Source organism: Hevea brasiliensis, chromosome 13, assembly GCF_030052815.1.
Source record: "Hevea brasiliensis isolate MT/VB/25A 57/8 chromosome 13, ASM3005281v1, whole genome shotgun sequence".
Classification (NCBI taxonomy): domain Eukaryota; kingdom Viridiplantae; phylum Streptophyta; class Magnoliopsida; order Malpighiales; family Euphorbiaceae; genus Hevea; species Hevea brasiliensis.
Window position 1 is genome coordinate 5,835,764 of NC_079505.1, and position 72,089 is coordinate 5,907,852.

The following is a 72,089-nucleotide window of genomic DNA, read 5'->3' on the forward strand; positions in this document are numbered from 1 at the left end:
TCACGGCCTTAACAATGTCTTGCTCATTTCTTTACAAAGCTTTTGATAATTCATTTGTAATTTCTAACACACCTTTCATTAAATGTAAGCTAAATATAAAATCAAAAGATTGTATTACTTCTAATAGACCATATGCTTCTGCCCTTTGCTCTGAATTTGTATCATCCTTAACAATACTATTAAGTATCTCTACCACAGTTGACGACATGTTGATCAAATTTAGAATTGTACCATAATGTGAACCCCAATGTGCATCTGTTGCTCTTTTAAGACTAGTTTCTTGATTTAATCTACGATAACTTATCATTTCACTAGTTTTTAATGCCTCAAAAACTTCAGTGGCTTGACTTTCTCGAAGAATATCTCGACATTTACATGAGGCTCCAACAACATTCAACAAACTAGCAATCATATTAAAAAGTGATGCAATATGAATATCGCTTTTTGCAACAGCAACAAGGGTTAATTGAAGCTGATGAGCAAAACAATGAGCATATTATGCAGTTTTATTCTCACTCATAATTAAGCTTTTCAAACCATTGAATTCACCTCTCATGTTACTAGCCCCATCGTAACATCGTAACCTGAGCCTCGTAATATTGCCATGCTTAATCCATGCCTAGCAAACAATGACTCAATTGATGATTTAAGAGACAAAGCACTTGTATAAAAAATATGCACAATTCCAAAAAATCTCTCAATAACACAATCATTTTTGCCAACATAACGTAAGATAACAATCATTTATTTTTTCACAGACATATTACGAGACTCGTCAACTAAAATTGCAAAGAGATCATCACCCAAATCATTAATAATAGTATTCAAAGTTTCAACAGTAGAAGCATTTATAATGTCATTTTGAACATCATGTTCTTTCGCTTATTTTTATTTTCAATAAAGGAAAATAAATTTATTTTTCTTTCATCTAAATATAAATATAAAAGGAGAAAAAAAAATTCTTATATAATTTTCTTTCTCCTTCCATAAGTTGTCCAAATGAAGTATTAAAGTCTGAGTCTTATAGAGAGAAAAGCTAATAAAAGAAGAATAATTAGAATTATAAGAAAAATAAAATTTTTATGAAAAAAAAAATTATTGTTTTTTTTATAATTTTTTTTAAAGAAGGGAAATAAAATGATTAGGCCATTTGAAAAGCTAATCCCACAGGTCTGTCTCGTATGCCATTTGAAAATTTCAATCCAAGAGTTAAATGAGATTAGCCCCCTCACGTCACAATGAAAACTTACACCTTGTTTTGTTTAATTTTAAAATATTAAATTTTTGTGAAATTCAATTAAATTATTTATTTTTTATATTTAATTTAAAAAATTTAATTTTAAGAATTAATTATAATTGATATATATATATATATATATATATATATATATATATATATATATATATATATATATATATATATATATATATATATATATATATTGTCGACACCATATTTTGGCCGACCTCATAGGCTTTGAAGTCGACCCCCAACACCAAGTCTCCAGTCATTTTCGATCTCTCTTTGCCAGTTAATCATATTTCCGATCCCTCCTAAAAAGGAATCAAACCAATACTGAGTTCAATTCATTTCCGATCTCTCTTCATAGGGATCAAACCGACGCCAAGTCCCCATATCATTTAAAGCCTCACTGATCTCTCAAACCAATTGTCAAGTCTCCTGACTAGTACATTTCCGATTTCTCTTGTCAAACGAGATTGAACCAACACTATGCCTTCATGTCACCAGTTTTATTGCCGATCTCCCTTTTAAAAGTTTGGGAATAATAAAGTTAAGGCTCCAATCCGGTTTAATGATGATTCCGATCTTAAGTGTTCAAATCAAATTTTCGATTTTAATCAAGTCCCGTTTAGCGTTTGTTTTCAACCGATCTCATGCTTACAATGTTTTCCGACCTCTTACACTTAGATTAATAATCACTTTTAGTTGTTGTGATATGATCATACAAGTGCTTAGGCAATTCAGATACTTTCCGATCTCATTCGTTCATTGAACAAAAAGGGAATTTCATTTCATTTCATATTAAAATTTATACAAGTGATCCCTCAGCCTGATCTACATTTTGTTCGCCCCCTCTCTCACCCTCAGCCTCCTCCTCACTATCCTCACCTTCGTCCTGGGGAGCCAGATCTACCATCCAAGAGAAGTCCTCCTCGGGATACCGCTTCTTAAGCTCGGCCAGGAGATCCCCATGAGCGTTCACATAGGCACCGGCCTCCCTCGTCACTGCCTCTTCTTCTTTTGCTTTAAGCTCCTCAGTGAGGCGAGCGACTTCAGCAGCTCAGAGCGCCCAAACCTCTTCAAGAACATGAGCCTGCTCGGCCAGCTTATCCTCATAAAATTTCATCCGCCCCTCGATTTCAGATATGTAGTTTTGGGCAGACGAAAGTTGGGATCGGAGGGAAGCTGCTTCATGACCCACCTTCTCGAGATCCTGCCTCAAGCAGTGAGCCTTCTCTCAGATGATATGTTGGTTCACTAGACTCTCCACGCTTAGGCTCATGGTTTGTGTCAGGATATCGTCAAGGCTGTTCGGGGTTAGCCTATCCCGATCTTCCCGAAGGCAGATGGAAGATCCCAAAACCTTGGCAAAACCCGGGTTCTCTCGAACCATACGGTTCTTCTCCAGCGAGTGGATCAGGATCTGGGCACCGCGGGAAAGGGTCCTCACAGGTGGTTGGGAAGGACCCCCTTCCGCACTCGAAGCGACTGGAGGAGGTGGAGGCGGCTCTTCTTGGTGAGGAGGAGACCGAACCATTTCTATGACCGGCGGTCTCGAGGGTTGAGACGAGCCTCCTTGCATCTCTCCGAGATCATGGCTGGGCGTCTGAAGCAGCTCGGCTCGCTTCATCTCCCGCACTTTTTGGGAGACCTTTCTTTTCCGCTTTCGGCTCTCTTTAGACGCCTCGCCGCTCGCCATACCTGCATAAAGAAAAGGTCAGTGAGATCGCTAAGGCCCAAAGATCAGAGATGTAGAAAGTACCGAAGCCGAGGTCAGAGAGCTGAAGCCCACGTTCTTGACCGGTGATCAGCTACATAGTCCAATGATGCAGTTCGGCCATCACTGCATCTAAACAAGAGAACTTCTGCCTGGCTGCCTGATCTTTCAGTTCCATCACCATCAGGCCCTCTTCTCTATTCAAGGTGATGCGCTTCGGAAGTAACGGGCCTTGATGTAGCCAGCTACGGGGGAAACCCTCAAAGCCGTTCGGAATTTTGCTCCTCAGGATAAAAAAGCGATTCTTCCAATTCTTGAGGAGGAGGCGGTCGGTAAGAGCATGATGTGGCTTCGCCAGAAAGAACCAATACCCGTCGTCCTTTCGGCGAGTTAGCCTATGTAGCTCGGCGAATACCTTCGCCGTTGGACTGAATCCTTTGGCTCGGCAAAGGCCTCTGAAGGCCACTAGGATCTGCCATGAGTTCGGGTGAACTTGGGCTATGCACACTTGGTGAAATTTTAAGACTTTCTTGAAGAAGTCATCAAGAGGGAACCACCGCCCGGCTTTTAGTTGCTCTTCGTGTACCATAATCATGTCATTCTCTTCGAAAAAGTGATCGGCTCGGAGATCGCCTTGACACCGGATAAGTTCATACGAATCAAGCTCAATGTTATACTCCTCGCTGAACGACTGCAGGTCGGTTTCTTGAAGGATTGATGGCAGCTCGTCCATAGGAAGATTTTCTCTCCCTGAAGAATGCGTATGCCTTGAGGGTGCTGCTTGACTGCGGGCTGGAATGGAGGTCCTAGGGGGTTTAGATCGCTCGCTTGTTCCAACTACCTCTACTTCATCTGATGACCATGAGACCTGAACGGAAAGGGAGCTCGCCGCTCTCTGACCATCGGCGCCGCTCATTTTCAAAGAAAGGAGGAAATTTAAACTGAAAGAAAGATTAAAACCCTTACCGGAGTGTGATCGGTGTCGGAAGAACTTGAAGAACGAGAGAATTTTTGAAATTGTTCGCGAGAGGCCGAAAATGACATAAGGAAGCAAATGGCTGACCCATCCCCTATTTATACTCGTCCGAGCATTTAATGCTCACGATGTCCCAGGCGGCGCATCAGTTAACGGGATTTGCCAGCTTTTTCTGACACGTCTCACGAATATCCCAGAGATTCCTTAAGGAGATCGGCTAGTTAGAGATCGGCAGATTGAGACAGATATTTTGAATTACAGATCGGTTAAGGGTCATTCAAATTAAGAGTCGGATCGGGTAAATACTTCAGAGATCGGAAAATAGTCAATGCAATAATAATAAAATGATAATTGACAAAATGAAATTTTATTTCCAAAAGGTCGGATTACATCATTTGGGCGATCTCTAGAGATCGGATTACATTAAAGGTCTGATTACATCATTTGGGCGATCTCTAGAGATCGGATTACATTAAAGGTCTGATTACATCATTTGGGCGATCTCTAGAGACCGGTGGAACATCCTATCTAAAAGGCCTATGTCAAAGCCTAGTCTCGTGGCTGAGTCAAAAGATGTGTTTGACCAGGAGACCGACCGTCGACATCGGATAGATGTACAACTCAGATGGGGGGACTATGACTCTCATGAGAATGAGAGAGGTCATCATTAGTGTTATCGCTCGGAACCGAGCCGCTGTCGGGACACCCAATGTGGTGAGAAGCCAAATGAACTTCAAGGCGCAGTCACCAATGTTAAGGGGAATATTAGCAGTCTTCTCGCCCGAAGTCAGTTCGCCGATTATATCGGTCGAACGATTCGAGATCGACACGATCGAAGTCCTCGATCCAGGTCAGTAAGTTAGTCCGGTTCTCTCATTGTCATCAAATGAGGTTATCATAATTTCCCGATCACCGGGAACGTAAATTTTCAGTCGGGGAATAAAAAGAATAATCGGAAAAAGATCAAAAGCCACTATCATGGCCGGGACTACTGCCGGAGCAGTTAGAATAGGAAATGTAAGAAGGAAGAGGAGAAAATCAAATGCGGGGGGGCTTCCCGGTTGAAGGTATATATATAGGGAAAATCTGAGCATTTATTGCAAGCGGAAAACGAAGCAGACGCCTCGAAAATCGAAAGAATAAATGCTTTGACTAGACCGGACCAGACAAAGGAGAAGACCAGAGTGATAGAGATCGGAAGAAGGGAGGCTGGCACGAAAGATCGAAAAAGGAGCTTGTTAGGAAGACCGGAAAGGAGGGGAGGTCGGAGAGCAAAGAGAATAAGACAACTCCCACTAACTGTCATCATAATCAGAGCCGAGGTAGTTAAAGCGTTGCAGACGAGATCTCAACCGCACGCCTCAGAATCGCCCACATTACTGATAGGTGCCAGAGTATGTCATAACAGTGCTGTACATCCCAATCTCTACCGTTGATCTTACTTGTAAGGACGAGCTCGAAGCCCTTGGATCAAAGAAGAAGACGACAAGACCAGCGCCTTTCACTCCTAGCCCTTGGATCGCCCTTGACAAGAAAATTTTGGGCCGTCAGATTAGAAGAGAGAAAGGACAAATATTCTGAAGGGGATCTCAGCCGTTCGTTCTGATTCTCTTTAATTCCCAAGCCTCAGATCATGTCCTTTAAAATCCTAACCTTCCATCTCCCTCAAAATAAATCCTGACCCTTCATGGGGAGCACCCGGTTCCTATAAATACCTGCATGAAAACTGTTCAAGGGGACAAAAAAAAAAGGGTAGTGACTATAGTGGAAGGACTCTGAAACTTAATTCAGTTCGTTACTCTGCTATTTTTGAGCTTTCATAAGAAAAACTTTTGAAACCATTTTTCTGAAGTATTTTCTTGCAAAGGGATTTTTGAATACTGAAACTCTCCATTTTCAGGTCGTTCATTATCCTGTGACACTCTCACTTTCTGTCTTTGTTATCTTTATTTCCACTCCGGTTGTTCAAGCTCAACTTCATTCAAACTCGGTTATTATTTTGATCTGACTGCATTTTAGCAAAGTATCCTTCATTTCAAGGCAAACCTTAGTCCTCAGGCTATCAGCCCGCAGTCCTATTACGTTTTGTGATTCCATAGTTAGTTCAATAGATTCAGCTCTCTACAGGTGAGTGCTTATATCGTTGCTTTATCAAGTGCTCGTTTTTATTTTACGTATTTCCTTTATTTTACGTATTTCCTTTATTTTTATGTTTGTAATTTTTACCAAGTTTATATTGCGTTAAAAAAACGCGAAAAAGGTTATTCCCTAGTTTACTTCTTTGTTAATCAGTCCATTCTTTTTGTTAATCTTTGTTACTTCTAAATGCAAGAGTCCTAGTCTCGAGTAGCGTATAAGTAGTTGGATAAAATGTAGGTAACTGCATCTTAAGCGTTTCTTTAAAAATAGGAGGTCTGAATAATAAGTCGGGAAAATAGTAAAGTCGAACCACTAGACTAGCTCGAGAAAATGACTAGGTCAAGTAGAGCGTCGAAATAAGATTGAGTCTCAGAATTAGCAAATAAAATAGAGCAAATGTTGCCCCCCCCCCCCCCCCCCCAAGGGTATTGGTAAGGCGATCACATAGGAGGTCGGCAAAATTCATTTCGATCTCCCCTATCTAGTCATAAGGTACCAATGAGTTAAAAGAAGCCTCATTCGGGTCCCTGGCATCGTCAAATGCCAGAACCCTTAGGCACTTATGATGTGTAGCTGTAATCAAATCTTAAGAGGTCGAAAAAGTCCTTATCCGATTCTCAATCCAAAAAATTTAATAAATATTTAAGAGAGATCGGAGGAGAGTCCTTATCCGATTCTCAATCCAAAAATTTTAATAAATATATAAGAGAGATCGGAGGAGAGTTCTTATCCGATTCTCAACCAAAATTTTTAATAAATATTTAAAAGAGATCGGATGAGAGTTCTTATCCGATTCTCGCTAAAAATTCTTACAAATATCTAATAGAGATCGGAGGAGAGTTCTTGTCCGATTCTCAATCAAAAATTTTTAATAAATATTTAAAAGAGATCGGAGGAGAGTTCTTATCCGATTCTCACTAAAAATTCGTACAAACATCTAATAAAGATCGGAGGAGAGTTCTTATCCGATCTCCAGTCGAAATTTTAATCTAAAAGAGATCGGAGGAGAGTTTTTATCCGATTCTCACTAAAAATTCAGACAAATATCTAAAAGAGATCGGAGGAGAGTTCTTATCCGATCTCCAATCGAAACTTTAATTTAAAAGATCGGAGGAGAGTTCTTATCCGATTCCCAAATCGAATTCTAACAAATATGCAAAGTAATCCCACAAACGAAAACCGCAACACAACGCCAATTCACTAAGGTTATCTCATTTACTTATGTATTTGGGTAATCCGAATTAGTGAAAAATTAAATATTCCTTTTTTATCAAAAGGGTTAACATTTCCATTCGAACCACCCTAACTATCGATTTTAATTTATAAAGAATGTAAGGTTAAATCTGCTCACCCTCATTGAGGGACGAGGTGGGGTGCCTAACACTTTCCCCACCCGTTTACGGACCCCGAACCTAGAATCTCTGTATTTAAAGTGGTTTCATTTTAATTTGCATTTCATAAATTGTTTTCTTTAATTTCCTTCAAAATTAAAGTGGCGACTCCTTACTCTTTCCCACTTCGGTGAGTGTTCGTCCGGGCGACCGCAAAACACCTTGCGACATATATATATATATTTTAAAGTTAGTATATAAATAAACTCACAAAATCAGATCACTTATTTAAGAAAGAAACTAATTTAAAATTTTATCATTTGTCTTTTTTTTTTTTTAATACAGTTATCATTAATATTTACTTATATATATGACACTTGACAAAAAATGTCACCTATTTAAGTTGATTTTATTTAAAAATATAAAATATTTAGAATTTAAATGGTATAAAATATTTAAATTTTTATTTTAACTAACTTATTACCTTCTTTTAATTATTAGTTATAAAAAATATTTAAAATTCAAAAAATAAAAAGTATTTATTGAAAACATATGCCATGATTTGTTTATTTAATCATTCAAAAATATTTCTTTTTAATTATTAGTTATATAAAATGCCTCAATTTAAAATATTAAATAAAAATTCTAATCAGGAAATTGAGATTTAGAAGATAAAGCATATATATATATATATATATAAAGGTAAAGCATACAAATAAGTTAAAAAAAAAATTATGCTACCTGTTTAAGCTGATTTTATTTAAAAATATAAAACATTTAGAATTTAAATAATATAAGATACTTAAATTTTTATTTTAACTAATTTCTTATATTTTTTTAATTATTAGTTATAAAAATATTTAAAAGTTAAAATATAAAAATATTTATTACACAAAAAATATTAGGTGATTTGTTTATCTAATCATTTAAAAATATTTTATTTTAATCATTCGTTATATAAAATATTTAAATCTAATATATATATATATATATATATATATATATATATATATATATATTCATTAAGAAATTATTTATGAAATTTAAGAATGTATTTTTAAAACTTATATTAATATATATTTAAATAATTATTCACTAGAAAAATATTTATGAAATTTAAAAATTTATCTTAAAAGAATTGTTATATTTAAAATTTAAAAATTTTAATATTAATAATTTAAATATAAAAATTTCCAATGTGGCTTATGTGTTTTTCTTCTATTTTACTTGTACTTTTATTGATATATGACAACTGATTTAACTGATAATATAAAATAATCTATTAATTAACTTATTTCAAAATTTAAAATTAACTGATATATTATCAAATATAGAATTATATTCATTACTATTAGAAAATTTATATATTAATATTTGAAATAAAATCAATTTTTTTTATTTAAATATTTTTAAATTTTAATTACTAAAATCTTATTTGATATTAAAAAATTAATTATTAAAAATATTTTTTTTTTAATTTAAGTTTCGGTTAGATTAGAAAAAGGGTGAGTTATTTTTTAAAAATTATATTAATATACATAAAAATAATTATTAACTAGAAAATTATTACACACGTAGAATTGTTTAATTTTGATTTGCTCCGTATGAGCAATGGGCAATTTCTGATTTTGTATCAGCTACAAGCATTGAGTAAGTCCAAGTCAAATTTTTTAATAAAGAATTAGGGGAGTGAGAAATTCGAATTTATTCGAATTTTACTATAATGGTTGCAGAGGTAGAATTATCATATATTAAGAAATTTTATTTTATAATTTAATAAAATTAAAAATATAAAGAACAATAAAATAATATATTGTATTCCACTAATTAAGTTTTAGTATTAATTATTATAAAATTTTAATAGTCATTAAATTTAATATTTAATTTATATATGTATATAAATAAAATAATTATATATTATAAATTATTTGATGTAACATGTGTTTTAAAAGTTAATATATAAAAAAGAAAAGAATTAATATAGTATTTATTATTTGAAATAATAAATAATATATAATTTTATAGTTAAAATAATTTGATTTAATTTAAAGAGATTTATGTATCTCATATCGGATTAATATAACTCGCTTTTAACCTTTACAGTTTGCAACTGGAAATCCCATTTGCAATTTTAATACAATTTCAAATTTCGAGTTTGCAATTTCCAAAAGTAACCTTTCCAGTTTGCAACTGGAAATCCCATTTATCTATTGCAAACTTTGACTTAGAGGGGATATACATTGGGTCATCTCTTTCGGTAGCTCAGTAATATATATATCCAAGCTTTTAAGCAAATGCAGAGCATCTCTCTCTGTAGCTCAATAATATATCTACCGCTACACAACAACTTGTATGGTCAGTTCAGCAGCTTCAGCATCTGCTTGGCAAGTTAAAATGTGAGTAACTCAGTAATATATCCTCAGTAGCTCAGTAATTTATCCTCTTTCTTGATTTAATATTTCTTGCAATTTCATTTCCTGTTTTAACAAGTTAGGCATTTTGCCTCTTCTTCAATATGTGTAACTTAACTACTCCTTTTATCTTTTTGGTTTAATTTATCTTTCAATAGTTTATTCATTTCTTAGATTGCAATTCATTCTTATAAATATGGAATTTTTTTGTTGATTAAAATAAAAAATAAATCAATTTTTTTGAAATTATTAATTAAATTAGTCCTAACATTTGCTTAAAATGATAATTGTCACTAATCATTTTAATTTTATCAATTATATAAATAATTTTTTCAATTATTATCAGTTGTAACTAAAATTGAAAATAAATATGTATATGCTAAAATTCGATTCCCAGTTCCAACATTTATGTTCTCTTTTTATTTAACTTAACTAACTCTAGCTGTCCATTCCATTTCTAATAATGTTAGCCCTTTAAGTCTTAGCATAACTAAACCTAGCCTCAGCCTCACAGAGTGCTCATCTCACCCGACTTTCTGCTGATTATCAACGATTATGGATAGAGATGGCAATGGATTAGATTTTTGCGGGTACTCGATCCGATCAAACCCTAATAGGACGGGTTGGGTAGTATATAATCGGGTTTGGAATGGATTTGGGTTTAAAATTTAATACCCGTGATGGGTTCGGATCGGGTTCGGGTTTTATATATTAGGTATCCGTTACCCGAACCCGTTTATATAAATATTTAATTAAATATAAAATATATATTTTTTTAATAATATTTATAAATTTTATATATTTTATTTTATATAAAATAAAATTGAAATATTTTATGAAATTATTAAATTTTTAAAATATAAATTATTAATAAAATTAATTTTTTATATAGATTATTAATTAAATATATAAAATTAAACGGGTTCAGATATTTTTCGGGTGATAACAATCAGATTTGGGACGGGTTCGGGTAATTGAGAATAAATTTTAATCGAATTTAGAACGAATTCAGATTTTAAAAATATTAATGAGTTCGGATTCAAATAGGTGATTTTTCCGGATACCCTACTCGTTGCATTTCTCTAATTATATATATCTTCTCTGCATCCTCATTTTTATATATTTTTTTCCTCCAGCAAGCTCTTGTGGTCTTACCCATCTCTAGATTTCTTTGATTTAAAGTCTCTCTATTTTATATTATTTTTATTTTTTTATTTATGTAGCTCTTAGTATCTTTTTCATGAGCCACCACTCTCCTCTCATCTGCTTGTCCTTTCTCTCCTTATTGGCCATCGCTCTCCTCTATGATTTTAGGAGTTCTTATGGCCCCAGTATTAGCAACAATTCTCCTTTCGCATAAGCAAGTCACAGGTAGCAGAGAGGTCAACAATTCTCCTCTGTGATTTTTGGGACTTAATTTCTCTTACTAGCCCAGATGGAAGAATCTTTTACGTTTAAATCTATGTTGCTTAATGGGTTTTATTAATTTCTTAGGTTTGTAATTGATGATATTGTATTTTGGCATTTAACTAAATGCATCAGATTTGTTCTTTTTTTTTTTTAGGCCTTTGCTATAAATACATCAATTTTGTTATTCTTTTATGCGTTTGCTATAAATCTATGCCTTGTGATGCTTGAACCTTGATGTTGAATGTGATAAATGTACCGTAAACCTTGCTGTTGCTTGCTTCTGTTTTCCTTCAGAAGATACAGAATTTGTTCATCACTTTTGTTTCATCCCTACATATTTACTCTTTGAACTAACTATTTTTAAATAACCTCCTCCTCCCTCTTCTTTTGTATATGTATAAAACAGGACACGCGATGAAATATTATCTACCCTTCAGATATTGGCTTCCCTCGGAAAACAACTATCTTGGGAAATGAAGATGTTGGTGGTCGTTCTAATCAACTATACAATAGCAGTGGCAATTGAACATGAACTCCAAACCCATCCCAACTCAAATTACAAAATATGTGCTAGAAATATTCGTCTCCTATTAGATTATATGGCAATTGTGCTACTTGCTTTGATTCAGGTTCTCATCTATGGTGTGTTACTTTTGAGTTTATGGGTCTACTTGGTAATACGAGTAGCAGTCAACCCATGTGAAGACCTATGTCTATTAGTAGGCAGAGATTTGCATCACTTAAAAAGGCTAGCTGAAGATGCAATCCAAAGGCTATTTGCCAGGCAGGAGTGAGTCACCAAATTATTTGTCTAGTTAAGTTTATCATTTTGGTAAATGTGATATATCTTTACAATTTTAGATATCTGTATAACATGTATAATTTTAGCAATAATTTTAAAGGTTTAAATGTGATAGTTTAGACCATATTAATGTATCTAAGTTTTATAATTAATATTTGAGTTGTAGAATTTTGTTCATTGAAATTTTGAAATTTATTTATGTATTTCATGATTGAACATGTTAGAATATTTGTTTATTGCCTTGTTAAATCTCCCACTCCCATTTGTAATTTTTGATGCAAAGAGAGGTTTTGATTTGTGTTATTTGTAGAGGAAGAGATAGGGAGAGGGAGAGAATTTTTTATTAATTTTTTTTAACAGCATCAAGTTCAATTTTGAAATATTTTATTACAGTATCTGAGATGTAGAAATAATACAAATACTCATCTGTCTCATCACAGCAAAATACCCATCTCCTTCCTTGGGTGTGTTTGAGATCAGCATTGGCTATTGATTCCATACTCAAAGCCTGTAAATCAAATTGTGTTGATCTTAGTTCCAAGTTTCAGATGGTTTCTTCTAGGCTTAGGACCTCCACATTTAAATGGTACTTGGAACTCATATCAAGATCTTTACCATTTGCTACTCCAAGCATTTGATGAGTTGAAGAGGCTTTCAAGAAATTTATTTCAAGCACTAAGGAGGATGCCAATTGGAGGTGGGGAAAAAAACATAATGCAGGAACCAAATCATCATTCTTCGTCATCTGTTAAATATTGTTTAGTCTTAGTTATTGCTTATTCATTTATGTTATGTAAGTGACCTTGTTCATATTGCTTACTGCTACTCTGAACAAATTGGTAATTAATTTCTTTGTATTTCTTGCCCAGCACTGTCCATGGATTCAACAAAGTTAAGCTTCTTGTGGTAACTTAAAGCTAGCTTGTTATGAGTTCAGGTATCTTGGGTCTTGGATTGTAGTAGGGTAATTAGCAAAGCTGCTTGTACAGGGTTTATTTCCTCTTGACTCTTAGGTTTGGATCTATTCAGAATCATAGTTGTGTTGTGCAGTAGTTTTTTTGGGTCTCTGGTTTCTGCAGCTTGAGTGGGAGCTTCTGCTGCTGTTTATATTTTGGTTTAGTTTGGTTATTTATTTATTTATTAAATTCAACAGGATAAGTAAAATCATGAGAAATATTTTATTTTGCTAAGTACATTAGATTTGTTCTCTTTTTTTTTTAGGCCTTTTGCTGTAAATACATCAAATTTGTCATTTTTTTATGCGTTTGCTGTAGCTCTATGCCTTGTGATGCTTGAACCTTGATGTTGAATGTGATAAATGGGCCATGAACCTTGCTGTTGCTTGCTTATGTATTCCTTAGGAAGAAATAGACTTTGTTCATCGCTTTTGTTTCATCCCAACATATTTACTCTTTGAATTCATTATTTTTAAATAACCTCCTCCTCCCTCTTCTTGTGTGTGTGTGTATAAAACAGGATATGCGATGAAATATTATCTATCCTTAAAATATTGGCTTTTTGGAAACAGCTATCTTGGGAAATGAAGATGTTGGTGGTCGCTCTAATAAACTATGCAATAGCAATGGCAATTGAACATGAACTCTAAACATATCCCAACTCAAATTACAAAACATGTGCTAGAAATATTCGTCTCCTATTGGGTTATATAGCAATTGTGCTGCTTGCCTTGATTCATGTTCTCCTCTATGGTGTGTTACTTATGAGTTTTTGGGTCTACTTGCTTACATGAGTAGCACACCACCCATATCAAGACTTATATCTATTAGTAGGAGAAGATTTGCAACACTTAAAGGAGTTAGCTGAAGATGCAATCCAAAGGCTATTTGGCAGGCAGGAGTGAGCCACCAAATTAATTGTCTAATTAAGTGTATCATTCTAGTAAACCTGATTTGTCTTTATAATTTTATATCTCTCTATAAAATGTTTGATTTTAGCAATCATTTTAATGATTTAAATGTGATAGTTTAGTCCATATTAATGTATCTGAGTTGTAGAAATAATACATAGTTGTAGAATTTTGAAAGGGTCTTCTTTTGAAATTTATATTTGTTTATGTTAGAATATTTGTTTATTGCATTGTTAAATCTCCCTCTCTCATTTGTAATTTATGTGTGGTTTGTAGGGGAAGCGATGGGGAGAGGGAGAGAATTTGTTATTAAAATTTTCTTTTAACAGGATTAAGTCTAATATAAAAAATTTTATTACAGTATCTGATTTGTAGAAATAATACAAATACTCATCTCTCTCATCATAGCAAAATACCCATCTCATTCCCAGGATGTTTTTGAGATTAGCATTGGCTATTGAATCTATACTCAAAGCATGTAAATCAAACTGTGTTGATCTTAGTTCCAAGCTTCAGATGGCTTCTTCTAGGTTAAGGACCTTCATATTTAAATGGGTAGCTTGGAACTCATATTAAGATCTTTACCGTTTGCTACTCCAAGCATTTGATGAGTTGAAGAGGCTTTCAAGAAATGCATTTCAAGCGCTAAGGAGGAGGCCAATTGGAGGTGGGGAAAAGAACATAATGCAGGAACCAAATCATCAATCTTCTTCATCTGTCAAATCCTTGTTTGATGTAAATTTGATGAAAACAACATAAATTTAATATTTAATTTTTGATGTATTTGCTTAAACAATTAATATATAAAAAATAATTAATATAGTATTTATCATTTTAAAAAAATATATATATATTAGATAATTTTATAGTTATAATTTTATAGTTAAGCAAATTTGATTTAATTTAAAGAGATTTACATATACCATATTGTCTAAATGTTAAAAATGAAAAGGATTAATATAATTCACTCTATTTTCAGAAAAAAAAAATTGATTTTTTTTTTTCAGTTACTCTCTGGCTTAGGATTTTGTGACATATCCACCGCTATTCACAACTTCTATATTGTAAGTTCATCAGCTTCCTTGGCAACCCAAATGTGCGTACTAATCTCTTTCCTCTATTTAATTTCTTATGTAATTTCACTTTCTGTTTCAGCAAGTTAGGCCCTTCCCAGTATTTCACTCCCTATTTTATTTTCTCCGTTTAATTTCTGTTTTAATTTTATCAATTATATACATAATCTTTTCAATTATTATCAATTATAACTAAAAAAAATATGTGCCAAAACTCTCATATTAATACTATAACACGTAAAAATTTTGATTTGATATAATCCCACTATATATAATAATTCATTTTAATTCATGTAAAATTTAAAAAGACTTGTAAAATTAAGATTTCAATTGAGCATCTATCTTATAATTTGTATGATCTCAATATGAATTTTAATAAATAAATAAATATAACTTATTTAGAAAAAAAAAATATTTTTAATCTAAATGACCCCTAAATTAATATTTATGGGGTTTAGTGGTTAAATGTTGTAGGCCACGTTTCTTCGAGTTGGATTCTCAAATTCAACATCATTTTTCTCCTTTTTATTAACTTAACTAATCCTAGCCGTCCCTTCCACTTCACTTCAGATAATCTCAGCCATGTAAGTCTTACTTTATATATATTTATTTAAGCCTTACCCTACCCTCATCCCCTCCTCCTCCTTTGTGCCGATTGTGGAGGTCTTCTTTGCTTCCTCTTTTCCATTTTTTTTTTCTCCAGCAGGCCCTTGTTGTCCCTTTCCATTTCTTCCCCATTTCTAGTTTTCTTTGATTTAAAGCCTCTTCAATTTTTTTTTGTTTATTTATGTAGCTTTCAATATCCTTTCCATCGACCATCACTCTCCTCTCGTCTGCTTGTCCTTTCTCTCCTAATTGGCCAGCGCTCTCCTCTGTGATTTTGGGAGTTCTTATGGTCTCAGTATCAGCAACAATTCTCCTTTCGCATAAGCAAGTCACAGGTAGCAGAGAGGTTAGCAATTCTCCTCTCTGATTTTTGGGAGTTATTTTCTCTTACTAGCCCTGATGGAGGAATCTTTTACTTTTAAATCTATGCTACTTAATGGGTTTTATTAATTTCTTAGGTTTATAACTGATGATATTGTATTTTGGCATTTACCTAAGTACATTAGATTTGTTCTCTTTTATTTTTTTAGGCCTTTTGCTGTAAATACATCGAATTTTGTTATTTTTTTTATGCGTTTGCTGTAAATCTATGCCTTGTGATGCTTGAACCTTGATGTTGGATGTGATAAATGTGCCGTGAGCCTTGCTGTTGCTTGCTTCTGCATTATTCCTTAGGAAGATGAGACTTTCTTTATCGCTTTTGTTTTATCCTACATATTTACTCTTTGAACTAACTATTTTTAAATAACCTCCTCCTCCCTTTTCATTTGTGTATATTTTATATATATATATATATATATATATATATATATATATATATATATATATATATAACCATGTAGACCCATAAACTCAGAAGTAACACACCATAGATGAGAACATGAATCAAAACAAGTAGCACAATTGCCATATAACCCAATAGGAGACGAATATTTCTAGCACATGTTTTGTAATTTGAGTTGGTATGGGTTTTGAGTTTATGTTCAATTGTCATTGCTATTGCATAGTTGATTAGAGCAACCACTAACATCTTCATTTACTAGCTGTTTTCCAAGGGAACCCAATATTTGAAGGGTAGATAATATTTCATCGCCCGTCCTGTTATATATATATATATATATATATATATATATATATATATAACCATGTAGACCCATAAACTCAGAAGTGACACACCATAGATGAGAACATGAATCAAAACAAGTAGCACAATTGCCATATAACCCAATAGGAGACGAATATTTCTAGCACATGTTTTGTAATTTGAGTTGGGATTGGTTTTGAGTTCATGTTCAATTGTCATTGCTATTGCATAGTTGATTAGAGCAACCATCAACATCTTCTGTTTTCCGAGGGAAGCCAATATTTGAAGGGTAGATAATATTTCATCGCGCGTCTATATATATATATAACAGGATGCGCGATGAAATATTATCTACCCTTCAAATATTGGCTTCCCTCGGAAAACAGCTGGGAAATGAAGATGTTGGTGGTTGCTCTAATCAACTATGCAATAGCAATGACAATTGAACATGAACTCAAAACCCATCCCAACTCAAATTACAAAACATGTGCTAGAAATATTCGTCTCCTATTGGGTTATATGGCAATTGTGCTACTTGTTTTGATTCATGTTCTCATCTATGGTGTGTTACTTCTGAGTTTATGGGTCTACATGGTTATACGAGTAGCAAGCAATCCATATCAAGACTTGTATCTATTAGTAGGTGAAGATTTGCAGCACTCAAAGGAGCTAGCTGAAGATGCAATCCAAAGGCTATTTGGCAGGCTGGAGTGAGCCACGGAATCAATCGTCTAGTTAGGTATATCATTCTAGTAAATTTGAGTTGTCTTTACAATTTTAGATCTCTATATAAAATGTATGATTTTAGCAGTAATTTTAATGGTTTAATTGTGATTGTTTAGTCTATATTAATGTAACTGAGTTGTAGAAATAATACTTAGTTGTTGGATTTTGAAAGGGTTTTCATTGAAATTTTGAAATTTATTTATGTATTTCATGATTGAACATGTTAGAATATTTGTTTATTACATTGTTAAATCTCCTTCTCTTATTTGTAATTTTGGATGCAAAGAGAGATTTTGATTTATGTGTTGTTTGTAGAGGAAAAGATAGGGAGAGGGAGAGAATTTTTTTATTAATAATTTTTTTATCAGCATTAAGTCCAATTTTGAAATATTTTATTACAGTATCGAGTTGTAGAAATAATTCCGATGCTCATCTCCTTCAGCACAACAAAATACCCATCTCATTCCCAGTATATGTTTGAGAATAGCATTTGCTATTGAATCCATACTCAAAGCTTGTAAATCAAATTGTGTTGATCTTAGTCCCAAGCTTCAGATGGTTTCTTGACCTGCATATTTAAATGGGTAGCTTGGAACTCATATCAAGATCTTTACCATTTGCTACACCAAGCATTTAATGAGTTGAAGAGGCTCTCAAGAAATGCATTTGAAGCACTGAGGAGGGAGGCCAATTTGAGGTGGGGAAACAGGAACTGAATCATCAATCTTCTTCATCTGTTAAATATTGTTTAGTCTTAATTATTGCTTATTCATTAATATTATGTAAATGACCTTGTTCATATTCCTTGCTGCTACTTTATTGCTTATTGCTACTCTGACCAAATTGGTGTTTAATTTCTTTGTATTTCTTGCCCAGCATTTTCCATGGATTCAACAAAGTTAAGCTTCTTGTTGTAACTTAAAGCTTGCTTGCTATCAGTTCAGATATCTTGGGTCTTCGATTGTACCAGGGTAATTAGCAAAGCTGCTGGTTCATAGTTATTTTCTCTTGAATCTTAGGTTTGGATCTATTCAGAATCATAGTTGTGTTGTGCAGTAGTTTTTTTGGGTCTTTGGTTATGCAGCTTGAGTGGGAGCTTCTGCTACTATTTATATTTTGGTTTGGTTTGGTTATTTTTTATTATTATTATTTTTAATTCAATGGAGTTGGCAGTAATTGATGGATTATATAACATGGGCAGCTTTCTCTTTTTAATAATTCTCAAATAGATTTTGTTTCAGTTTTGCATCAATAGAAAATTACAAAATACAAAGACTGATATTGAACCTGCTGGCAGCAACAACTAGCGAGCAATGTGATTGTTAGAATAACCTCTTAAAATTTCATCATTACTTTTTAGATTTTCTAATCTCAATAATTTGTGGGATGAAAGAATAATTTGTGGTATGAAAGAATTTACAAGTTTTAATTATTAGTAAAGATTTGATATTTAACAGAGTTGAATAATGAAAAACTGTTCAGATGATTAATTTAAAATTAAGACTTAGTTATTATTTATTTATAATTATGGTTTGAGGTTGCTCTTGACTTCTCATATGGTATTAGAGCCTAATCTTTTCAGCCTTATAACTCTTTGTAGAGCTTGAATTTTCAAATGATGATTATTACTTGAGCTGCGGGCCATATACCGGGTCTAGCCTACAAAAAAAATAACTGGGAATTAGAGTTACAATTATAGTCTTTATCAAATCCTTGATGGGCTTTGATAATTAAAAAATATTTGAAAAATTATTATTTAATCTTTTTATTTTAATAAAATTATTTTTTTTACATTGAAAAATATATTAGTTAGTCATTATATTTTTATTATGTTTATTTTTTAATCTCATCATCTAGTTTATATGTTTATTTTTTAATCTCATCATCCAATTTAAATTAAATTTTCTGTTAGTGAATGTATTCAAAATAAAGAGAAATTATCATTACATGGATTGAATAATTTAAGACTTGTAAGATAAATAAACTATGTAGTTATATTTTTCAAATTACAGTTGTTGAATGAAATTCAAAATAATGTTTAAAATGACAAAAAGGACTAAAGAATAAACAAAATAAATATATAAGAGCTAATCTTAAAATCTATTATATTAAATCTTTTTGGTAGAAAGAAGTTCATTGAAAATTCTATTATCTATGTGCAGTGTGGCTTCTTTTATCAACCCTAAAGACTTTTTGAGGTTAATTGCATCAATAGTCTCTTAATTTAAATATTAGTTTTATTTTCAATTAGTTAAAATATAATTACTCAACTTTAATTTCATTTAAAAAAAATCTCCCCTGACTAATAGCCAGTTTTCAAGTTAAAAAAAAAAAAAAATTACTATTTACCCTGTTTCTCTTCTTTCTCTCTCTCTCAATCTTATTTTCTTAATCAAATTAATTGAGATTTATTTATCAATGAAAATATTTTCTAAAACACTATTTTCTAAAAATTTATTTCAATTAAATAAGTTAATTCAAGTGTAAATTAGATTACTTGCCCTTTTTAATTTAAAAAATAATTTTTTAAAGTATAATTTGAATTAAATAATTAAATTCAAATCTCAATATAAATAAGATTATAATTACAATTTTAATTTGTTTTAAACAAAATAAATTAATTTTTAAATATCAATGACAGTTATGTTATTAAATCATAATAGAAAATCCATAAATAATCTGAGTTAGGTTTAGGGTTTGCCATTATGGTTTAAAAATTAAATTATTTTATTTTAAATTAAATTAAAATTGTAGTTATAGTCCTAATTAAATTGAGATTTGAATTTAATTATTTAATTAAAATTATACTTCCAAAAATTATTTTTTTAAATTAAAGAGAGTATGTAAATTAATTGGTACTTGAATTAAATTATTTAATTGAAATAAACTTTTAGAAAATAATATTCTAATGTTCTAAAAATAAAGGAGATATATTTATTGATGGTTTCAAATAAAGTTTAATAAAATTTAAATTAATTCCCATTGTGAGTTCTTAAGATTAAATTGTCGTTGTCTATCCTATCACCACCCAACCCATGGGATAAATAAAGTCAAAATAAATATTTTAATTAATGGAATAAGAATATGAATATATAGCTTTTTTATATATTTATGCTTAATTTATTTAAAATATTTTAAGAATAGCTTGTAAAAAATTTGTGACAATATAAAGAAAATAAATGTGAAGAATAAATTTAAATAGAAAATGAATATAAAAAATAAATAATAAAATACCAATATAAATAAATTCCTATAAGATACCATGGGATAAATAAAGTCAAAATAAATATTTTAATTAATGGAATAAGAATATGAATATATAGCTTTTTTATATATTTATGCTTAATTTATTTAAAATATTTTAAGAATAGCTTGTAAAAAAATTTGTGACAATATAAAGAAAATAAATGTGAAGAATAAATTTAAATAGAAAATGAATATAAAAAATAAATAATAAAATACCAATATAAATAAATTCCTATAAGATAGAAATTCTTTTGTGATATTTGTATAAATTATTCATCATCTTTTTCAAATGTGTTGATTACTAAAACATCATTTGGTAGGATTAAGAGAAAACTTTGATTAAACATTATATCTTCTATTTCCCTTTGGAGGTGACTAATTTAATTTTTCATATATAGTATTGATTTATATAGTTTATAATTGTGACTTTTAGCTTTTTTAATATTAATTAAATTGTAACTATTGTTATAATTTTCTTTTATTATAAAGAATTAAGTACATGATTTTTTAATTATAGTGGAAAATAAAAATATTGCTTTAGTTTATATAATTTATAACTACAACCTTTAGGTCTCCTAATATTAATTAAATTACAACTATTTTTATTATTTTTTTATTAAATATCTTATAGGTCTATCATTATTTACATGTCACTACATATCATTAATTGATGTTGTAAAATTATTAGAAAATAAACACAAACTGGACAAATGAAAAAAAAAAAAAATAGAGTGCTACTTATCTGATAAGCTCATTTTGAGATCAACTTTATTATATCAATTATAAAGATTATTAAATGGTGTGCTGTGGTGTGATTAAATTAGAATTGGTGGCAGACAAAGTATAAACACTAGAGGTGAAAATCATTAGATACAGCTTTTCATAGAGATCTTCGCTTATATGTGAGTCAATCCATGTGATTATGAATTTTATCTACGTTATGTATTATAAATTTCAAAAAAAAGGTTGTATGTTTATCTAATATATATATATATATATTATAAAAATAAAAAAGAATTACTTTTTCGTCTCTAGTATATAACATAATTAATACTTTTGTCTCTTCATTTTAAAAAGTCAATAGTTTTGTTCTGTATTTTTAATTCATTAAAATAAAGGTCCTTGAATCAAAATTGCCGTGCCGGCATGAAATGAACATAGTACACTTGATTAACTTGAAAAATTCATAATTAAACTGCCACTCTCTCAACCAACATAAGCATGCATCACACAATATTTTGTTAGACATATCATCAAACAAGAGACAGGCATTGCACATAAATAAGTATGAAGAAGAATCCAATTAAAAATCTTAATACAACCTAAGGATCAACAACAAACAAATTGGTCCCCCTCCATCTACAGTTCCTCGCTACCTCCACATCCTCCTCCCGTCTCCAGCTCTTCCTTGTCTGCTCTTGTTTGCCTCCACCACTTGCTTTGTTTGCCAACCACCTTTAACCTGCAAGCTACTCCTTAAGATCCAGCCTCATCACTTGTATTTATGGAATTGATTTATTATCGTAGCTCTAGTGTCTGAAGCAGAGCACCTAAGGCGGTAGTTACTCATGGAGTGAAGGACAAGGAAGAAGTCTGGGTAGTGGGTGCATGCGATGGTTCTAATGCCACAGCCAGACCACCACTGGCTTCCAATGGCTCCTTTGTTTCCCAAGCTGATTTGGCACTTTGGGATTTTTTTGCGGTGATAAATGGGGATTGGATCTATACCCTGTAATTCAGCAGGTTTTGGTTCGTACTGCTCAATGTGCAAATGCAGTTATTCTTGTTTGTTTGAAAGTTCAAATGGCTCCCTTCTGTGCCCTTGGTGTCACTTACGCAGTTATGATTTTAGTGGTCTAGTTTAGTAGTACAGAAGCGAGAGAGACAAAGAAATGAAATGGAAAGAAGAAGTGTAAAAATTTATCAGGGGTTAAGAGAAGGATTGATTTTGTTTCACGATTGAATTCAGGTTGTGAACTATCGGGTTATGCTTTTGGAATGCAATTGCTCTGATTATGCTATTGTTTTTGAGGCTTTACATGAAGGCACATTGAATTTAGGTCGTTTGAGTTTGGAGAAGTAAAGGGAATAGGCCTGTGAGAGAGATGGGGGGAAATGGGTTTGTGAATGTGATGGCATCCTAGTTTTGGGCAGAGTAGAAGACCGAAGGGAGAGATGGTCAGACAGATGAGAAGGAAGAGACAGTAAATGAGAGTATTTTGGGAACTAAAAATGTTTCTCTACCATCTGACCCCTGGTACACATTTGACTTAACGGAAACGTGATTTAAATTTGGATAGAAGGACTTAAATGTACAATGGAAACAAAATTCAGGGATATAACCGTTAGATTTTAAAAATAGGACAAAAGTGTTAATTATGCTATATCTCAGAGATAAAAAAAATAATTTTTCCTAAAAATAAAATAAAAGATCACTAGCCACTTAAGACAAACGAAATTTTTTATTTATCATTTGTATTTTAAATTTAAAAAAAATTGAAAAACAAAGAAAAAATTTTACAAAGCATAATAAATTTAAATCTTATATAATAAACTTCAATGTAATATGAAACCTATATCTTTATTGATTGCAATAAAATCAATCCCACTAATATAGATATAACAAACATTAGCACTCCATAAAATAATTCTTCTGAAAGAATTCAATTCCATTCTATAAAAAGAATTTAATTCAAATGAATTTATAAGAAAATTTTTGTATTTGGAATACATTTTAAAATGATAAAATTCACTTGAATTTTATTGTTTGAAATAATTGACAAATGAAATGAATGAGTTATTCAATCAACATGAATGTTAACAAATAAATAAATATGACTTGTTTGAAGAAAAAAAATATTATTTTAATCCAAATGACCCGTAAATTGTATATTAATATGAAAATTTTTTTATAAATAATATAAATTTAATGAGTAATTTAAATCTATCTATGACTCAAAATGATTAATTTCGTTCAAAAAATATCAGATAAAGTCAAAATAAACTCAACTACTTCCACCCAACTAGTTTGAAAACTCTACATATTTTATTTAAAAATGCTTTTCATGTAACTACTCATACTAGACCTAGTATATACGTATGGTCATACCATTTTGAGTACGAATCATTTTGATTCTACCTTGCTCAAGTAGATTGTTCAAATAAAATCATTTTGAGTTACAAGTTTATTCAAATTATTATAAGATTGCTATACATAATGAATCTATAATCAATTTGAGAGTTACTGATTCATTTTAGATTAATATATATATATATATATATATATTCATTTAATTTCTAAATTAAAATGGAGTTAATCGGATCAATCCAAATAAATTATCTTCACGTTGAGACATATAAGTTATTAAATTAACTCTTAATTTAGAACTTATTAATGTTAAAAGAAACTACAAGTTAATTTGAATGAGATTCAAATAAGGTCGAAATTTACCATATCGCCATGCTTATATAATAATTTTTTTTAATTAGGTAACATCACATTTTTTTTTAGCAGTGAGAATGGGAGAGTGGAGACTCAAGTCTAGCTTTGTCAGATGAGTAATATACCATTAGCCAAGCCAGGCTAGGCAGTAACATAACATATTTACTCTTTGAACTCAACTATTTTTAGATAACCTATATATATATATATATATATATATATAAAATAGGACGGAATGAAATATTATCTATCTTTCAAATATTAAGTTTCCTCAACTTAGAAAAACAATTATCTTAGGACATGAAGATGTCCGTGATCGCTCTAATCATATATGCAGCAGCAATGGCAATTGAAGATAACTCCAAATTCATCCTAACTCAAATTACAAAATAATTGTTAGTATTACTCTTCTCTTAGTGGGTTATCTGACAATTGTACAACTTGCTTTGATTCATATTCTTATCTATGGTTTGTTACTTCTGAGTTTATTAGTCTACTTGTTTATAAGAGTAGCATGGAACCCTTATCAAGACTTATGTCTAGCACTAGGTGAAGATTTGCAACACTTAAAGAACCTAGTTTAAGATGTAATCCACGGATTGGAAAGGCTAGCTAAAGGTAGGAGTGAACCACCAAATCAATTATCTAGTTAAGTACATCATTCTTGTAAATCTGATTTATAACTTAATATAAGTGATTACAAATGAGATTTATCTTTATAGTTTTAGATATCTTTATAAAATGTATAATGAATTTAGCAATAATTTTCAAGGTTTAAATGTGATAGTTTAGACCATATTAATATATTTGAGTTGTAGATTTTTGAAAGAGTATTTATTAAAATTTTTAAAATTTATTTGTCTATGTCATAATTGAAATTTTGGAAAATATTAGAAATATCCCTCTCTCATTTGCAATTTTTGATGCAAAGAGAGATTTTGATTTATGTTTTGCATGAAGAGGAAGAGTTGAGGAGAGAATTTTTTTAATAGCATTATGTCTAGTTTTAAAATATTTTATCTATTTCAATGGAAAAAGGAATTCAATTTCAAAAATTATATATATTCAGAGTCAATGTAAAAAATAATAACAATTTAGAAGAATGTTATCGATAATACTACTACATAACCTATTTTTGTCAAATTTGCAAATGTTAATGAATGAAAAACAAATATACTTTTTCTTTTGACCCTTTGTATGGATCTTAACTTTGCAAGAAAATGGAGAGAAATTAAAGAGAGAAATTAAAGATAGAAAATGAAGAGAAATAAATTTATCGGGATAGATTGTTGGAATGGGAGAAAAAACAATTTATTATCATATTTTCACTTTCTTTCTTATGTTTATATACCGTAGAAGGATATTTAAATATTTTAACAATCATTTTTTTTTTCATTTCTGTCCCTTTTCATCAATTTGGAGAATTTCTCCTCCTTTCTCTGCCTTTCTCTTCAATTCCTCCTTTCTCTGCCTTTCCCTTCAATTCTCTTTTCTATTTAATATCCAAAAAGGGAAATTTAGAAAAATCAAATGCCTTTTTTTTTTTTTTCGCTTCCCTCAATCCAAACAAAGGATAAGAATCTACAACATTCTCATTTTTTCTGTGATCACAAGGCTGTAGAGTTCTATCTTTTTTATTTTTAATTTTTTATAGGGAAGAATAATTTTATTAATGAGAAAGATAAGTTAGGAAAAACCTGGCAACGAAGAACAATAGAACAAGAAAACATTACACCTAGCAACGTTGAGCCAGCAGTAAAACAAAATGAGATATAGAGTCAAAACAAAGCACACACTGGCACCAAGAGAAGATCAAGTAACCAATGACAAGATAACAACAAAGGTAACAAAACTCAATGCCAAAACCGAAAGACACAGTAGATGTATTTCCTTAACAAATGACTTCCTCAAGAAAACATTTTGGTTTAGCCTATAAAAACTATAGCCAAGATGTGCTTCTCCTTAAAGAAAATTACACTGGTCCATGAACAATTGAACCAGCAAGAAGCAAGAGCACTTCCCAAAGAGAACCGGAACCCACAAAGCAATAGGACAATCAACCAAGAACTCCTTAAGGCTCTAAAAACCAGAGAACATGCATGAAAATGCATTACAAAAATTCAAGCACATCCTTAACCCCACCAGCAGTACCTAATGACTGAAAGAGCAAATCAAATTGCGTTATTAGAGAGACAAACCTAATCAGATTTAATCTGATTTAAGAAAAATAACAATATTGCCTCATCTGATTTAGAATTCGTCAAACCTAGTTGCTTCCCAATCGCCAACGTAGCTGCTTTAGAATTTACATGCAAACCCGCATCATCTCGAGAAGTTTGGTTCTTTGCATGTCTAAGAATAACCCGACAGATGTCACTCTCGTCTGGTTGTTCAGTCACATAATTTCCACATTCAGTTTGAAGGAGACATCAGTACTATTACTTCCACCCTTTCGATTGGTCCTGCCCACTTTAATTTGTTTCTTTCCCTTTTTGCCTCCCTTGTTCAATTTGGGTTAGAAATCTAGCAAATCAAAGAGAAGCTCACTCTTGCCCTGCTGCGAGACTTCAGTTTTAAAATGAAAAGGACCTTAGTTTGCATCAGCTGAAATGGATGTTGGTAAGAGAGACTCACCTGAAATTTCTTGTCTAGATATTCTTCATGATTTGGGCTGATATAAGGGATGGGAGTGAAGTTTTGATTATCTTGTAGAAGCTCATTATATTGTGAAAGCTCAATAGCCATGGGCTCTTTATTAGTAGCCCAACCATTTCTCTGCAGCTCAAAATCTTTCAAATTAAGGATAGCTGGAAGAGAGATAGCCTCATAATTGTTATGGTTCTCCAGAAGCTCAAGTAAGATATCAGCAGGGACATTATCATACTGGTTACAGATAGGATGAAGTCTATGCAGCAGCTCTCCACTCTTAGAAGCCTCAAAATCGTCTCAAGTTAATAAGGAATCAGATGACTTGGCCTCACTCACTTGGTGACTTGGAATCTTCTTGAGTATTGCCATTGATGAAATCTATTTTAGTGAATGAACTCTCACTCAAGGAACTCACAACTGGTGGCATAGGCAGAATTTTAGAGGTGATGAGAACTTCACCGCAATCCTCTTCAATAGACGTCATATGAAATTTAGAGTTTTCCACATTAGTTGCTATAATTTTGCGAATGAAATTTAGAGATGAGGTTGATAGAAGCACTCTTGCAATATTTAGTCTATTCTAGATGTGCTGTAATGCCCTCACTTTAGGTAGTCCTGTATATTCCACTGTTCCGGCTACTAATGTTTGTTCGGATGTCTGGAATGTCTGGAACTATCCTTAAATTAAGGTGAAGAGATATAATTTAATTTTAAATTAGTCAATTAAGGGTAAAAGAAATCAAAATAAATGGATTAGAAAACAGTTAAATGTGCTTAAGCCTCGGCGATGAGTGACTCCCTTGGGAAGTAGCTAAAAATCAGTGTTTTGAATTTTTTTGCTATTCCAATTCATGTAGGACCTTGTAAGACTCTTAATTAAGACTTAAATAAGGTATAATAGAGAATTAATAAGTTAAAGAAACTAAAAAGAAACAAATAAAATGCATTAGAATTGGAAAATGGCATATATGATAATTTTAAGGAAGATTAAGGGCAAAGATGAAACTAACACTTGTCATGTGACTTGCACATGACTATGGCAGCCATAAAACATCTCAAAATTCATATTAGGATGCAGAAAATAAAAAGAAAGGAGAGAGAGGAGGTGGCCGAATAAGGGAAGAAAAAGGAGGAAGGAAAACCACTATTTTTCAACTTAAATTTTCACTCCAAATCAAAGTATTTTGTTTCCCAATCATTTCTAAGCAACTTATTTCTAATTTTCTTTATTTTATTTCATAATTTGGGAGAAAGGAAAGTTAGGGTTCATGTGGATTGGATTATGAAAGTTGATGGAAAATTGGGAACTCATGAAAGTAACTTGATTTAATTAAGTTTAATTTGATTTTTAACATGATTTTAACATTCTAAACACAAAACTAGCAAGAATTTTGCATGAATCAACAAAATCCACCTAGGGTTCCTTGTGATATGGTTCAGCCAACATTAAAGGAATTGAGGAAAATTTATTTTTGGTCCAATTAACTAGTTAATTTAATTAATTAAGCAACTTAGACATGAATTTTAGAATTAGATTAATTTATTTGGTGTTGAATCAAATTTTCCATAATGTAAAGTACGTAGGAAGTAGTTGAAACATGGTGAAATTGCCATATTTGGCAGCCACTTTGATAAATTTATTTGGAATTGTGTGGATGTTGGTTGGTTGATTGAGAATTGCAGGATTAAAATGTTTTTTACGGAGAATATCAAGGTATTTTTTGGGGATATGAAAAATAAAGGACGTTAGTTCTTTTTAGCATGTAAATCTTGCACACCAAGTGTTTGATAAAATCCCTAAATGAACTTGACATAAAGTGGGAGGTATGATCAATTGGTTAAAGAAAATTGTTATATGGCTTATCGGGTAGGAAAATTCTTAAGTAAACAAACAAATTTGCTCAACGAGTGTGCTTATTAAGAATAATCGAGGAATTTATTCTGAATTGTCTGTATTTTTCTATTTGACAGTAGTTCCAAAGGAGCAAGGTGGAAGTGTTGACTTAGGAACCAAATCCACATAAATTGGAAATAAACAGGTTTGTGCACAACTAGTATTAAACTATTAAATGTTTCTACATATTTATGTTGATAAAATGACTTTATTGATACATATTTTATGTTCTCCAAAAGATGATTTTACCACAACAATTGATTGAATTTCATTATTGTTATGATGAATTTTAATTAAAATTATGATTTATATTGTGTTTTGTATGAAGAGTATATGTTGCTGAGATTTGCAGTAAATGGATTCATATTGAGATTTTATACCCATATAAAAGGAAATGAATTTATGATATTGTTTTCATATCTCACAGCTAATACTTGACATGGTTATTACTCGTCCCTCATTTGTTGAGGTGATACACTGGTGTTTGGATGGATGTGATCTGGATACCATGATATGTGCACATTGATATGATATGGTCTCTCTCATGTAAGAGGTGAGATGAGATTTGAAGATGGCCCTTGCGGATTATTTATATATATGGTGTTATGAATGACATGTGCACAATGATATGATATGGTCTCCCTCAGGAAAGAGGTAAAATGAGATTTGAATATGGCTCTTGCGGATTAATCTTGCATTAGGCTAGTGAGATTAAGAATGATATTTAAATTGTGCAAATGTGTTTTAAAGATGATACCATATGAGTAAATGATATATAAGAAACTGTTTTCTATATGTGACCCATACATTGTGAGTATATTTGAATATTCATTTTCATGACTTGTTTTGAATATTGTTTTCATGACTTATTATTTGATGATTTAATTGTTTATGGTTCAATATTTGTTGTGCACCACTGATACATTTGTATTCAGCATTAGTTGTTTTCCTAACTAACACAGATAAAGGATTATAGGCAAGTAGGAGCAGTGCCTGTTGTCACCAAGATCAGGAGCTAACTTGACGTAGGTGACTTGGTTCCTTGATTTTGTGTATATATGATGTTATCCATTTGCAACAGGATATTTTGTTTTAATATCTGAGCATAACAAGATAAAATTTTATTGTCTGTATATAAATATAACTTTATGAAATAATTTATTAGTTAATTGATTAAAGAAAACTAATATGCAATTCTGATACCCATGAGATTGTTGAGTTATAGACTGCCACAGGTTTCCACAGGTATTAATCAAAGTATTATTTGAACTGTTTTAATTAAAATACAGCAATTTTAAAACTCTAAATTATCTGATTTAAAGCTTTTCTATAGGGAAACTTATATTTAGAAACTATATCATTTTCTTAAGAAGGTGTACTGCATCTAATTTTAAAACAAAATATATAGTTGCAAAGTACTTTGAAAATAGATTAAAATGAGTTACAACGAATTTCTAATTTACAGTTATTTTGATAATCTTTTTGGTAGTATGAAATTCTGTAGTAAAATGTTTTTTACTCTGTTATGTTTTGAATTAAAATGATTTTAAATCTACTCAATCCCTTGTAATGTGTTCACCGGGTTCTAAGGATTTGATCTCGACATCCGTTGAACATATTACGGGAGGCATGTTACGTCTAGGAGAGGGGTAAGGCGTGACACGTGCTTTTGTCAAATGAAATAAAATCACCAAGAAAGGAGGAAATCCATAAAAAAAAAAAATTGTGAAGCAAAGCCCATAGAAAGCCACTTTATCAAATTGGCTAGAAACCTTAGACACATAAAACAAGAAAACAATAGGGCTAGATGAACTTTTATATAGATGGTTGAAGAAACAAGCACAACATCAAGCCTATAACATAGTTAGCATATCTATTATATAATATTATAAATATCAACTGTAGTGGTATTATGAACAACAACATCTATGTTCCGCATTTGCAATGAACAGTAAATCGCAATTATTTCAAAATAACATTTATGTCCTCAACCTGGGTGCTTTAAGTCTCTTTTTTAAGGCTTTTTTTGTCTTTTCATATGGGCTCCTCCTTTGTCTTTTCTATTTTATACTTTGGCATTTTAGCTCCTGTTTCCTTTACATCCTTGCCCGCAGCACATATTCAAACGATGTCATGCTCTTTGCCTCTGTGCTACTAAGCAAGCTCTTTTCCCTCTTCGCCTTACGGTGTTCTTCCTATTTTATCCCTTTTTTTTTCCTTGCCGCTTTAAAATATAATAAAAAAGAAATATAATAATAATTCTCTTTCTTCTAACAGCATTGTAGAATGATACTTACGTATCTCTCAAATTTCCACTGATTTATAGGGAAATATTTTAGTTAATATTTCTCCACCTTCTTCTTCCTTTCTCTTTAATTCTATCTTCTATTTTGATGTCCAAATAAGGAAATTTCTCTTCTCTCCATCTCCGTAAATCCAAACAAAGGGTCAGAGATTTGCATGAATTCGGTGAGATTTGGGTGGATGAGGATTATCAATTGGGTGAGAAGCAACTTGCGCAGAAGGGTGGGTTGCAGTTTCCCGTCGGGAGGATTCCCAGTGTAACACCCCTACATGCATAGTTCTGTATATTTCACTGTTCCGGTGACCGGTGTCGGTCCGGATAATTAAGAGGCTTAGAACCATATTTAAGTTACCTAGAAAAGCCCTGAATAAAAAATTAATAGTGATTACCAGAAGGTAAAAGACAAATAAGAAAAACAGAGCATAAAAGGTTAAATGAGCCAGGGGTCACAGCGATGGGTGACCGTACCGGGAAGTGACTGTGAGGTCAATTGTAACCCTAATTTCGTACGGGACATTGTGACATCGCAGTCCTAAGAATTATTGCGAAGCTAGTGAAAATGAGAAAATCACAGAAAAGAGTTGAGAAATAGGTTAAATAATTAGATCAGGGTTCTGAAAGAAATACTAAATTATTGGTAAACCGGATCAAACCGGAAAGGGGCAAATTGGTCAATTCACCCCTAGAGGTGACTCATGGCCTAACTGTCCAATAAAATGTGAGAAATTAAAATTTTGAAGTATAGATTTAAATTGAAGAATTATGGAGAAAACAAAGGAAAAAGAAAGAAAATGAAAATAAGATTAATGACATCACCCCATAACATGAGCATGACCTCATAAATAAATTACCATTTAATTTATTTATTTGACTAAGTCAAATTAGGTGATAAAAACAAAAATTTAAAAGTAAAATTTTTCACTTCTTCTCCTTCTTCAAGCCGGCACCTCTCCTCTCCCAATTCTCTCTCTTAAAAACCTCCATGAAAGCTTGATTTAAGCTTTTCAAAACCCTAAATTTGGCCATAATTTCCCCAATTCACTTAAGTAAACCTTACCCTAGAACCTTGCTTCAACTATTGATCAAGAAAAAGAAGAGGAAAATAGAGATTTGAAGCTTGAGAATTCTACCAAAGAGGTTAGTATGAAATTTTCAATTTAACTCTTTATATTTATGCACATAAACTTGAGTTAACTTAGAAATTGAAGAAAAATGAAACAAAATCAAACATATGGGGACACTTGGGGAAATTCAGCCAACATGAGGTGAATTAGGGTTTGATTGATTTTGATGCAATTAAAATTGTATGTAAGCTTAATTTAGTGTGTAGATAATGATTATGCACTTTAATTTCATCAATTAAACCAAGTAGAGAAATTAGGGTTCTTGACTTAGGGAAATTGGGGGAAATTTTGGGGGTTTTTGAAATTGAGACAAATTGACCTAATTGAGACTCAATTTGGTCAATTGGGGCCAATTAGAGTATGTTTGAATGGTGAGAAGTGAAATTGAATTCGAATTGGTAAGGGTCCAATTCTGGACAGTCAGACCTTAGTTCAGTTAGAGGACTAAAACTGCAATTCTGCTACTCCAATTGGTGTGAGGCCAATAGGAGATGAAATTAGACACATAATGTCACAATTTTTGTGCAGAAACCCTGCCCTAAAAATGACTTTAGGTTAGCAAAAAATTAGGTCAAACTCGAATTAAGCACACTGCCACTGTACAAAAATGACGAAATAAATAGTATTTATTCTTTTAGCCATAACTTGGTGTAGGAAGGTCCAAATGACCTAAATTTTATACCGATGGAAATCTGAGACATAGCACTATAACTTTTATGAAGAATAGAAATCCAAATTCTGACCATAACACATCAGAAAAGTGAGCTGCAGTTGGCATTCCAAAACTGCCAGAACAGAATTGGTACCCAAAATTTTGGGTTAAAACCAATCCGGCCAGCCACTTTGAAATTAACATAACTTGAGCTAAAAAAACTCCAAATGGAGTGATTCAAAAAAGGAATTAAAGCTAAGACAATAAGAAACAACTTTGATGAAGGAAAGTTGACCAAATTTCCACTGTAACCAGACCAATAGAATAGTAGAAAACAGTGATCCAAAACTGAAAATTTAAAATTTCTCTTAAGAGGCTTAGAAATTGAAATGACAATTAATGCCAACAAATTTGACACTCAAAATGTGGTATGTGGGCGTAATTGGAATTCACATACCTATTAAGAATGAAAAAATCAATATTTTGACTTGAATAGTACAATGAATAGTAACCCCAAATTTACCAAATTTAAAGAATTCCATTTTAAGCAAGTTTAAGGGTACATCCAAGTATGCATGAAATTAACTGTTGGATTAATTATGAAACCTGATATTGAAACACTGTAAATTGTTTGTTTTAGTTGAAAAAGAGACTGAGAAGGAAGATAAGAAAAAATGAGTCAAGGCCTAGAGGTGACTCATTCCAGGTTTGTGCATAATAAACTTTAATTTATCGTTTTCTAATTGAAAACATATTTAGCTATGCATTGTGAATTAATTGTACTAATTATGGGTTTCGAGAAATATTGTGTTGCCATTTTATGAATGGAAATTGGAATTGGAAATTGATTTGTGTTTTGCGTGAAATGTTTGAATAACTTGATTTAAATTAGATTCACACTTAGCATGACAGTATCATTATATTCCTCCTCCGTTTACGGGGTTGAGATCGACTATATTCCTCCCTCTCTGGCTTGCCAGTTGAGGTCGAGATCGGATGAGTACTCATAGAGCTAGCTAGCCACCTCCCTCATTGATTTCGATTAGTGGGGTTGAGATTGCTTTGTCGTGGTGCACAACACGGTATTGATCGAAAATTTTGTGTCATGACCTAAGTTGTGTATGGATTAGCAACACTGTGCTTTATAAATTATTTGAAAAAATGGTATTATAAATGTGATTTGAAATTTGTGAAATGTGATTGTGAAAGGCTTTGAATTACTGTTTATCGATAAATATTTTATTTTCCGCATCTTTAAATTTTTATTGTGCACCACTGAGTAAACAATACTCAGCGATAGCTTTATTTGCTGTCGCAGATAAGGGAAAAGAAAAAGCAGCAGAGTGAGCTGCTAAGTTGACAAAGACTCCACTGAAGTTTTTGTACGGGTATTATTTTATGCCCATGTAATTTAGTTTGATGTAAATATGATATTGTTTAAATGTATCTATGTAGTAAATGAGCAGTTGTACACTTAAATCTGTAATAATATTATTTTTGAATTTTGTTTCTGTATATTAAGGCTTATGTATGTAAATTAAATTCAATGTAATGTTATTGAGTTTACTGAATTATTTTAAAAATATTTTGAGTTGTGAATTTTGAATTGAAATTTGGTTGGACTGTGTTGAATTGAGATTTTATTGGAGGTTGGGGTTGAAATATGAAATTATTGGGAGTGTTTTCACAGGTTTTGAAGAACTGATTTTTTCCAATTATAGACGGCACTCTGCCGAAATTTTTATAAAATTTGCGGAAACTTAAAATTGCTTAAATATTTGATATGTGGTTAAACTCCAATTAAAGGTTTTTAATACGTACCAAAATTGCTCACCACCTTAAAAAGGAATGAAAATTGGTTTAAAATCTCTTGTAGTATATTTAATGCATTATCAGTAGACAAAGTTCGGTGATTCATTAGGTATACTACGGGATCATGTCGTGCCTTGCGGAGGGGTAAGGTGTGACACCCGGATTTCTCAAGGCTGGAAAGTATGCCGAGCATTTTGGTGCTGGAGCTCCTATATATCTCTCTGCTGTCCTCAATACCTTGCTACTGAGGTATTGGAGCTTAGGCATCGGGCTGAAAGCTGGTGTAGTATCAAGCATCAGCTTTAAAAGTGAGCTACAGATATTGAATATCAATTGGTTTCAAAACCTGTCGCATGGAAATGTTGAGGTAAGTTTAGGGTTTTGATTTGTTTGAAAGGAGCTGAATTTTTAGTTGATTTATGGGTTTTTGCCATGATTGTGTATAAACTTTAGAGAGATGGGTGCTCTTGGATTTTGCTTCTACTTCGTGATCCTTGGTTCTTGGTTTGTATGATTTTGTTGCTGGAGTTAATCATGCCTTGTTCCTTACCTAATTTTGCAAGGATCAAATTTCTTAAGATATTGGTGGTTGTCTTAGAAATACATAAAAATACATTGCTTTCGGTGATGAAATTTCCACTCGGGAAATTTTAGGCAATTATGTGGTTATGGCTCAATTGAAGGGTAATTCATTGTTGTTGATGACTTACTTGGTTTTAGTTACTTTCTCAAATTGCCGTCACATTTTGTTTTTTCAAATCAGTTTCCATACTTTATTTTGCTATTGTGGGTTGTGCATGTGCTTCCTTTTCTGTTTTCACTGTAGATATATAGTTACATTCGATTGAAGGGTGAGAGACATATATGGATACGATAAGATTTGGTAGATATTTTGCTTGATAGAGGAGGTTTGAATTATGATGAGAGAGTGAAGGCAAGTGAGAGGGTGAGAGGAGTGAGATTTCATATCAAACCTAAAGCTTCTCTGTTTGCTTAATGTCAAGATTATTGGCTCTAGGCTTCTCTTTTACTTTTGATTCTTCTTTGGAAACTTCTGTTGTGATACAATGATGAAACAGTGCATTTGTCAAGTAAAACGAATGTCCAACAGTTGTTGAAGAGTTGTTATGGGTGTCCGGTATTCTATTAGTTCAGTAGCAAGTTGAAGGGTAGTTTGTTATAGGAGAGGGAAAGGGAAGAAGTTGTTTTGAGGTTGTTAGATATGATCATATATAAAGTTGTAACCAACTATATAGAGATTCATTCTTGATTCTTAATGAAATCTGACTGATTGTTGAGTTTCATTCTCTGAATTCTGTTCTTCCCATTTTCTGTCACAACATTGGCATCAGAGCGGTGATCCACGGCCATGGCAGGGGTGGAGACACAATCCCAAGAGTGGCGAAAGGAACTGGCTTCTATGGTGATAGAGGTTGAGCATAGGCAAGAGGCAAGATTACAAGAGATGTTGGCAGGCCAAAAAACCAAGTTTCAGGGAATAATGGATGAATTGAAGTCTTTAATCGCTGGGTTGAATTGTCAGGATGTGGAGACGTTGGAAAGAAGGCATTGAGATGAACAAGTGCTAATTACGAATAATACTGTAAGTGCTAATTCTTCGAATAGTTATGCTAAATTGGAATTTCCCCATTTTAGTGGAGAGGGTTTGGAGGGTTGGTTATTAAGAGCAGAATATTTCTTTAAAGTGGGTAGTATTGAGTATGAGAAGAGAGTTAAGGTTGTTGCTTTACATCTAGAAGGGCGAGCTATTAAATGACACCAAGAGTTTGTGAAGGGTAACGAAGTAAATGTGAATTTGGATGAATATGTTAGTGTATTGGAGGCTAGCTTTGGGAATTATGTTGAAGAGGATAAACAGATTCAAGATACAGATGATGAAGAAGATATTGATGCTAAAGAGAATCAAAAGAAGTTTGAGACAGTTTTAAAAGAAGACCAACAAGGAATAAAAGAGTTTAATCAACAGATAAATGTAAGATTTCAAAGATTTGATAACACAATTCAAGAAAATGTTTCTGCCATTGAAGAAGAGGTTCAACAAGTGTTCTGCCAGTTTTTAGAACCTTTCAAATGGAAAGAAGGTAGTGCAGATGTTATAGGGCTGCCATGGTCTAATAGAAAGAGACTTAAAGAATGCACTAAAATCTTGGATAAGTGCAAGATTATGGAAGATGAAGCTTTTCAAGAAGGCAATGATATTACAGATACTCTGGTTCTTGTAATTGAGAAAAATCTTTCAAGAACTCAAATTATTGTTGTTATTAAGGACGAAAGATTAGGTCCTGTAATTAAAGAAAAGATCTTCCTACATGAATTAGCTTCTCAATTCATTTTTCATGGTGCAAACACATGGTCCCATTTTAGCTTGGAATTGGACAAGTATTATTTGGGAAGGATTCAGGGTAAAATGAAGAAACAAAAGGACAAGAGGGTAGGTGTAACTGGTAAGGGACAAGGACATTTGAGAAGAATTCAATGTAAAATGAAAATTGTAGGAGATTGTTGTTGGTGTTCTAATGGGAGCTTGCTTTTGCTGTCATTTAAGTTGGTGTTAGTTGCTTTTGCTTTTGTTGGTGTTTAAGCTATTTTTTTTGTTTTGGATAAGAGGATTGTTAAAAGAAAAAATAATAAGGTAGCAAAGTTGATTCAATGGAGAGCTTCTCTAGCAGATTGAACTTGGGTCTTTGCTCATGAAATTCAAATTAGATTTCCAGACTTTTCTCCTTGAGGATAAGGAGTCTTTCGAGGGATGGGTTTTATTATGATACAATATGTGAAACGGTGCGTTTGTCAAATAAAACGAATATCCAACAGCTGTTGAAGAGTTGCTATGGGTGTCGGGTATTCTGTTAGTTCAGTAGCAAGTTGCAAGGGTAGTTTGTTATAAGAGAGGGAAATGGAAGAAGTTGTTTTGAGGTTGTTAGATATGATCAGATATAAAGTTGTAACCAACTATATACGGATTCATTCTTGATTCTTAATGAAATCTGACTGATTGTTGAGTTTCATTCTCTGTATCTGTTCTTCCTATTTTTTGTCACAACAACTTCATTTTACAGGAACGCTTGCCACTAGACGAAGTTTTTGAACAACTAAGAAGTAAGAACTGACTTTCAACTGAAGATGCTGAAGTTCGACTGAAGATTTTTGGCCTGAACAAACTTGAAGAGAAGCTAGTAAGTACTATAATTTTTTAATATCTTATACTGTGAGCTTTCTGTTAGTTCTTGATAAATTAGAGAAGCATTTTCTATATGGACTGATAAGTGCATAATTTCTTAATTTTGCTCCCATCACATTTAGTGTTTCTAGTGTATTTTTATGCCTAATTCAGTTGATTAAAGTATAATTATCAATTAGGCATTTTTTAGAGAGTTATTGGAATAATTGTGTTAAATAGAGAAATTTTCAGCATTTGCATTAATGTGACGTTTGCTGTATTTTTCAGGTATTTCTAAAGTTGTGGGTTTCTAAATCTAAAGCTGTTTAATTCATTGAAAAGTTAAGTCAGAGCACTACAAATGACAAAGAGAGACCAAAGCCCAAATAAGTCTCCAAGGTTGTAAAAATTAGCTATGGATCTATTACAAAAGCCTACACTTGATGTGTCATGACTAGTTTTGGAAATTATTGTATATCTGGAGCTCCAAATGTCCAAATGAAGCAAACCCAGGCCCAATTGAACCTTAAGAACCACCTCTACAATTTCTATGAGGGGCTAAAGATAAGACTACATTGTTTTGGTGGTTAAAAATAACAATGAAGTCAAATTTATGGGCTGGATACTATGTCAGAACCAGTTTCGGTTTGGGCAAATGAGTACTCGTTGTAGACCTCTGATTTGGGCAAATGAGTACTCGTTGGAAAGCTAAGAAGTAGGGCTACAACTTCCCTGAAGAAGTTAGAGACAGAATAGCAAGGAAAGTGGCTGAAAATTGGCCATGATTACAGAGCAATGAATCTGTCTTTTTAAATTTCGAAAATTTTCCAAGTTTGGTTCTTATCTTTGGGATTAGGTTTTTTATTATAAGGACATCTTTGGCAGCAGTGGAGACAGACATTAATTCAGACCTTCAACACCTTCATTCTCCATTCACATTCATAGTTTTAGATTTTTCCATTTTATTTTCCTTTGTAAGCCATGAACATGAGCAGCTAAGTTTCTAAATTCAGTTCAAGGGATTCTAGTTCTTATGCATGATTTGTGAGACTAGGTTCTTAATTTAAATTATGCCTTTCTGAATATCTATTGTTTCTTGATTTCATTATTTTTGATCTATTGAATGACTTGCTAAAAAGGCCTATTAGTTAATTGTTTGATGTGATCAATTGCTAGTTCATTTTCATAATCCGTAATTATTGTGTAAGATTGAATGTGAGTAGCAATTAGGTTTTATTGATTATGATCCAAGTTTTCGATAATAACCTAAGGAAACAATAGGGTGAATTAAATGATTTATGCTTTATAAATCGTTGTTCAAGCTTAACTACTTCCTGTTCTTAAAGCAGTTATTAATTTGATGAGGATTGCTTAATACCAATTCAGTTAATAATTAGAGTCAACAAGAGTGCTGGGCTCGAATTGATGAGTATAGGGAAGTTAGGGGTTTTACCTCGCTGTTTGGTAAATCTACGTTAAGTATTCAATAAGAGATAATTGTATTTCTTTTGTTAATGATCGAGTCATGCATTGGAATGCGAATTACCTTGGACTGAAGTTTGTTTAAATTGAGAGTTTCATATATAAATTAGCTCTTTAATTTCTGAACTTGATTTCTTCTGATTTAGTGTTACAACCCCCTCTCCCCCCCCCCCCCAACCTTTGTTCTTTTTCTGTTACACAAGTGCACGAAATTTACTAATTCAGTCTCCAGGGTTCGACCTGGATTACCACTTATTGCATTCATTCTGAAAATATTTCATTACTGGTAATTTCAGTTAATTTTTGGTGGAATCGATAACCATTAGAAATTTTGACACCGTTACCGGGGACTGAAAGTTCATTAGATTTCGTGTTTTTAGCGTTAGGATATTTTGTTATTAACTCTGTTTGTGAAGTGTTGCTGTTTTCAGGTTTTGGTGAAAATTACGGTGTTACTATTCATCGACAGATTTTTTGTTAAATTAAGAGGGGGCTTTATACTTGTTTTGAAGGAAACGACGTTTTGATCAAAACCAATCAATTCATAAGATTGTTTAGCCCCACCCTCTTAAGGCCAAGTTCCATCATTTTCTAGGGTTTTGAGGCATTTTTCTGTTTTTAGTTTGATTTTTTTTTTTGTTTATGACAAGAACTTCTCAATCTGGTGAGTTGCTCTTCGATCCAAAAATAGAAAAAACAGCTAAACAGTTGAGAAAATTGGCTAAGCAAGCTTGGTAGATTCCGAGTACATCTGAAGGAGTCCAATCTCCAAGGGAATTAAGTTCGAATTCGGATTCAAATTCCGAAAATGAAACCATGGCTGCTAGGACTTTGAAAGAGTTGGCTACTCCTGATCTAAACTAACAGCCTTTGTGTATTCAATTCCCTGCTTTAAATGTTGCTTTTGAGTTAAAGTCTGGACTAATCCATTTATTGCCTAAGTTTCATGGCCTTTCAGGTGAGGATCTACATAAGCATTTAAAGGAATTTCATGTTGTGTGTTCCAACATGAAACCTCAAGGAGTTTCAAAGTACCAGATTAAGCTTCGAGCTTTCCTTTTCTCACTGGAAGGCACAGCTAAGGATTGGTTGTATTACCTTCCTTCTGGATCTATCAACTCATGGAATAAGATGAAGCGGATATTTTTGGAGAAGTATTTTCCTGCTTCCCGTGCTGCTAACATAAGAAAAGAAATTTGTGGCATCCGACAATACAATGGAGATAGTTTGTATGAGTGTTGGGAGCGATTTAAGAAGCTGTGTGCAAGTTGTCCCCATCATCAAATAAGTGAGTAGCTTTTGATTTAGTATTTCTAAGAGGGACTTCTACCAATGGACTGCAGTATGATAGATGCTGCTAGTGGAGGAGCTTTGGTTGATAAGACACCAGAAGAAGCAAGGAGGCTGATTGCTAACATGGCAGCAAACTCTCAGCAGTTTGGAATGAGAATGGATCACACACCTAAGAAGGTTAATGAGGTAAGTACATCTAACCTTGAGAAACAGATTTCTGATTTAACTTCTTTGGTGAGGCAATTGGCTGTAGGGAACATGCAAACAGTTAAGGTATGTGGAATTTGTTTGGGTTCCGGTCATGCTACTGACATGTGTCCTGCATTACAAGAGGATGAATCAATGCAACATGCTAATGCAGTAGCAAATTATGGACAACCACAACGCAGGTATGATCCCTTTTCTAATACTTATAATCCGGGATGGCACGATCATCCCAATTAGAGTTATGGGAATCAACCAGTACAAAACTGATATCAGCAGCAGAGACCACAAGTGAATCAATCACCTCCGCCCCCCTCAAATCAAGGTATGTCACTTGATGAAATTGTTAAGGCTTTGGCTAGCAATACACAATAGTTTCAACAGGAGACTAGAAATAGCATTCAAAATATAGAGAGGCAGATTGGTCAGTTAGCTTCATCTGTGAGTAAGCTTAAAGCTCAAGGTTCTGGAAAGCTTCCATCACAAACAGTTGTGAATCCCAGAGAAAATGCAAGTGCTATAGTATTGCGGAGTGGGAAAGAAGTTGATAACTAGACTCCACATGAGTCAATGAAAAAGAAGAAGCAAGGAGCAAAAGAGTTTGAAGTTCCTAAAGTTGAGGTAAATACTGAACCTAAATTGAATAAGGTTAATAATTCTGTTCTTCCTCCATTCCCTTGCAGGTTGGCTAAGACTAAGAAAGAAGAACAAGAGAAAGAAATTTTGGAGACTTTCAGAAAGGTAGAGGTTAATATACCTTTACTTGATACGATCAAACAAGTCCCCGGGTATGCTAAATTCTTTAAGGAATTATGCACTACAAAGTGTAAGTTGAGGAATAATGAGAAGATTAGTGTGGGGGAAAATGTGTCAGCATTAATTCAGAGGAAAATACCCCCTAAATGTAACGATCCAGGTTGGTTTTCTATTCCCTGCAAAATAGGTGATTCTAGATTCGAACGTGCAATGGCAGATTTAGAAGCATCTATTAATGTTATGTCATATTCAGTTTTCCAGACTTTGAATTTGGCTCCTTTGAAAGAAACCAGTATCATTATTCAGTTAGCTGATCGTTCTAATGCTTACCGATTGGGAGTAGTTAAGGATGTGTTGGTGCAGGTTAGGGAATTGATTTTTCCTACAGTTTTTTACATTCTGGATATGGAGGATAGTGCTCCCACATCAAAGTCAGCTTTGATTTTGTTTGGAAGACTTTCCTGAAAACTGCCAAGACAAAAATTGATGTGGATGATGGTACCTTAACTATGGAGTTTGATGGAGAGACTGTCAAATTTAATATCTTTGATGCCATGAAGTATCCTACTGATGATCATTCTGTCTTTTCTATTGATGTTGTTGATACATTTGTGCAGGATGTTTTTGAGTTAAGCATAGAGGATGAGTTAGAAGTGGTGATTAATCAAGGAATTCAAGAAGTCAGTACCATTCAGCCATTAAGTGTAGAGGTTCAAGATGCAGTAATGGCATTGCAGTCATTACCTCCTGTTCCAAAAAGGTATGGAGTATCAAAGATTGACTTACCTGTATCTCACACAAAATTATTACCTTCTATTGTGCAGGCACCAATTCTTGAACTCAAGTCTTTACCTTAGTATTTGAAGTATGTTTACTTGGGAGATAATGAAACACTTCCAGTTATCATCTCAAGTAATTTAACAAAGCTTCAAGAAGAAAGATTGATTAGAGTTCTGAGAATACACAAGGAAGCAATTGGATGGACAACAGCTGACATCAAAGGTATAAGTCCATCAGTGTGCATGCATAGGATTTTACTGGAAGATGATGCTAAACCAAGTAGAGAAGCTCAAAGGAGGTTGAACCCACAGATGATGGAGGTTGTGAAGAAGGAGATTTTAAAGCTACTGGATGCAGGAGTTATTTACCCAATTTCAGACAGTAAATGGATAAGTCCAGTCCAAGTAGTGCCAAAAAAATCAGGAGTCATTGTGGTAGCAAATCAAGATAATAAGCTTGTTCCAACAAGGATTTAGAGTGGATGGTGAATGTGCATAGACTACCGCATGCTGAATTCAATAATAAGGAAGGACCACTTCCCACTGCCATTCATTGATCAGATGCTTGAGTGGTTAGCAGGTAAGTCTTATTTTTGCTTTCTTGATGGCTTTTCTGGATATAATCAAATTGTGATTGCACCAGAGGATCAAGAGAAGACTACTTTCACTTGCCCTTTTGGAACTTTTGCTTTTAGAAGGATGCCCTTCAGGCTTTGTAATGCACCTGCCACATTTCAGAGATGCATGATGAGCATACTTTCATATTATATTGATAATTGCATTGAGGTGTTCATGGAAGATTTTACTGTGTATGGTGATTCATTTCATACATGTTTACATCATTTGACTTCTGTTCTTGAGTGATGCATTGAGAAAAATCTTGTTTTGAATTACGAAAAGTGTCATTTTATGGTGGAACAGGGGATTGTTTTGGGTCATGTTGTGTGACGCCCCTTACCCGTCTATTGTATAGTCGAGTAAGAAGTGCCACATTTAGTGCCGGAGCACCCTATCTTGTCTTGTCATGTCTATTGTAAATTTTAATGTCATTTAAATCAGGTAATTTATGTGTAGAAATTTTTTTTTTATATATCTTATTTCTGTGGAGACCCGGACAGATCCTCCTCTGTTTTATTAGCATCTAGCGGGTTCCACTATCACCTGTTAACATATTCATAGTCATCTCACATATTTCCATATCATATTCTCTTTTATCATATCATTCACAACTATTTATGAGATCTCAAAATGAAGTGTCATCTATTGCATTCATATGAAAATTCATAGATAATAAATTATAAGTTTTCATTTCAAGTCCAAAATGAAATACATCATAAACTAGTAATTACATCATGACTAAACATAATGAACCAAAATACTAATCTATACATGGGCCCTACCAAAATACAAAAGACTGGTGAGGTGACTCTAGACAATGGCAAATCTAATCAGAGCTCTGCCAGTGCACTACTGGTGCTGCTGCTGTGGCTGCTGGGACTAATCTCCAATACCTACGCGATGGAAAAACCAACGCGCTAAGCATAACGCTTAGTGGTGCATAATTTATAATAACAATAATTTAATAATTTGAAACAATATATGCAACTCATAATTTCTGGCTCTTTTACATTTTTATTGCTCTTTGGAAATAATTAACATTATCGGGATCTTTTATGATTACTTATTGTATTTTAAGTCTTAATTAATTTTTTTATCAGTGCCCAAGAAAACCTATAACAAATTATAAAAGCTGGATGCACGGGTGTATACTGGTTAGACAGTCATATGTCTATCCAGTATAAGTCTGTCAGGCATGAGGCCAGTTGTCGGGCACGAGACCCGCTATCAGGCTTGTAAAGCCAGAAATAAAGTAGGCACAATGGCCAGTAAGTAGGCATATAGCCTGTAGAACAATCATACCAAACATATATTGTCAGTTCATGATTTTCTCGGTAGGCAGTACTGCTATCTGTAGTCTCTAATTGGTATACCAATCTATCCAAACTAAATAAATAGGTCTAGGTATATTATGGGCAATTAAACATTTTTAATTAATTTAGTGCTATTCACTATTACTATTTTCTAGTACTGTTTATTGGTACTATTAATTTCATATTAATAGGACATTAGTCCTAATTTACATATTCATATCATTTTTAATATTAAATTTTCCTTATGAGTATTTTAATTATCCTATATAGCATTTTTCCCATGAACCTTTCTTTAGGTTCATGTTGATGTGTTATCTTTATTTAGGAATTTGACTAGGTTAGGATGTGTATTTAGTCACTTCCTTCATAACAATTGCTTCTCTATGTTTAAACTTGAATTTCAGTTTTTGAATAACTGAATTTGGGGTTATAGAACTCAAGTTATAGTCAAAATACCAAAGGAATAGTATTTTGGGACAATTTCTGGGTTGGCAGTTTTAGTGACTAAACTTTTGCTAACAATTTGATTTGGTTAAAGGCAAAACTGGGTCAAGTGGTCTTCATGAAAAGTGTATCCCTATGTCTAAGCTTTCCATTGATGAAATTTTAGGTCATTTGGACCAGTATAGAGAGAGTTATGACCAAATGAACACATACTATTCATTTGGTCATTTTCTGGGTTGGCAGTTTCAGTGACCCAATTTTTGCTAACAATTTGAATTGGTTAAAGGCAAAACTGGATTAATTGGTCTTCATGAAAAGTGTAGCCCTATGTCTAAAATTTCCATTGGTGAAATTTTAGGTCATTTGGACCAGTATAGAGAGAGTTATGACCAAATGAACACGTACTGTTCATTTGGTCATTTTCTGGGTTGGCAGTGTTTGGTCATCCGGGTTTGGGCAGAAAATTGGTCATGATTTTGATAGAATTTGGGTAGGGTTTCTTCTTGAAAAATGAAGGTTTGGATGTCCCAAAACACCTCCAATTAGCCTCATACCAATTGGAGTCACACATTGTCAGTTAGGGTTTAACAAACGCACTAGACTCATTAAGTCAAAACCTGCAAAAAATTTGACACTCCCAAAATTCAATCTCCTCCTTCTCCAAACTCCAAATAAGCATACATGTCACTTCTATTATCATCAATCTCAACACAATTAGGTCAAATTCAAAAATGACACAAAATCCTCAATTTCAAGTGCACAACCCTAATTTCAAACATCAAATGCATATATATAACCATGAAATCAATTCCCACATATAATACCTTGTTAATTAACTTCCCTAAATAAACTAAAACCAACAAAATCCATCATTTTCATGGTTCCTCTAGGGCTGCCAAATTCAAGGGTTTCTTTCCCAAAATTTTCTTTTTAATTTCATGTAAATCTTCACTTGGTTTAGCATGATTTTCATGCTTAAAGAAGATATTAAGAGTTTTGGGCACTAACCTTTTTGGGTGTCTTGCCAAACTTCAATTTTTTTGCTTCTTTTTGGTATCTATAGCTTCCTTAGGGTGTAGGGAGTATTTTTTGTAAAGGGAGCAATGAGTTTTGGTGTGTGGAAGCTTGGAAAATCAAGCTTGAAAGCTTGACAAAAATGGTGGACTTGAGGGGCCAGGGTGGGCGGTACAAGGGAGAGGGAGAGAGAAAAGAAGTGGAGGAAGAAGAGGAAGGTGGTTGGGATTTGTCTTATGTGGCTTATATATTTATATTTTTATTGTACTTAATTTTGTTTTAAATTTTCATAAGCTTATTTTTCTTTTCTTTAAATGCCATAAGTCTTTTTATTTTCCTTTCTTTTCTTTTCTTTCCTTTTCTTTTCTTTCTCTTCCCATTTTCCAAATTCAAATTCATAAAATTAATTTATGTTAATTATTCTATTTCCAAATTTTAATTTGACATTTAAGTCAAAATTCACCTCTAGGGGTAAAATGACCAAAATGCCTTTCATGGTGCTCATCGGGTTATTTTTATTATTTTATACCAATTTATAAATTCTCTAAACTTTAATTTATTTTTCTCTAAATTTTTTCTATATTTTCTTAACATTTATTTCTTCAATTTATGCCTCCTCACTATAGTTTAGGTGTAGTTCCAGACATTTTGACTGTCTGAACAGACATTAGTCGTCAGAATAGTAAAATGTACGGACTACCTATGGCAAGGGCGTTACAATTCTTCCCCTCTAATAATAATTTCGTCCTCGAAATTTACCTAAGGTGAAGAGCTGAGGGAACTGCTGCCTCATCGTCTCCTCGCTCTCCCATGTCGCTTCTTCTGTGTTGTGGTGTCTCCACAAGACTTTCACTAGTGGGATCCTCTTGTTTCTGAGTTCTTTCACTTCCCGTGCCAAGATTCTGACAGGTTCTTCTTCATATGTCAAATCAGGTTGCACAATTATCTCCTATGCTGAAATGACATGTGAAGGATCTGATCTGTATCTCCTGAGCATCGACACATGGAATACACTGTGAATCTTATCCAACTCAGGTGGTAAAGCTAGCCTGTAGGCTACTGGACCCACACGCTCAATGACATCGTATGGACCAATAAACCTAGGGCTCAACTTACCCTTCTTACCAAATCTTAGCACTTTCTTTCAAGGTGATACCTTAAGAAACACCTTATCGCCAACTTCATACTCTATATCCTTTCTCCTCAGGTCGGTATATGACTTCTGTCTGTCCGAGGCGACTTTCAAATTGTCTCTGATGAGTTTCACTTTTTCCTCTGTCTGTCTCACTAAATCTGGGCCAACTACTTTCTCCTCACCCATTTCTGTCCAGCATAAGGGAGTTTTACATCTCCTCCCATACAACGCTTCATATGGAGCCATTTTTATACTGGCTTGGTAGCTGTTGTTGTAAGCAAACTCTACCAAAGGAAGATACTTCTCCCAACTTCCTTCAAAATCAATGATGCAGCTTCTCAACATATCCTCCAATACCTGAATCACCCGTTCTGACTGTCCATCCGCCTGTGGATGAAAAGCCGTACTGAAGTGTAGTCGAGTGCCTAAAGACTCCTGTAGCCTCTTCCAAAATCTCGAAGTAAATCTCAGGTCTCGATCAGATATGATACATGTTGGCACTCCACATAGCCAGACTATCTCATCTATGTAAATTTCTGCTAATTTCTCCAATGAGTAGTCGATTTTAACTGGTAGGAAGTGAGCTGACTTGGTCAATCTATCCATAATCACCCATATAGTATCATGCTTCCTCTGTGTCAATGGTAGCCCAGTCACAAAATCCATGGTAACGCGGTCCCATTTCCATTCTGGTATGGATATAGGTTGCAACAATGCTGATGGGACCTGATGCTCAGCCTTAACCTGCTGGCATGTCAAACATCTAGTCACAAAATCACCAATCTCTTTCTTCATTCCAGGCCACCAATAATGTGTTTTTAGGTCTTGGTACATCTTGGTACTTCCTGGGTGCATAGCATGGAAGCTACTGTGCGCCTCTTTCAAGATATTCTTCTTCAGTTCCTCATCTCTTGGTACACATATTCTGCCTTTATAAAGTGAGGCACCCATCTCCTTTCAACTCATAATCAGTCTCCTTCCTCTTGAGTTACGCCATAATCATAGCAACTTTTCATCCCTTAACTGTGCTTCTTGTATTTGCTGTAACAAACTTGGCTTTACACACAACTCAGCCAAAAGTACCCCATCTTGTGCTAAAGACAATCGAGCATTCAATGCTCTCAAAGCCATCATGGACTTCTTGCTTAGGGCGTCAGCCACTATATTTGCTTTCCCAGGATGGTAGTCGATCACACAGTCATAGTCTTTAAGGAATTCAATCCATCTCCTCTGTCTCAGATTGAGTTCCTTCTGAGTTGGCAAGTACTTTAGACTCTTGTGATCAGTGTAGATGTAACACTTCTCACCATATAGGTAATGCCTCCATATCTTCAATGCAAATATTATTGCCGCCAATTCCAGATCATGAGTTGGGTAGTTCTTTTCATGTGGCCTTAGCTGTCTAGAAGCATAGGCAACTACTTTCCCTTCCTGCATTAGAACACACCCAAGCACATTGTGAGAGGCATCACTGTAGATCACATAGTCTTTCTCTGACTCTGGCTGTGTCAACACTGGAGCTTCTGTAAGCATAGCCTTCAGCTTCTCAAAGCTGGTTTGACATTTTTCATTCCAGTCAAACTTTGCATTCTTATGCAGTAACTTAGTCAGTGGGGCTGCTATAAGGGAAAATCCCTTCACAAATCTCCTGTAGTATCTAGCTAACCCCAAAAAGCTTCTAACTTCTGTTACATTTCTGGGAGGCTTCCATTCAACTATTGCTTCAATCTTCCTTGGATCTACCCTGATTCCATCTACTGACACAATGTGTCCAAGAAAGGATATCTCATCCAACCAAAAGTCACACTTGGATAACTTGGCATACAACTGCTTTTCTTGCAGTGTCTGTAGTATTACTCTCAAGTGTTCATCATGCTCCTCCCAGTTCTTAGAATACACCAATATATCATCTATAAAGACCACAACAAACCGATCTAAGTAGGGATGAAAGATGCAGTTCATTAGGTCCATGAAAGCTGCTGGTGCATTTATTAGCCCAAATGGCATCACTAGGAACTCATAGTGTCCATACCGGGTCTTGAAAGCAGTTTTAGGAACATCTGTCTCCTTCACTCTCAACTGGTGATAGCCTGATCTGAGATCTATCTTGGAGAATACACCAGCTCCCCTCAACTGATCAAACAGGTCATCTACCCTAGGTAAAGGGTGTTTGTTTTTCACAGTCACCTTATTCAGCTGTCGGTAGTCTATACATAGCCGAAGGGTACCATCTTTCTTTTTCACAAATAGCACTGGTGCTCCCCAGGGTGACACACTAGGGCGTATGAAGCCCTTGTCTAGTAGCTCTTGTAACTGAACTTTCAACTCTCTCAATTTAGTAGGTGCCATCCTATATGGAGCAATGGACATTGGCGCAGTACACGGCATAACCTCTATAGCAAACTCCACTTCTCTATCGGGTGGCAAACCCGACAACTCTTCCGGAAACACATCCGGAAAATCACATATAGTGGGGATCTCCTGCATGCTTGGGCTAGTCTTCCTGGTATCAACCACATGTGCTAAGAAAGCCTCACAGCCCTTTCTTATCAATCTCCTGGCTGTTGTGGCTGATATGATGGTGGAAAGACAACCCGTTCCTTCACCCACAATTGTAACCTCATCCCCATCTACTGTCTATAGTGACATCCTCTTTAGCCGACAATCTACCATCGCCTGATGACGTGATAACCAGTCCATACCCAATATCACATCGAACTCATAGAATGGTAGCTCAATCAAGTCAGCTAAAAACTCATACCCTTGTATCTTCAGAGGACAACCCTTATAGACCTTTTTCACCATGACATTATGGCCTAAAGGGTTTGTGACTTGTATGTCCTCCTCTAGCTCCTCTACTTGTACCCCTCTATCAACTGGTGGTGTGATACACACATATGAATGTGTGGAACCCAGATCAATCAATGCACATACAAGCAGGTCATAAAAAGAAAATGTACCTCTAATGACATCAGCTGGTTCTGGCTCATCTCGAGCTCTCATAGCATAAGCACGTGGTGCTACCCTAGTCTCCTGCCTCTGCACTATCTCTGCAGTAGGCCTTTGTGATGTACCAGCTGTATCAGGCCTTGCAGGTCTTTTACCCTTATGTGCTGCTGGGGCAGACCTATCCATCTGAGGTGGAGCAGTGGGAGCACTAGTGTTCCTCTGTGGACAATCCTTCAGGAAGTGATCCATAGACCCACATCTGAAACATCCACCTATCAACAATCTGCACTCTCCTCTATGGGGTCTACCACAATGTACACAAGCAGGTGGTGGGCCGATCCCAGTGTAGTCGCACTGGTGAACTACCCACTGATGCACCAGATTGTCCTCCTCCTCTCTGTGGAGCAAACCGAGACTTCTGTTTCTTGCCCCGATCCTGAGTCTGACCCTGAGACTCCTTGGGTCTCTCACTACCCGTATCTGCTAAACCGGACTGACCAGACCCAGAACACCTCTTGCGTTGCCTATCCTTTCTGGACTGCTCTTCATTTCTGACTCTCTCCACATCAAGGGCTGATGCTATCAACAGAGAGAAATCTGTGAAGTGGTGAGATGTCACTATCAACCTGATATTGTCATTCAGTCTGTCCTCAAATCTTCTGCATTTATCAACCTCTGTCGGCATCAACCTCTGTCGGCATCAACTCCAATGCATATTCGCTAAGTCTCATGAATTCTCGCTCATATTCGGAGACTGTCAACTGCCTCTGTCTCAATGCCAGGAATTCTCTCCTTCTAGCCTTCAAGTACACATGACTGATGTATTTCTTTCTGAATTCAGCCAGAAAGAAATCCCAAGTGATCTGTGCAGGCTGTACCACTCTAGATACTATCACCCACCATCTATATGCATCCTTCAGTAGCAGTGACAGAGTACACTCCAACTGCTGCTCTGGGGTGCAGTGCAACTGCTGCAATACTCTCTCTGTCCTCTTAAGCAATTCTCGGCAGGTTATAGAGTAAGAGCATGAATATGTAGGATTTAAGCCGTGCTTGACTTTCAGCTTGAACAGGCTTAAGGTTAAGCTTATATGACATACCCTAAGCAACATCATAAGCAAAGTCTTAAGCAAATTTCGGCTAACTTGCTCTTTCAAAGCTTGATTTCTTCAACTTTCCTCCATGCTTAAAGAATTCCAAATTTCTTCAAATCACTTCCTAATGCACTCATTGATCTTCGATTTGCCACAAAATCCTATAAAAAACAACAAAATTACAAAAATCAAATATAAAGTATCTAAATTTAACAAATAAGCTAAAATAAAGCTAAAAACATAAAATATACTAAAATATAAGGGCAAAATGAATGCAAAACTACTCTAAACACAATGGGTTAGGCTGTGTATTGATGCAAGATCGAAATGTCATTGCCTATGCATCACGCCAGCTAAAACCGCATGAGAGGAATTATCCGACACATGATTTGGAGCTTGCAGCTATTGTATTTGCTCTTAAGATCTGGAGACATTATTTGTATGGGGAGAAGTGCTACATCTACACAGATCATAAGAGTTTGAAGTATTTGGGCACCCAGAAAGAGTTGAATTTGAGACAGAGGAGATGGTTAGAGTTGATAAAAGACTATGATTGTCTGATAGACTATCAGCCAGGAAAAGCTAATGTTATGGCTGACGCCTTAAGTCGCAAGACTATGGCAAGTCTACGGGTTACTCCTTTGTCTATGGTACATGAGATGAGATCATTACATGCCAGCTTAGAGATTAATGATGAGGGGCAGACAACAGTTGCATGGCATGTACAACCAGTATTGAGTGATCAGATCAGAATAGCTACTCAGAATGATGAAAGGTATCAGAAGTTATTAGAAGAAGTTCGGCAGGGCAAGAAACCAGAATTCTCAATTAGAGATGACGGTCTATTGCTACACCAGGGCAGAATGTGTGTTCCTAATAATGTTGATTTGAGGCAGATTATTTTGAAGGAAGCACATGAGTCTCCTTTTGCCATGCACCCTCGTGGTACAAAAATATATAGAGGGCTAAAGAAGCATTACTGGTGGATGGGTATGAAAAGAGATGTGGCCAAATTTGTTTCCAAATGCCTAACTTGTCAGCAAGTGAAGGCAGAGCACTAAGTACCAACTGGGTTATTACATCCACTACCAGCACCAGAATGGAAATGGGAGAGAATAACAATGGATTTTGTGATGGGACTTCCGAGGACACAAAAGAGTCATGATGCAGTATGGGTCATTGTCGACAGACTGACCAAGTTTGCTCATTTTCTGCCTATTCAAATGGACTATAGTTTAGAAAGATTGGCCAAGTTATACATTGATGAGATTGTGAGACTGCATGGAGTGCCAGTATCCATCGTATCAGACAGAGATCCTAGGTTCACTTCTAGATTCTGGGGTAGTCTTCAGAGAGCCCTAAGAACTAGATTGAACTTCAGTATGGCATTCCACCCACAGACAGATGGCCAATCTGAGAGGGTAATTCAGATCTTGGAGGACATGCTACGAGCTTGTGTGACTGAATTTGAGGGCAGTTGGGATACACACTTGCCTTTGATTGAGTTTGCTTACAACAACAACTACCAATCAAGCATTGGAATGCCTCCATATGAAGCTTTGTATGGTAAAAAATGTAGAACCCCGTTGTGTTGGGATGACGTGGGTGAAAGGAAGATGATTGGGCCCGAAATTGTTCAGCAGACTAAGGAAAAAATTAGGGTAATCAGAGATCGCCTTAAGATTGCATCAGATCGTCAGAAGTCCTATGTTGATCTGAAGAGAAGGGATATTGAATATGCAGTGGGTGACAAAGTATTCCTCAAGGTTTCCCCTTGGAAGAGAATTATGAGATTCGGCAGAAAGGGAAAACTGAGTCCTCGCTTCATTGGGCCATATGAGGTTTTGGAAAGAGTGGGTCCTTTGGCATATCAGTTGGCACTACCTCCAGAGTTAGAGAAGATACATAATGTCTTCCATGTGTCTATGTTGAGGAGGTATCGATCAGACCTATCTCATGTACTACCAGTGGAAGAAATTGAAGTGAATCCAGACCTCACATATGAGGAAGAACCCATAGAGATTCTGGCTTATGAGGTGAAGCAGCTACGGAACAAGCAAATACCATTGGTGAAAGTGTTGTGGAACCATCATTCGGGCCAAGAAGCTACTTGGGAACGAGAGGAAGACATGAGGAGATAGCACCCACAGCTGTTCAGAGATTGATACCAGGTAAAATTTCAAGACGAAATTTATTTTAAGGGGGGGTGAATTGTAACACCCCTATTTGCATAGCCTGGTATATTTCACTATTCCGGTGACCAGTGTCGATCCGGATAATTAAGGGAATTAGAACCATACTTAAGGCAACTAGATAAGCCCTGAACACAAATAATTAGTAATTGCCAATTAGTTAAGTATAAATAAGAAAAATAGAACATAAGAAGTTAAACGAGCCGAGAGTCACAGCGATGGGTGACCTTCTCGTGAAGGACTGCGAAGTCATTTTAAACTCAAATTTCGAACGGTAAAATATTACGCTGCGGTCCTTAGGACTATTGTGAACACAGTGGAAAAGAGAAAATCAAGAAAAAGAATTGTTAAGTCAGTCAAATAATTAGGTCAAGGAGCCAAAAGAAATATTGAATTATTTACAAACCGGGTTGAACCGGCGATGGGTAATTTGGTCAATTGACCTCGAGAGCTTACTCCTGACCTAACTGTCAAATAAAATCGGAGAAAATAAAATTTTGGAATCGAAAATTAAATTAAAGAACTAGGGAAAAATATAAAAAAAAAAAGAAAAAGAAAAAGAAAAATTGAAATGGGTGATATCATGCATGACATCATGCATGATGTCATAAACACCAATATAATTAATGTTTAAATTTTGGATAATTATGGTCTTCCATAAGACTAAAATCATAAAAGAAAAAGAAAAGAAAAAAAAAACAACAAAAAAGCCATCTTCCTAAACCTTGTCGCCTCACTCTCTCTCTCACCCTCTCCCTCACTTAAACCTCCATTGAAGCTCACTTTGAGCTTGGAGAAAACTTAAATTCAGCCATAGAGATAGTAAGCTTCTTATTTAAACCTTGTGTATGAGCTTTGGAAGGAAGATTGAAGAAGCAAAGGAAAGGAAAGAAAGAAGAGAATTGAAGAAATTGGAGGTAAGTAATCTAGATTGAGAAATTTAGTTTCTTAGTTATGTTTTTAGTTTAACTAACCTAGAACTCAACTTAAAAATGAAAGTAAACACTTGTTAAGGGACCATAGGAAATTCAGCCAGCCTAGGGAGATATTGGATTTGATGGAAAATATTGGAATTAAAGTGTTAGAGAAGTTGGGTTAAGTGTGTATATGTGATTTGTGTAGTTGGATTGCATGAATTGTGATGATTAGACAAATTAGGGTTTTGGCACCTAGGGTTTTGGAAGCCAAAAATGTGAGAATTGGTCAATTGGTGTTTTTGACCTTGTTTGAGATGAAAAATGGTCATTTGTGACCAATTGAGATGTGTTGGAAGTGTTGGAAGTGAGTTTGAATTCGGATTGAAAATGGTCATGCTGCCAAGGTCCCTTTGAGGGACCAAAACTGAAAATTTACAAGTCCAATTGGTATGAGACCAATTGGGAATGAAAATAGACACAAAATGGAACATTTTTCATTTAGGAATCATGCCAAAAAAGTGACCATAACCTAGTGGACAAATTGACCAAATCCGGATTTATGCAGTCTGACCTGTACAAAAATGACCAAATAAACAGTGTTTGTTCATTTGGCCATAACATGGGCTAGGCAGGTCTAAATGACCTGAAATTTTACTAGTGGACAGTTGAGATATAGACCTAAAACTTTCATGAAGAACACAAACCCAAATTATGCCCTTAACCAAGTCATTTGGCCACCCAAAGTTGGTGACCTAAAACTGCTAGAACCAGTTTGGTGCCCAGAAATCTGGGTTAATTCCAATCTGGCAGCCATGATTCAAATGGCTATAACTTGAGCTACAAAACTCCAAATGGAGTGATTCAAAAAGGAGAATAAATTTAAGACAATAGGGAACATTTTCTATGAAGAAAGTTTTATCAAATTCTAACAGAAAAATGACCAATGGAATAGTGTAATCTAAGACACCAAAACTGAAAATTTATTATTTTGCCTAAAAGACTTAAGTTTTGAGAAAATGATCAAAATCAACAAGTTTGGTAACCAAAATGTGGTATGTGGGTGAAGTTGGAGTTCCCATACCTATTAAGCCTTAGAAAGTCAACAAATTGACTTGAATAGTACCATGAATAGTAACCTCAACATGAAATTTGCAAGAATGTAAGTTTAAACATATTGGAATTAGTTATTGGAATTATTATGAAGTAAAGATACTGAGACACTATAAATTTTGTGTTTCAGCTGAAAAAGACTCGAAAAGTTTGAAAGACTGAGTCAAGGCCTAGAGGCGACTCACGTCAGGTTCGTGCACAATAAACCCTATTTAAGCATTTTATCTTTGAAAAATTGATTTAGTACGCATTATGAGTTTAAGAACTTTTGTGTTGCCACTTTGTGATGAAATTGTAACTTTGGAAATTGATTTGATTTTTGTATGCAATAATTGAATAAAATGTTTGAAATGGATTTCTGATTCACACTTAGCATGACAGTGCCTTATTATTCCTCCTCCAGTTATGGGGTTGAGATCGATTATTTTCCTCCCTCTCTGGTTTACCAGTTGAGGTTGTAGATCGGATGAGTACTCATTAGCTAACTAGCCACCTCCCTCATTGATTTCGATTAGTGAGGTTGTAGATTGCTTTGTCGCGGTGTATAATGCGGAATTGATCAGAAATTTTGTGTCATGGCTTAAGTTGTGTATGAATTGGCAACACTGTGTTTATTAAATTATTTGACCCAAAGTTTTTCTATAATGAGCTTTGATAATTTGTGAAATGTAATTGTGCAGCATTTAAATTGTATTTTGTCAATGAATGATTTATGTATTGTATTTTAAATTTTTATTGTGCACTACTGAGTATTTTTATACTCAGCGATAGCTTATTTTGCTGTCGTAGATAAGGGCAAGGAGAAAGCAGCAGAGTGAGCTGCTATTGATATTGAGGACTACACTGATCTTTTTATACGGGTTTTGTTTTATACCCTTGTAGTTATTTTGATGTAAATATTGCAATGTCATATGTATTAATGTAAAGTTGAGCAGTTGTATAATAAATTATAATGATATTATTTTGGATTTTTTTTTTTGTAAATTAAGACCTGTATATGTAAATTAAATTTTGAATATAATGTGAATGAAATATTTTGAGATGATAAACTTTGATTGGATTGTGGAATTGTATTGTATTGACTTGAGATTATTTGGAGGTTGGGAGTTGTGGAAAATTTATTGGAAGTATTTTTCACAGGTTTTTAAAGAACTGTTTTCTCAAAATACAGACGGCACTCTGCCGAAATTTTTATAAAATTTGCGAAAAAATAAAAATGGACAAAAATTTTTACTAGTTTTTAAGTTTCGAATAAATGATTTTAATTCCTACCAAAAAGCTCACCACTTCCAAAATGTAAAAAAATTGTTTTAAAATCCCTTGTAGGGTACTTAATGAGTTATCGGTAGGTGAAGTTCGGTAGTTCATTAGGTATTCTGCGGGATCATGTTATGCCTTACAGAGGGGTAAGGTGTGACAACCACTGCTCCATATTGACCCTCCTACTGGCAATGATACCATCAATGGTGCCACAATTGCAGAAAATACCCAACCCCAAATCTCCACGACCTTGGAACAGATGACACGGTGAATCAAAGAACTAGAAGCAAAAAACGCTAGTATAAAACACCAAAGTATCCAACTGGAAAATTCAAGAGCCCCTGAGAATAGTGCCATTCCAGATCCCTACAATCCTCAACAATCGAAAGGCAAAGAAAAAGTTGATGATTTCGAAGTCAACTCTACAAGGGGAGGTATGGATTGGGGTAGAGTCAAAGCCCTTCCCAAGGTTTTAAAACAATTATGACCGAGACTAAGATTTTGGCATAGGTGATTATTCCCCTTTAAGAAATGACATCCTATCAGAACCTTTTGCCCCAAAGTTCCAGTTGCCCACTTTAGATAAATATGAAGGCAGATATGACCCAAGAAGCCACTCGGTAAATTTCAGAACCACCATGCAATTATAGAATGTCAATGACTTCATCCTGTGATGGTTTCCCATCAACCCTTATAGGAATTGATCAAAAGTGGTATTAATATCTCCATCCCATCTCAATCCCAAGCTTCCAGCACCTAGCTGCTGAGTTCAAGCAAAGATTCATCACATGCATCCCACCTAAAAAATTATCATCTGATTTGTAGAAGGTCAGGCAAAACCTGAGTGAGTCACTAAGAAGCTATATTGACCACTTCAATGCAGAAGCAATCCAAGTCAAGCAACTGAATCATGAACTGCCTATTTTAATACCCACTACTTTTCAATGTCAGAATTCCTATCATGGATGAAAAATTCTCATGAAACTTAGGGTTTCATGGACAAGGGAAATAGTGATAAGTTCTATATGTAAGATATGATATGATAAAGATGTATTTAAGAGTGAAAATGTTTTATTTGTTTTGGCCAAGTAAAGTTGTAAGTGTTATTTTGGGGTAGAAGTAACTTCGATAGTTGAAGGTTAGACTTTTGGCAGTCGAAGTCCTTTTTACTATTCAAATGTCCTTTTGGACAGAATGGACTTCGACAGTCCCCTTGACAATAGGGGTATAAATAGCCTATTTCAGTTCAAATTTCAAAGAAAAAGTGAATTTTCCTCTCTCTTTCAAACTTTGCATGCAAATAATTTTCTTTCTTAAAGCTTATTTATTTTGAAGTTTTGAAAGCTAGAAGTCTTGATTTTTATTGTGAAGCTGAAAGATTTTCAAGAGATTTTGAAGATTTGTTTAACCTCTCTCTCAAACTTAGTTCCAAGGGAGAAAGGTATTTTTCTTCTTTTCAATTTAATTGGTATATGTACATTAGTAAGAGAAGCATTTTTGGATTGCATGCGATATTGATGCAGTTTAAGCCTTTGAGTTTGGGAGGGTTGCTATGTGTAAAAAGGCTTTTGTTGTTGTTTTCAATGATATGTTCTTTTATGAGATTTTTAATAAGTTTAAAGAGTTTATAAGCAGGAATTGGGTAGCATTTGAAGAAAATAGTGTGAATTAAGTCAATTGATGTTTGTAACTTTGGTATTCTTGAAAGAAGATTGAGTATAATCTTGTTTATGGGTTCTTGGTTGAATGCATGTAACATCAAAGGGTAATTTCAAGTTAATGGAGGTCCTAGGTATGTGTTTTTATGGTTAGATCATATCTAGGGAATCTTGAGATGGGTTTTTGAAGTTTTGAGGGTGAGTTTGCTGTAGAATTCGAACTTGGTAATTCTAAAAGTTCCCAGTTTGGCTGCTAAAGACTATTACTTTGGCAGCCAGAGTGGCTACAGCCTTTCTAGAGATTTTCAGGTTTGGCTGCCGGAACTTAGGACTTCGGCAGCCGCAGTCGCCATTGCCCAAATAGAGCATTTCAAGTTTAAGACTTTGACAACCGAAGTTGGTTTTTCTAGCCCTATTACTAATTTTGTTCTGGCTTCAAAACTTATTTCTATGATCCAAAAGGACCTAGAATAAGATGTTTAGCATGTGTATAGAGTTTTTGAGCTCCGAATAACCCTTGAGGGTCTGATGTTTATAGGATTGGCCTTGAGGGATTGAGGAGCTAAGGATCCAAGGACAGCTAATGTTTGTGTTAGGTGGTTGATAGGATATAAGAGGTAAGTAACTCTAACCGTAACGAACGAAACTTATTTAATCAAAATCATAATCATCCACATTCATCATTTCATTATTTATTAGGATTTATGTATCTAAAACATAAAGATGTTGCATTTATGCATAATTACTGTTAATGCCATTGGACGTTGGACAACCCACTAGTTTCCCCAATGATACAGTTATGTTATATGCTTATGATCATGTATGATATGATATGATATGATAACCAGATAAGGCCTAATAAGCCCTTAGCTCACTTTGGTTTTAAGCGAAAGTCCTAAGAAGCCTCTTTATGAGCCGAGAACATTGAAATTGTTATGTAATTAAGAAAAAGTCTTGAGAAGCCTCTATATGAGCTAGACACATTGGATATAGGAAATCACTGGTGACAAGTCCATCTTATGTGAAATGTTTGTGATGTGAAAAAACTCATGTGATTGATGCATTGCATATATATGAAATGATAAATTTATGTTTGGTTAGTTTACTCACTGAGCCTTTTGAAGCTTACCCTGTTCCCTTAACCCCAGATGCAGAGTTACAAGAATAGAGGTGTCTTTAAGGAGTGCTAGCAATAGGAGAAGCTTTAGAAAGTTTTGTGTGTGTTAAGTTTATAGAATGGACATGTAAATTAAAATGGTTAGATATTGTGCCTAGTTGTAAATAATTGTACTATATATTGTTTAAGTTAAGATATGCATGTATGTTTACCTTAACCTATAAGCACACTCATTAACTTTTCATGAATGTATGAAAAGAGTACACTGTAGTAGTTATGTATGTTATGAAAGGATTCAAATTCTGAACCATTTTAAAGAAAATGAATTATGTTCCAATGTAAATGCTAAAGTGTGTTTGGTTATGAGTTGCTTAGGTTTTGGTTTATATGGAATGAGCTTATGTTTTACATGTTTTAGGCTTGCTACAGGTTCTGGTAGCCCTAAGCTGACCCAATCCCTAGTGCTGGTAATGTAGTTGGGTCATTACACTTGTGAAGCAATAAAAAAAGGGTCCGCCAACGTCAAATTCATAGACTCCCTCATCAAAAACCACTCGCAATTACTATCAACTCATGGAATACGCCCAAAAGTATATTCAACTAGATGATGAATTAGATAAAGAAGTTAAGACTAAGGAGAAGAAGAGGAATTCAAACAATGTTAGAAAGCAGTTGACCAACTCTTTTGGTGATAGGGACGGAAGGCATGAAAAATACAAAAATTACATACCCTTGAGTGAGTCTCAGTCCATATTACTAATGTGGATTTAGAAGAATGGAGAGTCAAACAAAAAACCCAAGAGGTTGAATCCAAGGACTGCGAACAAATGGATCAAAAAAAATTTTGCAAATTTCACGACGACTTTGGGCACAATACTAATGACTGTAGATAGTTAAAAGATAAGATAGAAGGATTGGCTAGGGATGACACTCTAAAACGTTTCAGTCACCATACATGATCCAATCATAATAAAGATCAGAGGGAAAGGTCTGAGCATTGACTAAAACTGGGCAAAGATGAAGAGCCCATCGACACCATAATTGTGATAGTAGGAGGGTCTAACCCTGTTAAGCTAAAAAGGAAAAAAAGTAAGTCATCAAATAGCTCGGACACATTGCTCATAGTCGAGGAGCTATGTCAGATGCCTATAACCTTTAGCAAAGAGGATGATAAGGTAACTCACCCACACTCTGATCCTTTGGTTGTTAGTCTTCGCATGAACACTTGTGAAGCGTGTGCTTGTTGACACTGGAAGCTTGGTTAATCTAATTACCCTAGATATGTATGAAAAACTTAGCCTCCAAAGGAAAGACTTATCAATAGTCCCTTACCCTTTAATGGGTTTAGGTGATAAATTTGTCCCTGTGTTGGACACTACAAACATGACTTGGAGATGAGCAGTTCAAAAGAGAGATGTACGCTGAGTTTGCAATTGTTGATATTCCTTTCTCGTACAATGCAATTCTAAGGGGGTTAGTGCTCAGCAACCATGGCATTATTATAAATATGGAGATGTTGTGTCTAAAGCTCCCAGCAATTGGGGGAGTAGCAGTTGCTTAGGGAAGTCAAAAATCTACCCAGAAGTGTAATAGGCAATCTACAAAGACAAATCCCAGCTCTCATTCCCAATTGAGTTGTTGGAAAAACTAGAAGACAAGATCAATGCCGAGCCTGTTAAGAGTTAGTGACGTAGAGCTAGAAAATGGTGAGAAAATCAAACTTGGGTTAGCACTCTTAGGGCCAAGTAGAGAGGCGATAATCCAAATACTCAAGTCCAGGATATCAACCTTTGCCTCGAACCTAGAAACTGTGAAGGGAGTAGACCTAAAAGTCATGACATAAAGGTTTAATGTTGACCCAACAGCCAAGCCTATATAATAAAAGAAAAGATGTTTTGCCCTTGACAGACAGAAGGTGATAACTGAGGAGGTTGCCAAGTTAAAAAAGGCAAGGCTAATTAAAGAAGTCTAGTACTTAACTTGGGTAGCAAACATTTTGCTGGTAAAAAAGGCTAATGGAAAGTGGAGGATGTACATCGATTTCACTGATTTAAATAAGGTTTTCCAAAGTATCACTATCCCCTCCCAATAATTGATCATTTGGTGGATGCTACGGCCGACCATGATGTTTGTTCCTTAATAAATACTATTTTTGGTTACCCCCAGATACTTATGGAGCAAAATGATTAGGAAAAAAAAAACTTTTATAATAGAAGGAGTATTCTATTATAGAGTGATGCCATTTGGATTGAAAAACATAGTGCAACCTATCAAAGGTTAGTTAATGAGATGCTTAAAGACTTGATTTACAAAACAGTGAAAGTATATGTTAATGACATGATTTTCAAAAGTAAAAAGCTAGAAGACCATACAACCAATATTGCAGAAGCCTTTGATGTCCTTAATAAAGTTAGCCTGAAATTGAACCCGAAAAAATGCAATTTCGAGATAAAAGCAAAGAAATTTCTCAGATACCTAATGTCAAAAAAGGGAATTAAAGCCAATTCAAAAAAGATCGTGGCAATTATGGAAATGCAACCCCTAAAGATAATAAAAAACATATAGAGGCTAAATGGGTGAGTAACTGCACTTGGGCGATTCACGTCATGCTTGGCTAGAAGGTGCCTCCCCTTCTATTGTGAAGGGAGTAGACCTAAAGCCAAAAAAATAATTCAAATGGGATGAGGATTTCCAAGTAGCCTTTGATGAATTGAAAGCTTTTCTCACTTAAATGCCTCTCCTAGATACACTAAGAGTAGGTGACACTTTGTACTTGTATCTATATGAGACTAGTGAAACTGTTAGCTCTATGTTGGTCAGGAAACATCAAGGCGAGCAATATTCTATTTACTACACAAGTCAATTACTAAAAAGGGGTGAGTGCAGCCCTTGCGGTGGTCATTATTGCAAAGAAACTCAAACCCTACTTCGAAGCACATACAGTGGAAGTTCAAAGCAATTATCCACTCAGGAAAATCCTACATTGACTAGAAGCCACAGGGCAAGTAACTAAATGGGCCATCTACTTGGGGGTGTATGATGTTCGGTATGGCCCTAAACCAGTACTTAAGGCTTAGGCTTTAGTAAACTTCGTGGAAGAGCTTACTCTGGTTAGCCAACTAGAATAAGAACCAAAGCAATAATTGGAAAGTTTGCATAGATAGAGCCGCTGGTTTAGATGGGGTGGGCATTGGCATAATCCTTGAAAGACCGTACAAAGCAAAGCTCTAGTAAGTGGCCAAACTAGCATTTAAAGCCATTAATAACGTGGAAGAATATAAAGCACTACTCATGTCACTGCGGATTCTAAAAGAAGTAGGGGCAACACATATGACTACACATTTTAACTCACAGCATGTTATTGATCAATGCTAGGGTCATTTCCAAGTGAAAGATCAAAATTTGAGTAAGTACAAAGTCTGAGTTCTCAAGTTTTTAGCTGATGTATGAGTAAAGAAAGAAGAAGTTGGAATTGTTCAAATCCATAAGGAGGAGAACATTAAAGCGGATGGCCTAGCCAAACTTCCAGTAGTAGGCAAGTGCAATGACCCGACTAGGGGGTTATCACGAGCACTAGGGAATGGATTAGCTTAAGGCTGTCAGAACCCGTAGCAAGCCTAAGACTGTAGACTTTGACCTTCTAAGGGCCCACATAACTGTTTTAGAATTTTTCTTAAAGTCTAAGGGAGGTTCTTTCCTCTCTAAGACTTAAATTGTTCAGAAAGAGCTTAAAAATTTAAATGCATTATGCAAAAATTTCTTTTTCTATTTGTCTTTCATTATCATTATTATTGTACTAAACTTTATTTATACAAAACTAAGCTCTTTCTGTAACCTTTGCATGACTACTATAAACCTCTTAACTTTTTTTGAATTATTTCCCTAGGAAGAGCATTCTGAAAGACCTTTACTTTCTCATCTATTTTATGGCTATTCCAGATCATCATGCATAAACTTTGGAAACTTTCCCTTAAGGGACCTCTTTTACTTAATTATAACATTTTAACTTTAACTACATCCTATTAATCATACTAACTTTATTTCTTTGTGGATGTTAGGCCTACCCTTAGTATTGAAATACCTAAGAGGGTCATTGATTAACTAGTAGACTTTCTTTAACTTTCTAAAATTTAGTACGACTAATAAGATAGTACTTTATTCTTCCATTATTACCGAGTTTATGCAACATTGATTAGTTACTTATAGAGAGGATCTAACTTTTGGTCTTATTCTTCTAACATTTTCATTTCTCTAAAACATCTATAAAACTCCACATTCCAAATTTCTTCTTAAATATTTACATTTTATGCTACCAGAATTTATTATGCTATCCCATTTCAATCTAAAGGAAACCATTCACTATACATACATCCAAACAACCTACTAGCAAGCATATTTTTATTTCATCATACATTAGATATACATGCCCCCACCACAGACATAAAACATACAACCATAATACATCAAATACATTCACTTACATGACACTAAGACATGACATAAACACATACTTCTATACTATTAATATATTGGTGCATAAAATAGAGTAATAATATTACAACTAGTACAACAACTATTCTTCTAATATGCCATAACCACTCCTAGATTCTTGTGCTCCTGTTACTTGCAAAAAACTATTTTGGTTGTGGGGGGTGGGGGGGGTGTGCTGGGAGGTTCAGTAAGTATAAACTACTTAAAACTTTTACATCATTTATTACATTACATACATATGAGTATCAAGCACATAAATGCATCATTTCATCAAACATATGCAAACATGGTAGTCATGTCACTAATGACTCCCCCATAATTCAATGTGCCTAGCTCATAAAGAGGCTTCTCAGGACTTTCACTTAATATATCCAATGTGCCCTGCTCATACAGAGGCTCCTCAGGACTTCCGCTTAAAACATGACATGTGTCATGTACCAGGGGCCTCACTTGTATTTTTTTGGGTCCATAACATAATACCATATACCACCTAGGAGTTAGTGGTTCATCCATAATCTACCTCACACCATAAGCATATATGCAATTACATCAAGTATGGTTCTAGTGCATTACACCCAAATATCAATGCATTTTGTGATGCATGATCATGTTAAAGCAATAATTAAAGTAATAAAAAGGCATTTGAAATTAACTTAAGCAGTTTCTACTTACCTCTTATAGAATTTATTCTTTTAGTCTTACCCCCTAGATCTGGCAGGTAAACTAGACTTCATGTGTACTTCCTAGGATATTCTGACATCAAACTGACTCAAGGCCTAACTTCCTTGAACCTTGATCACCAACTCTGATCAAGTGGTGTAATAACAAACATATCAATGCCATATCCTAGATTTTCTAAAAAAGCATGTAAAGGACCTTTCATGTACGTTATCTAGGTCCTTTTGGATCATAAAAACAAGTTTTGGAGCCTTAAAATAAGAGGGTAAATAACCCTGGCAGAACTGACTTTGGCTACCAAAATTATGAACCTCAAGTCTTGGACTTTGGCTGCCGAATTCCTGAACCCCAAAACTCTTTAAAGTATAGAAGCTATTCTAGCTGTTGAAACAATGTTTTTGATAGTTGAACCTAAAAATTTCCTAGATTCTCTAGAGAAATTGCATGACTTTGGCTACCAAAATAATAGTTTTTGGCAGTCGAACCTGAGAATTTCTAGAATTCCTAAGTCAAAAACCTATAGCAACTCTAACCCAAACTTCATCAAAACTCATATCTATGCTCCAAAACACAATCCAACAATTCCAGCACATATCTAAAGCATATAATAACTTGAATACAAGCTAGGATACCATATGCATCCACCAAGAACATGAATTTAAGGTTCTACTAAACTTCAAACATAACATTAATAATTCAAGAACAAAAACACAATAATTTAATTGTACTATTTTAAAACAATAAGAAATCTAGCTAGTTCATGCCTCTAAACACTCTAGTCTTTTATAAAGAAACACATTGTAAGAATTAGCATGCCAAAATCATCAAAACCCCCTACATGCAATAACTTTTCTAACCTCTACAACATGAAATCCAACTCAAACTCAGAATGCACTTCACACAAAACAACCTATCCCATAAAATAAACTTAAAAACCATCTAGAAGGTCAAAAGGAAAGAAATTTTACCTCTTTTCCCTTAAAATTGAGAGAATAGATGGTCCAAGCTTCAATCGACTCTCACTTGACTTCCCAAGAGAGAATCCAAGCATTAAGGTATCCAAAACATGCAATAACCTGAAGAAATTCAAACTTAATCCCTTTGCATGAAACAATAGCTAAGGGAAAGAGAAAAAGATCGATTTTCTTTGAAAAATGAAACTAAGTGGGCTATTTATACCTCTACTGTCGAAGAGGCTTTCAGCTGCCAAAAGCCCAGCTTTCAGCTGTCAAAGTCTATTTTATCCAAAAGGATATTTGAGTAGTAAAAAGGAACTTGAGTTGTCAAAAATCTAACCTTCGGCTATCGAAGCTCCTTCTACCCAAAACGAAAACTTAAACTTCTTAAGCAAGTTAAACTCAGGAACTTGGACTTTCCCCCAACACATTAAACATACAAACAAGCACATAAGTATACATACACACACAAACACACACACACACACATATATATACATATACATACATATATATATATATATATATAGTTCACTATCACTACTTCCTTATCCGTGAAAATCTCAATTTCACAAGGATTTCCCATCGATGATAGGAATTTTGACATTGAAAAATCATGGGTGTTACAGTGAGTAACACTTAACCCACTCAATCCCCTTTGAAGAAATTAAATGCCCGATAGTCGATCAGGAGGGAGCCTTTCCCATTGACATTGGCGAAATATGGATGACCCCTTTATTTTATTATCTGACTAAGGGAACTCTTCCCAAAGATCCTATGGAGGCAAGTAAAATTGTTAAAAAAACATCAAGATATGGCATTCTTAATGGTTGGCTCTATCGTAGATCATACTTAAAATCCTGGCTTAAATGCACAACTCCTGAGGAGGGAATCCAAACTTTGAAAGAGAACAATGAAGGAATTTATGGTAGCCATGGAGGTGCCAGAACAATCACCAAAAAACCTTTCCAATAAGGGCTTTATTAGCCAATTATTGTTGAAGATGCTAGTCTAGGTATGTTTGAAATACAAGGAATTCAATCACATTCCATGCCAACTTGCAGAGAAGCTAGCAGCTATTGGCAGCCCATGGCCCTTCTACGAATGGGGGATTAATATCATTAACCCTTTCCTAAATGCCTCATCAGTGCAAATATATGATAGTAGCAATAGACTACTTTACGAAGTGGGCAAAAGCTTGGGCAACACCAAAAATCACTATAAAAAAGGCAGTCATATTTGTAAAGACTAACATCCTAATAAGATTCAGTGTTCCAAATGCCATAATCACGAACAATGGCAGCCAATTCAAATCCAAAAAGTTCATAGGCTTTTATGTAGAGTTCCAAATCAACCTTCACTTCACATCAATCTACCATCCATAGTTTAATGGAATGACCGAGGTAACAAATAAAACCATCCTGCAAGGATTGAAGAAGCGATTAGATAAGGTGAAAGGAAAATGGCTAGATGAGCTCCTTAATGTGTTATGGGCCTACTGGACCACACCTAGGTCAAAAATAGGTGAAACACCTTTCTTCCTAACATACAGAGCCAAAATAATGATCACAGTAGAATTCCACACCTTCACAACTCGAGTAGAAAACCCAAAAGCTGCCACCAATGAAAAAGATCTTGGATTCGCCCTAGATCAACTGGAAACTCAAAGGGAATAGGCTTTCATTCACATGGTAGTGTCCAGATAAAAATTGACCTAAATGTTCAACTCAAAAGTCAAAGGTCAAGCTTCTGTGTGGGAGACTTGGTCATGAAAAGAGTTGGTCTAGAAAAAGGTAGAGCTAGCACAGGTAAACTCGGCCAAAACTGGGAAGGTCCTTACTCGATAATAAAGGTCATTCGACTTGAAGCATACAAACTAGCAGATATGAAGGGCAAACAACTCACTCAAGCATGGAACATTACCAACCTCAAGAAGTATTATCAGTAAGCTAGTTTACTCTTCACAAATTTATGTACATTGCTCCCTTTTTCCATGAATAAAGATAGTATTATTTGCCTAATACATTGATATAACACAATTACCATATTAATGGCGTAAGTTCACCTAAGAGGCGTCGATAAACCATTCAAGGCATAAGTCCACCCAAGGGGCCTAGACAAAGCCATTTAAGGCATAAGTCTGTCAAGTGGTGTAGACAGCCCATCTAAGTCACAAGTCCACCCAAAGAGGCGTTGACGAGCCAACCAAGGCATAAGTTTGCCTAAATAGGTGTCGATAAGCCATCTAACACATAAGCCCACCATAAAGGAATTGACAAGCCACCCAAAGGCATAAGTCTACCCAAAAAGGCATCAAGAAGCCATTTAAGGCATAAATTCGCCGAAGGGCATTGACAAAACCATTCAAGGCATACGTCCGCCCAAGAGGCGTAGATAAAGCCATTTAAAGCATAAGTTCGCCCAAGTGGTATAGGCAAAGCCATTTAAGGTATAAGTCTACTTAAGGGGCGTTGATAAAGCCATTAGAGGCATAAGTCCGCCCACGTGGTGTAGATAGAGCCATCTAAGGCATAAGTATGCCTAAAAGGCGTTAATAAAGCTATTCAAAGCATATGCTCGCCTAAGGGGGAAAGCCTACTTTAGCAAAAAAGGAAAAAACCAGTAAAAGACAAACAACAACAAGCTAAGATTATATGAGAAAAGTCACGCCAAAACACTCCAGGTAACATTTGGACACTCTAGGTATCCATTTACTAGGATACCCAGACATTGGTCCTTTAGAACATTAAGTATTTTATTTACTAGGATACTCGAATGTTGGTCCTTTAAATTTTAAAGTATTTTATTCATGAGGATATCCGGACATTGGTCTTCTAAATCCCAAGTTTTTGCTCATTAGGATGCTTGGACGTTTGATCTTTTAAAGTTAGACCCTAAGTCTTTTCTTACAGCATTACTCGGACATTACGCCTTAAAAAATCCTTTATTTATCTAAAAAACTCGAGTGACCAAATACCTATATTATCAATAAAACATTTGAACATACTCATATTTGTAAAATCAACCAATAGATTTAGAATGAAACATATCTCATCAAACAATAAAAATCACATGGTTATAAAGTTTTAAGGAGCACTAGCCCTTACATCATCACCTCCAATGGAGGGAATATCACCACCCTTTCCCCCATCTTCCTCTTCCTCACCCTCACTCTCTACAAGATTAGTTTGACCAAGGATAATTTCTTTGATCCACTCAAACTCAACACTCGGTTAACACTTGGGACAACTCGAAGACGATAGTTAGCCTCCTCCCCAATAACTCTACTAATTATAGATTCTTGGCCACATGAGCATGTCTCCTTAAAACAAAGTCAAGCCCACTAACACTAGGAGTTGCAGCAATATCTACAATCAGGGGAGAAGAGGAGGAGGCACATCTTTAGCCACAATGGGCTCAACAGTAACTGCCATAGGAGGAGCGAGCATTTTCTTACTCTTTTTGCTCTTCTTTCGTGGAGGTTCAACAATGTCTTGCCTTCTTTTCCTTTCCTCTTTTGAGCAAAGATTACCTTCAGAGAGTCATATCCACCCCAGCCATACTTGTAAGCAGAAAAAGAAATTAGTAAGTACAATAAAGAATAAAAATAAATAATTTTTGGGTTTACCCACTGTAGGCAAGGTTGCGGTTTTCCGACACTCAACCAAGAAGCCTCACCCACTCGCGGTTTTGCCCCACTCGCCCTGGCAGCAAGGACAAACTTATCTATATAATGGCAAACTAATATATATTTGCTGGTTTTACAACCACCACAAGTGCATGGATCGCTAATAAGTAATAAAGTGATGAGTAGAGTATCATTTCTATGAGGACTTTGTTAAGTACTGAACTGTAGTGATTTTAATTATTTAGACAATAGAATTGTATAAAAATAGTAATTAAATCTAAATTAAAAGAAATAAAATCTAAAACAATTAACTAAACTTGAATATTAATGGATAAAGGCATTCTAGAGCTTGTGGTTCACACTTCAATCAATTATTGAATCAATATAATTCATTCAATAAATGAGAGATTATTACTTTGATGGAAATTAATCCTAAGTTATCTTAAGTCCTCTATCAAGGCACTCAAGGCGTATTTTAATTAACCTAAACCCTACTTTTGTGGTGATTAAATTAATTAAAATTCTTTAAGATCTTTAATTAATTTTGGAACTCCACAAAGGTCATTAGCCTATCTCTAGGTCAGATTTTCTAGGTTCAAAATCCTAATTTTCTAATACTAATTTTTACCTTTCAGTTCTTCAATTAGTATCTTAGATCATAGCTAGGTGGGTGCTAACAAATAGCATGCATTAAGAACATAAGAAATTGAATCAAAGAACAAAACCCCCAATATATTAAATAAAATTAAATAAGATCCATAATTAAATTGAAAGTGCTACATCCCTAACCCTAGAATAAAGAGACTATTCACACATGGTGAGTTTTACAATCAAGTTTATAAATTACAATCAAGTTTATAAAATAAAGAAAAGAAATAAGAAGAAAAAGAATGGAAGTACCCAGATGGAGAATCGCAGCCTTGGACTTTTGGAACTTCAGCTGAAAATCCCTTCTAGCAACCTTGCAGATCTTATTTCTCTTTTGCCTTTTTTGAAGTTGATGTGCATTATTGAATGTAAATTCTCCTCCTCCCTCTTGACTTGTTATATTTATATCTAGTGTAAAAACTCTAATTTTAAAGTCCTAGAAGCCTTAGAAGTCCATCCGGGTCAGGTTGGAAGCAAGAAAAGTCGATTCAGAATTGCTGTTAGGACATTTTACATGAGCCGTGTAGTGTTACATGCCCCGCCCCCCGTGTAACTTTTTGCCACTTCAATTTTTTAGCGTTCTTTCATCCAGAAGCATACACGGGGTGCAGGAAAGTACACGGGGTTGTTTACACGGGCCGTGTAATGCTTTTGGCCCTATATTCTTTACATTTTGACCTCCAAATCTCTTCCAAACTCATCTTTAATTTTAAAACCACATAAAAACACCTGATGCAATATAAAAATCAATGAATTAAGTTGGATTAACATGTTTTCTAAAATAATACTAAAAACACATAAAAAGAAACATGAAAGGAGACTAAATGCCAATAAAATGCAATGAATGTTAACCTTAAATGTCTATATAATTTGACTTCATTAATATATTGGCCCGATGTTTTCTAGACTTGCATGCCTTTTCTAGCTCTTTGATGGTGTTATAGTCATTTTTGTTAAGGATCTATTTGCCCTCATGTTTGGTGGGTTTGGGCATCTAATGTAAAGAAAAGTGTTCCCAGCTTCGACCCTCTTCCATGGTAAGCATGAAGAACCTTTTCTTCCATTATTCCAAGGAAGACGGAAGACCAATAAACAAAGGAAACCCAGTTTTGGCGGTGAAGTAACAAAAGTCGGAATTCTCGCAGGAGAAGAATTTGTGGAAGCTGTGGAAAGCTTTAGCGGTCACCACTAAGTTCTTCTCTTGATAGAGCATGAGGAAAGCAACTAACGCTTACCAACTATTGGGATGTAGCTGAGAGAGGGAAACATTATAGAATTGGAGGACTTCTATAATGAAAGGATTTAGAGGAAATCTCACACCTACCTTTAGCTATTCCACATAGATCATGATGGAGTTGCCCTACAAGAGTATGTCATTTGCTTGCATATGTTCCTTTGGCCTATAAGCAAGCATGTACAGTGGTAGATGAAGCTCCTCCATAATATCTTGAATCTCATCCCTCGTGAGTTGGCTAGCCAACATACCAACTCCAGAGATTCCTTTGACAGATTTTGTCCCTTTATGGCTATAGCGAGGGGCCACATACCTAGACCAAGATGGTCCTTAACACCACAACCTACTCTCTATCATTTTTAGCCCCATTGACCCAACTACCCTCGGCTTTTCCACTATCTGCTGAGATGTTTCTTCTCCAGTCATTAATCCTTCCCATGGAGGAGCCGTTAGGTCAAAGGAATCTTTTGTAGTGCCTTGAGTGGACCCAAGAGAGCTAGTACTCATTGGGATGTAAATTAAGAAGGATAAAAAGGAAAGAAAAATAAGATTACCTTTAAAAGTAGCAGGAAAAAGAGCCCTCTAGTGATAAAGCAAATTGAGCCCTGACAAACTCAAAATGGAAACTCAGAGAAAACGAGGAAGAAGACAGATAAAGAAAAGAAAAAATGAAAAAACGTCTCACCCTTATATAGCAAAGGTAATAAATGCAACAACCTCAAAATGCTAAATAAGATGCTTGAAGTAATGTGTTACCATGATTGTTACATAAATCTCCAAAAGCCAAATCAAATCAAATCCCTTTGCCTCTTACCAGTTAGTTAATGCCACCTAAGCAATAGGTACGATAAAATGTTCATAAGAAAAATTTGCATGAGAGGATAACTGAGCTTAAAAGACTGGATATCCGTGGGGGGACTAATGATATTACAACCATTAAAATAATAATAAGAAATGAATAACGGATAACTAAGTAATAAGTAATGGGCAATCCAAACCAAATGACCATGGGATACTCGAATACTTTCGTAGAAAGTTACTCGCCTAATCACACTCATGATCCTCAGATCACTTTATAAGGATAAGGATCCCGAGATATCCACCATAATCAGAATTCCATCCATATAAGGATTTAAATCAGCAAAGTAGACTTCTAGTCCTACTCAATCAAAGATTTCTAATCCTAACAGGAATCTTCATTGAAGCCTATGTAAGGGCTATCAGGTATGTATGTTAATCAATTTTTACATATACTATCACAATTCGATTCTCATTACTAACTTAGGCATTGGATTGGTGGTTAACTAACCCACCCGGTGCTTTCTTTCCTTACAGATTCAATACTTGAACCTTGCATCCAAAACCCACAGAAAAGGAGAATGACATCACTTTGAAGTCACCATAGATGCCAGCACGTGTCCTAGACAGT

The 72,089-nt window shown here is 34.5% G+C and overlaps 1 protein-coding gene, 2 long non-coding RNA genes and 1 other non-coding gene across 6 annotated transcripts in view; 2 read left to right on the top strand and 2 right to left on the bottom strand.

Moving 5' to 3' along the window:
• The window catches only part of LOC131172024 (uncharacterized), a 1,575-nt gene extending 969 nt beyond the window's left edge, over positions 1-606 (bottom strand). Inside the window, exons 1-2 of the mRNA XM_058132969.1 lie at positions 562-606; positions 73-472 (exon numbers count right to left, since the gene is read on the bottom strand). Of these exons, the coding sequence (XP_057988952.1) occupies positions 73-472; positions 562-606 (445 nt within the window). The remainder of the gene's footprint in view (positions 1-72; positions 473-561) is intronic.
• Positions 607-15,542: 14,936 nt separating this feature from the next.
• LOC131171777 (uncharacterized) lies at positions 15,543-18,603 on the top strand. 3 transcript variants are annotated; one of them, XR_009142428.1, is made up of 4 exons: positions 15,543-15,632; positions 15,763-15,921; positions 16,991-17,398; positions 17,787-18,603. It is a non-coding gene; the product is annotated as an uncharacterized LOC131171777 (long non-coding RNA). The 3 variants fall into 3 exon arrangements; XR_009142427.1 differs by lacking the exon at positions 15,543-15,632 and having other exon boundaries at positions 15,639-15,921; positions 17,787-18,082; positions 18,262-18,603; XR_009142426.1 differs by lacking the exon at positions 15,543-15,632 and having other exon boundaries at positions 15,639-15,921.
• A 9,860-nt stretch (positions 18,604-28,463) lies between these two features.
• On the top strand, positions 28,464-34,289 carry LOC131171778 (uncharacterized). Its single transcript, XR_009142429.1, has 5 exons — positions 28,464-28,761; positions 29,086-29,169; positions 29,593-29,641; positions 33,338-33,403; positions 34,016-34,289. It is a non-coding gene; the product is annotated as an uncharacterized LOC131171778 (long non-coding RNA).
• Positions 34,290-40,351: 6,062 nt separating this feature from the next.
• On the bottom strand, positions 40,352-40,458 carry LOC131172281 (small nucleolar RNA R71). Its single transcript, XR_009142763.1, has one exon. It is a non-coding gene; the product is annotated as a small nucleolar RNA R71 (small nucleolar RNA).
• Between the last annotated feature and the right edge of the window lie 31,631 nt (positions 40,459-72,089).